Below are 71032 nucleotides of genomic sequence, written 5' to 3'. Positions count from 1 at the left end.
AGTATGAAAAGGCAAAATGATAGGATACCGAAAGAGGAACTCCCCAGGTCATTAGGTGCCCAATATGTTACTGGAGATCAGTGGAGAAATAACTCCAGAAAGAATGAAGGGATGGAGCCAAAGCAAAAACAATACCCAGTTGTGGATGTGACTGGTGATAGAAGCAAGATCCGATGCTGTGAAGAGCAATATTGCATAGGAACCTGGAATGTTAGGTCCATGAATCAAGGCAAATTGGAAGTGGTCAAACAAGAGATGGCAAGGGTGAACATCAACATTCTAGGAATCAGCAAACTAAAATGGACTGGAATGGGTGAATTTAACTCAGATGACCATTATATCTACTACTGTGGGCAGGAATCCCTCAGAAGAAATGGAGTAGCCATCATGGTCAACAAAAGAGTCCAAAATGCAGTACTTGGATGCAATCTCAAAAACGACAGAATGATCTCTGTTTGTCTCCAAGGCAAACCATTCAATATCACAGTTATCCAAGTCTATGCCCCAACCAGTAACGCTGAAGAAGCTGAAGTTGAACGGTTTTATGAATATCTACAAGACCTTTTAGAACTAACACCCAAAAAAGATGTCCTTTTCATTCTAGGGGACTGGAATGCAAAAGTAGGAAGTCAAGAAACACCTGGAGTAACAGGCAAATTTGGCCTTGGAATGCGGAATGAAGCAGGGCAAAGACTAATAGAGTTTTGCCAAGAAAATGCACTGGTCATAGCAAACACCCTCTTCCAACAACACAAGAGAAGACTCTACACATGGACATCACCAGATGGTCAACACCGACATCAGATTGATTATATTCTTTGCAGCCAAAGATGGAGAAGCTCTATACAGTCAACAAAAACAAGACCAGGAGCTGACTGTGGCTCAGATCATGAACTCCTTATTACCAAATTCAGACTCAAATTGAAGAAAGTAGGGAAACCGCTAGACCATTCAGGTATGACCTAAATCAAATCCCTTATGACTATACAGTGGAAGTGAGAAATAGATTTAAGGGCCTAGATCTGATAGATAGAGTGCCTAATGAACTATGGAATGAGGTTCGTGACATTGTACAGGAGACAGGGATCAAGACTATCCCCACGGAAAAGAAATGCAAAAAAACAAAATGGCTGTCTGGGGAGGCCTTACAAATAGCTGTGAAAAGAAGAGAGGTGAAAAGCAAAGGAGAAAAAGAAAAATATAAGCATCTGAATGCAGAGTTCCAAAGAATAACAAGAAGAGATAAGAACACCTGCTTCAGTGATCAATGCAAAGAAATAGAGAAAAACAACAGAATGGGAAAGACTAGAGATCTCCAAGAAAATTAGAGATACCAAAGGAACATTTCATGCAAAGATGGGCTCAATAAAGGACAGAAATGGTCTGGACCTAACAGAAGCAGAAGATATTAAGAAGAGGTGGCAAGAATACATGAAAGAACTGTACAAAAAAGATCTTCATGACCCAGATAATCATGATGGTGTGATCACTCATCTAGAGCCAGACATCTTGGAAATGTGAAGTCAAGTTTGCCTTAGAAAGCATCACTACGAACAAAGCTAGTGGAGGTGATGGAATTCCAGTTGAGCTGTTTCAAATCCTGAAAGATGATGCTGTGAAAGTGCTGCACTCAATATGCCAGCAAATTTGGAAAACTCAGCAGTGGCGACAGGACTGGAAAAGGTCAGTTTTCATTCCAATCCCAAAGAAAGGCAATGCCAAAGAATGCTCAAACTACCGCACAATTGCACTCATCTCACATGCTAGTAAAGTAATGCTCAAAATTCTCCAAGCCAGGTTTCAGCAATACGTGAACCGTGAAGTCCGTGATGTTCAAGCTGGTTTTAGAAAAGGCAGAGGAATCAGAGATGAAATTGCCAACATCCGGTGGATCATGGAAAAAGAAAGAGAGTTCCAGAAAAACGTCTATTTCTGCTTTATTGCTTATGCCAAAGCGTTTGACTGTGTGGATCACAATCAACTGTGGAAAATTCTGAAAGAGATGGGAATACCAGACCACCTAACCTGCCTCTTGAGAAATCTGTATGCAGGTCAGGAAGCAACAGTTAGAACTGGACATGGAACAACAGACTGGTTCCAAATAGGAAAAGGAGTACGTCAAGCTGTATATTGTCACCCTGCTTATTTTACTTCTATGCAGAGTACATCATGAGAAATGCTGGACTGGAAGAAACACAAGCTGGAATCAAGATTGCTGGGAGAAATATCAATAACCTCAGATATGCAGATGACACCACCCTTATGGCAGAAAGTGAAGAGGAACTAAAAAGGCTCTTGATGAAAGTGAAAGAGGAGAGTGAAACAGTTGGCTTAAAGCTCAACATTCAGAAAACGAAGATCATGGCATCTGGTCCCATCACTTCATGGCAAATATTTGGGGAAACAGTAGAAACAGTGTCACACTTTATTTTTTTGGGCTCCCAGATCACTGCAGATGGTGACTGCAGCCATGAAATAAAAGACGTTTACTCCTTGGAAGAAAAGTTATGACCAACCTAGATAGTATATTGAAAAGCAGAGACATTACTTTGCCAACTAAGGTCCGTCTAGTCAAGGCTGTGGTTTTTCCTGTGGTCATGTACGGATGTGAGCGTTGGACTGTGAAGAAGGCTGAGCGCCGAAGAATTGATGCTTTTGAACTGTGGTGTTGGAGAAGACTCTTGAGAGTCCCTTGGACTGCAAGGAGATCCAACCAGTCCATTCTAAAGGAGATCAACCCTGAGATTTCTTTAGAAGGAATGATGCTAAAGCTAAAGCTCCAATACTTTGGCCACCTCATGCGAAGAGTTGACTCATTGGAAAAGACTCTGATGCTGGGAGGGATTGGGGGCAGGAGGAGAAGGGGACGACCGAGGATGAGATGGCTGGATGGCATCATGGACTCGATGGATGTGAGTCTGAGTGAACTCTGAGAGATGGTGATGGACAGGGAGGCCTGGCGTGCTGCGATTCATGGGGTCGAAAAGAGTCGGACACGACTGAGCGACTGAACTGAACTGAACAGTGGAGGATGGCGGCTTTGTTGGTAAGAGTGCTGCCTGTAGAAGTTTGTGGATCAGGTCTGAATTAATAATGGGGGATCCCTTTTGGGTTAGGAAACTTCTTTCTCTCCATATTAGGATGTTTGAGTGAAGTATGTTATAGGCATATTTGGAGTCTGTGTGGATGTTAACCGTTAGATTTTTAGCCAGAGTTAAAGCTCTGGTGAGAGCTATCAGTTCTGCCTATTGGGAGGTGGTGTGAGGTGACAGAAGTGAAGCTTCAGTTATCTGGGTTTTGTGATTGTGATGATGGTCCCCCTGGATGATGGCATATCCTGCTGCAAAGGGTGGGGATTTTTGAGAGCTGCCATCAACGAACCAGTGTGGGGCGTCTGGGTCTAGGATGGGCTGATCTGTTAAATGTTGGAAGGGGTTTTGGGTAAGATCTACTGTTAAGCTGCAGCTACGTAGGAGGGAGTCTGTTGTAGTGGGCATGTAAGCTGGCGGGGTTAAGGGGAGAGCAGGGGGAGAATGAGAGCTGAAGGTCGAGGAGAAAGGTATGTAGGACCTGTACACTGGAAGAGGGAAGGAAGAGGAAAGCCCAATGTGATAGTAAGTCTCAGAAGGTGCGTGGAGAACAGATTGTTAAAGGGCCATGTCTAGAGAGTTTATTTGCTTTGGGTATGAGGGCTGCGATAGCAGCCATGGCCTGTATACAGGGAGGCCACCCCTTAGTCACCATGTCAAGCTGTTTTGATAGATAGGCTTGGGAGCCCAGGTGTCTCCGGCCCACTGACATAGAAGTCCCAGGGCCTGTCCTTGGTTGGAATGTGCAAAGAGGAAGAATTGTCTGGTGTGATCTGGCAGGTGGAGAGCGGGCACTCGAAGGAGGCTCTGGGTGAGCTGGCGAAGAGGATTGGCCAGCGAGGAGAGATTAAAGAGGGGCTCATCCAGACATCCTTTAGTTGCCTCATAGAGCGGCTTTGCAATGAGGGAGAAGTTAGGGATCCAGATACGGAACAAGTTTAGGAGGCCGAGGATAAACAGGAGTTCCCTTTTCGTTTTTGGAAGTGGACAGTTAATCAAGGCTTGGATTCTATCTGGGGGAATGGTTCTTTGTTGATGGGATGTGGAGAGCCCCAGGTAGGTGACATTTGTCTGGGCTATTTGGGCCTTAGACTGGGATACCCAATAACCGCAGGATTCCAGGGCCCCAAGGAGTTTGGCAGTATGTTGGAGGCAGAGTTTTCAGGTTGGGCTACAAAGGAGGAAGTCATCTCCGTATTGGAGGAGATGACTCGGGGCTAGGTCGAATGTCTGTAGGTCCTTTTGTAAAGCTTGTCCAAAAAAAGTAGGGACTGTCTCTGAACCCTTGGGGGAGAACTATCCATGTTAGTTGTTGGGAAACGTGAGTCTCGGGGTCTTGCCAAGTGAAGGCAAAAAGGGGTTTGGAGAGGGGGTGGAGGGGGATGGTGAAAAAGACGTCTTTGAGATCTAATACCATGAAGTGGGTTGCAGTTGAGGGTATGGTAGACAGAAGGGTGTAAGGATTAGGAACTACTGGGTATGTCAATGTGATGGCCTCATTGACTTTTTGCAGACCCTGGACCAGTCTCCAAGAGTTTGGTCCCTTCCTTACTGCCAAAATAGGGGTGTTGTGTGGTGAATGGGTAGGAATTAGGATAGAGGCTTGAAGATGACAGTCTGTGATAGGCTTAAGTCCCTTGTGGGCCTCCGGGGTGAGAGAGTACTGTTGTTGGGTGATTATAGTCGAGGGGTCTTTTAGGGTAATGTGGGCTGGGGGATAATGTTTGGCTATGGATGGGTGATTAGTGTCCCAGACTTTGGGGTCTAAGGCGGGTAGATCCAAGGGAAGGTCAGGGGTGAGGGACAGGAACTGTCCAGGTGCCATCTGCATGCAGAATATAGAGACTGTATTGGGGGGGGGGTGGCTATGGTAATAAAGACCCCCAATTTGGATAACAAATCTCTCCCTAGAAGTGCCACCGGGCACTGAGGCATTATGAAGAATGAGTGTATAACGGTCTATTTTCCAAATTGACAGAGTAATGGAGGGCTGATTTTTGGCCGTAGGGGAACTCCAGAGACCTGCTTGATTGTGAGTTCTGAGTCTTGAGTTGGGCCAGAGTAGGCCAGTTAAGAGAGAGAAAGCCACTACCAGCCACTAAAAAATCCAGCCACTACCCCATCTACCCTAAGTTCCGAGCTCGTGTTCAGGACATGGGCTGGGGGGCTGGAACCCAGGCCCCGTCATTGGAACAACTCTCGTAGGGTTGGGCCAGGGTTCTGGGGAGAAGTGGGGATTTCCCCAGAGGCGCCAGGGCATCCCTGTAGACATTTCACTCTCCAGGTCTGGGAGGTGGGGACCTCCCTGGGGGTATCAGGGCGTCCCTGGGGACAGTCCACCTTCCAGTGTCCCCATTGGCCACAGGTTGGGCATGCTTTTGTCAGGGGCCGTGGGTTTGGGCATGCCTTTGCCCAGTGTCCTGACTGGTTGCATTGGAAGCAGGGTCCAGGGGTGGGGTGGTCTTAAGCCCCGTTCTGGGATGACTTGGGCCAGGCTGATCTCTTCCCTTAATTGCTGCCACCAAAAAGGCATATTTAGCTTTTCTCTCACGTTCTTTTTCTCTCTTAGCCTCCTCCTCTCTATTATTGAACACCTTGAAGGCTATTTCTAGAAGGTCTCTTTGCGGGGGGGTCTCAGGGCCCTTTTCTAGTTGTCGAAGCTTGCGTCTGATGTCAGGGGCGGACTAGCTGATGAACTGAACGTGAAGGTAGAGTAACCCAGCAGGGGTGGTGATATCTAGGTTGGTATACTTCTGGACTGCCTCTGTGAGGCGTGCCAAGAATAAGGCTGGATTTTCATCTGCCCCTTGGGTGATTTCTCTGACTTTATCATAATTGACATGGATATGGGTATTTTTCTGCATTCCTTCTAGAAGGCAGGTAATCATATGATTGAGTCTGTTGATACCTGGGTCACCGGGCTGGTAAGTCCAGTGGGCATCTAACTGCGGCACCGCCTCATCAGCAACTGGGCTGCCCCGGTCTTGGTTATGAAAATGATCAGCATGGGCTTTCGCTGCTTGCCAGATACGGTCTTTTTCATCTGGGGTGAGAGTGGCATTTAGGACATAATATACGTTACTCCACGTGAGGTTATACGCCTGGGAGAGTCTCAGAATTCTTTTCTGTATCTGGTAGGATTTTCAGAAAATGATCCTAACTTTTCTTCTATCTGGCTCATATCTGACAGTGAAAATGGCCCATGGACTCGGGTGGGGCCCTCTGGTCTTCCCACCTCTCTCAGGGGAAACGTGTGTTGGGTACGTGACTGTGTGGCAGGGCAGGGCGGGAAGGACGTGGGGAGAGGGAGTCGGGGAGATGGGGTAGCGGGATCGAGGGGGAGTCAGGAGAGGTCTCACGGCCAGTAGGTGAGTTGGATGAAGGGGAAGGAGAGGGTTGGTGGGGTGGCTGGTAGGGAGGGGGCTCATCCGGGGGGTCAAACTCTGGGGGTGTGGAAGGTCACTGTCCGCGGTTAGTTGAGGAAGAAGAGCCCTTTTGCTTGGGAGGCAGGGTGCATAGAAGGACCTCGTGGGTGGAACAGGCCTTGCATAGGGAGGGCCTGCTCCGAAGAGCCTAAAAGGCTTGGGCATATGGGACCTCTGACCACTTGCCATTCCATTTAAGGAAGTCGGTGAGATTTTGAAGAATGTTAAAGTCAAATGTGCTGACTTCAGGCCAGTGGTCTTGATTGTCTAATTGGTATTGAGGCCAGATCTGTGTACAGAATTGTTTTAAATGGTTAGCTTTGAGTTCAGTGACTGAGAGTGGTTTGAGATTTTTGAGAACACAGGTCAAAGGGGAATCTTTTGGGAAAGATTGGCCAGACCCCATCATTGAAAGGCAAGCAGAGGCTGCTATTGGGAGCTTGAGTCGTCACCCGGAGTCGCAATAGGAGTTATGAGAAGAGAGCTCTGTGTCGAGGTAGAGCGTCCCCCACCGTCGCCTAAAGAGTGGCCCTGGGCCGGGGCTCCCCAGGGCCCGGAGAGGACTGGGCTCTGGGGCGCCTCTAGAACACTGTCCGGATCTGACCTTAATCCAGGGGCCGGCTTGAGTGGCGTGTCGCATGTAGAGCGGTCGAATGGCGAGAGTTCACTGTTCAGGAGGTCGTCAGAGACAGAGAGAGAGGGAAAGGGGGCAGAGCCGAGGCCTGAGGGGCCGCAAAGCACCAATAAAGCCTTAGGACAAGGCTCATACCGCTTAAGAAGGCACTGGGCGCCCCGAGGGGAACTTGAGCCCTGGCAGAAAAGTGAGCTCGGAGGGTGTTCCAGCAAAGGGAAACCAATGAGAGGGAGGGCGAGTGAGAGAGTGAGATGAGTGCCTCGCCCCCTCCTGGGTTTCTGCACCAAGAATGTAAGCTATAGTTCAGGCCGAGGCAGAAAAATGAAAGACGACCTCAACAGAAGTAGGTTACCTTTATTCAGGCAAGGAGGGGTGACAATCGGCCTAACGACCAGGCTGAGCGCCGAGAGGGATCAGGGGGACTCCATATTTTTAAGGAGGTTTGTGGAAGCGATAAGAGAAATGTTAATCAGGCGGGATGTTTTGGGTATGCTTTAGTTGAGATGGTATTTGTAGTTGGGCAGGGGGTGATAAGTCTTCTGGGCAGGTGTAGGGGGTGGAAGGTTTCTGGACAGGGGGTGATAAGACCCAGATAGATGCAACCAGCCTGGAGCATCAGGGTGGGACCTAAAGTTAAGTTTTGTTTTCTCCGAAGTTAGATGGTTCAGCAAGGGCCTTTGAGACTACTGTTTTCTTTTCTAGGCCCCAAAGACTCCTTCACAGTGGCTAAGACTCTGCACTCCCAATGCATGCGACAGGGTTTGATCCTTGCTTGGGGAACTAGGACTCCTACATGCTGTGCAGCACAGCCAAAAGAAAAGAAAAGAAATAATCAAAGAATAATGATGCGGCAGCTTTCTATTACTGTACTGACAGATAACCACAAACCACTGCTGCTGCTGCTAAGTCGCTTCAGGAGTGTTTGACTTTGCGACCCCAGAGATGGCAGCCCACCAGGCTCCCCCGTCCCTGGGATTCTCCAGGCAAGAACAGTGGAGTGGGTTGCCATTTCCTTCTCCAATGCATGAAAGTGAAAAGTGAAAGTGAAGTCGCTCAGTCATCTCTGACTCCTAGCGACCCAATGGACTGCAGCCTACCAGGCTCCTCTGTCCATGGGATTTTCCAGGCAAGAGTACTGGAGTGGGTTGCCATTGTCTTCTCCAAACCAATGGCTTAAACAACACCAATTTATTATATTATGGTTCTGTAGATTTTATGTCCAGTAAGACACGGATGGGTCTGACTGGGCTGAACTCAAGTTGTTACCAAGGTTGTGTGTGTGGTTTTTTTTTCCTTGAGTGTTTAAAGAAAATTCTGTTTTCTGCTCATTTGAGTTGTTGGACAATTTCAGTTATTTGTGGTTCAGTTCAGTTCAGTTCAGTCACTCAGTCATGTTCAACTCTTTGTGACCCCATGGACTGCAGCACGCCAGGCCTCCCTGTCCATCACCAGCTCCTGGAGTTTACTCAACATCATGTCCATCGAGTCAGTGATGCCATCCAGCCATCTCATCCTCTGTCATCCCCTTCTCCTCCTGCCCCCAATCTTTCCCAGCATCAGGGTCTTTTCCAATAAGTCAGTTCTTCACATCAGGTAGCCAAAGTATTGGAGTTTCAGCTTCAGCATTAGTCCTTCCAGTGAATATTCAGGACTGATTTCCTTTAGGATGGACTGGTTGGATCTCCTTGCAGTCCAAGGGACTCTCAAAAGTCTTCTCCAACACCACAGTTCAAAAGCATCAATTCTTCAGCGCTCAGCTTTCTTTATAGTCCAACTCTCACATCCATACATAACTACTGGAAAAACCATAGCCTTGACTAGACGGACCTTTGTTGGCAAAGTAATGCCTCTGCTCTTTAATATGCTCTCTGAAAGTGAAAGTCAAGTTGCTCAGTCATGTCCGACTCTTTGCAACCCCGTGGACTGTAGCCCTCCATCCATGGGATTCTCCAGGCAAGAATACTGGAGTGGGTTGCCATTTCCTTCTCCGGGGGAATCTTCCCCAGGGATTGAACCCAGGTCTCCCGCATTGCAGGCAGACGCTTTAGCCTCTGCACTACCAGGTTGGTCATAACTTTCCTTCTGAGAGGGTAACAGGTGTCTCCAAATGGAGGAAATAGGCTGCAAGTGTCAGACATTTTTATTTCTGTCTTAAGCTGCAGGAGGAAACAAACTAGCAATATTTTTTTTCCTTCTCTATACAAATTTAAAAGGAAGTTTCTCTTAAAATATTGTGTTGCCATAATGACAGGTTTCACCTGAAGTTAACTATTCTCAAACCTTGAGTTAACCAATGCATTTTTCTTATGGAAATGTGTGTCTTAAGCTATGTTAATGTACTGTGCATTTACCTCAGACTCTGTCTTCAAGTCGGTTCCACCTAATGGCTCAGAACCTATTTGACAAACCAGTATCTTATACTGAGACACTGTTCCCCTAATCTATGTAAATGAAACTACCTGTATGGTGGTCTGCCCTCCTACAAGATTCACGTCAATCGTTTTCTGGTCCGGGATGAATCATCTGGTGCCAACATTATCCCAAAATGCATCTTATGGGTGAGAGGCCTGGTGTCATTCTGAGTTTTAAGACATTCCTTTCTTTCACTAATAGACTGCTAGTGACTATATTACATCTAGCTGAAGACTAGCAGGGGGGCACTCTTTCTGTCCCCTCCTGATGCCTATGTCAGAAGCTATCTCTATCTCCTTTATACTTTAATAAAACTTTATTACACAAAAGCTCTGAGCGATCAAGCCTCATCTCTGGCCCCGGATTGAATTCTTCTCCCACAGAGGCCAAGAATCACGGCGCCTTTTCATTCAGCAACAACCTTTCACTTCCAAAGAGCAAGCGTCTTTTAATTTCATGGCTGCAGTCACCATCTGCAGTGATTTTGGAGCCCAAAACAATAAAGTTTGTTTCCACTGTTTCCCCATCTATTTGCCATGAAGTGCTGGGACCAGATGCCATGATCTTCGTTTTCTGAATGTTGAGTTTTAAGCCAACTTTTCCACTCTCCTCTTTCATCAAGAGGCTCTTTAGTTCTTCTTAGCTTTCTGCCATAAGGGTGGTGTCATCTGCATACCTGAGGTTATTGATATTTCTCCCAGCAATCTTGATTCCAGCTTGTGCTTCATCCAGCCCAGTGTTTCTCATGATGTACTCTGCATATACGTTAAATAAGCAGGGTGACAATATACAGCCTTGACGTACTCCTTTTCCTATTTGGAACCAGTCTGTTGTTCCATGTCCAGTTCTAACTGTTGCTTCCTGACCACATACAGATTTCTCAAGAGGCAGATCAGGTGGTCTGGTAATCCCATCTCTTTAAGAATTTCCCAGAGTTTGTTGTGATCCACACAGTCAAAGGCTTTGGCATAAGCAATAAACAAGTAGATCTTTCTCTGGAACTCTCTTGCTTTTTCAATGATCCAACAGATGTTGGCAATTTGATCTCTGGTTCCTCTGCCTTTTCTAAAACCAGCTTGAACATCTGGAAGTTCACAGTTCACATACTGTTGAAGCCTGGCTTGGAGAATTTTGAGTATTACTTTACTAGCTTGTGAGATGAGTGTAATTGTGCGGTAGTTTGAGCATTCTTTTGCATTGCCTTTCTTTGGGATTGGAATGAAAACTGACCTTTTCCAGTCCTATGGCTCCTGCTGAGTTTTCCAAATTTGCTGACATAGTGAGTGCAGCACTTTCACAGCATCATCTTTTAGGATTTGAAAGAGCTCAACTGGAATTCCATCACCTCCACTAGCTTTGTTCGTAGTGATGCTTCCTAAGGCCCATTTGACTTCACATTCCAGGATGTCTGGCTCTAGGTGAGTGATCATACCATCGTGATTATCTGGGTTGTGAAGATCTTTTTTGTATAGTTCTTCTGTGTATTCTTGCCACCTCTTTCTTAATATCTTCTGCTTCTGTTAATATCTTCTGTCCATGCAATTTCTGTCTTTTATTGAGCCCATCTTTGCATGAAATGTTCCCTGGGTATCTCTAATATTCTTGAAGAGATCTCTAGTCTTTCCCATTCTATTGTTTTCCTCTATTTCTTTACACTCATCACTGAAGAAGGCTTTATGTCTCCTTGCTATTCTCTGGAATTCTGCATTCAAATGGGTATATCTTTCCTTTTCTACTTTGCTTTTCACTTCTCTTTTCACAGCTATTTGTAAGGCATCCTCAGACAATAATTTTGCTTTTTTCGCATTTCTTTTTCTTGGGGATGTTCTTGATTCCTGTCTCCTGTACAATGTAACGAACTTCCGTCCATAGCTCTTCACACACTCTATCAGATCTAATCCCTTGAATCTATTTGTCACTTCCACTGCATAATCCTAAGGGATTTGATTTAGATCATACCTGAATGGTCTCGTGGTTTTCCCTACTTTCTTCAATTTAAGTCTGAATTTGGTAATAAGGAGTTCCTGATCTGATCCACAGTCCGCTTCCAGTCTTGTTTTGGCTGACTGTATAGAGTTTCTCCATCTTTGGCTGCAAAGAATATAATCAATCTGATTTTGCTATTGACCATCTGGTGATGTCCATGTATAGAGTCTTCTCTTGTGTTATTGGACGAGGGTGTTTGCTATGACCAGTGCATTCTCTTGGCAAAACTCTATTAGCCTTTGCCCTGCTTCATTCTGTACTCCAAGGCCAAATTTGCCTGTTACTCCGGGTGTTTCTTGCCTTCCTACTTTTGCATTCCAGTCCCCTAGAATGAAAAGGACATCTTTTTTGGGTGTTAGTTCCAGAAGCTCTTGTAGGTCTTCATAGAACCTGTCGACTTCAGCTTTTTCAGCATTACTGGTTGGGGGCATAGACTTGGATTACTGTGCTATTGAGTGGTTTGCCTTGGAAATGAAAACAGAGATCATTTTGTCATTTTTGAGATTGCATCCAAGTACTGCATTTCAGACTCTTGTTGACTATGATGGCTACTCCATTTCTTCTAAGGGATTCTTGCCCACCGTAGCATATATAATGGTCAGCTGAGTTAAATTCACCCATTCTAGTCCATTTTAGTTCGCTGATTCCTAGAATGTCGATGTTCACTCTCGCCATCTCCTGTTTGACCACTTCCAATTTGCCTTGATTCATGGACCTAACATTCCAGGTTCCTATGCAATATTGCTCTTTACAGCAGCGGACTTTGCTTCTATCACCAGCCACATCCACCACTGGGTGTTGTTTTTGCTTTGGCTCCATCCCTTCATTCTTTCTTCAGTTATTTCTCCACTGATCTCCAGTAGCATAATTGGCACCTACCAACTTGGGGAGTTCATCTTTCAGTATCCTATCTTTTTACCTTTTCATACTGTTCATGGGGTTCTCAAGGCAAGAATACTGAAGTGGCTTGCCATTCCCTTCTCCAGTGGAACACATTTGTGGTTGTGGGACTGATATTCTTGTTTTCTTAAAGATGAAACAGTACCAATTGTATAGAAATTCTTCTAAAAGAAGATTCAAACACTTCCCAACTATTAATAGTTAAGTGACTGTTACAACTGTTAAGCAGCTAATGTGTGTGCCATCCCAAGGCCCAGCTCCTCATTTGCTATTCTGTGGCTGATTTCTGCCTACCTGGTCTCAGGTCCCAAAAAACATAAAGTACACTTACAGTTTCAAGAACATCCCCAGTCCAGTGCCACATCAAAGCATACGCACATGCTAGTTCTTGAAACCCTTACCTCATCCTACCGGGTTCCCAAAAATGGACGTGTTTCACACAATCCCCTACTCAATTAAGAACCATGGGCCAAGAATGACTCACCTCTGGGTACCCCAAACTCCAGGGCAGAGAGAGCGGAAGGGGGAAAGTCCTAGGACAACAGCATCCTCTATGTCATGTCCTGAGGCTAATAGGACCACGGTTCCAGGGGCTGGCGGCCTAAAGGCCACCGACTCACCTGCGTCCGGCCCAGCTGACCATCGCCTGTGGACCCCGTGAACTGAGCAGGGAGCCCGGCGGGTCCTTCTAGCTTAGTGGATTCCCTAGTTATCTGGCACTGGTCAGGCATCACCTGGGCTGACCCGCACTAGGAACGTCAGCTTCTCACGTGTAAAAGGCACACAAGGACAAGTACATCAACTCCAGGAACCAGAAGGAAGGAGGGCTGGTGCAGAGCCCAAAGAATGCACAGCCAGGTGGAAGGCTTGCACAAAGGCGCAGAGAAGGGTCCAATTCTCTTTCCCTTCCTTCCTTATTTGATCCCTCATAGCTACCCCGGAAATAGCCCCAGGTCTGGACTCGGGTCTCCACCAAAGAGAGGCACTGACCCCCATCAGCCTTTGTCACGTCATCAGAAGTCTGGCCTCCACCTCCGCGGGAGGTACCAGCTCTGTCCTGGGTCGTCGATGGACAAGTGTCCGCCACCCACACACAAGCACAGGCCGTTGGGTAATGTAGTTTCTGTCTTGCATCCCACCCTTCCCATTCTCCACAGCGAAGGCCAAACAACCTGCGAGACCCTGGAAGACAATGCTGTGCTGTTCCAAAGATGACCACGCTAGATTTCTGTGGCCATGTTGGGCAAAGCCATCCACAAGAGATAGTGAATAGGAGACCCCTGCCTGTGAAGCCCTTGGCAAGCTTCTTAAGTCTCTCATACCCTCAGGAAAAACATGCCACTAAAAATCATGAGGAAGGGTACTCCTCGGTGGTCTTGTGTTTAAGACTTGGTGCTCTCACTGCTTAGGACCCGGGTTCCATTCCCATTTGGGGATTTAAATGCAGGTACTAGACTATGGCACAGCAGTGCAGAATCCAGTTGCAGCGCAGCAGACACAGGTTGGATCCTTGAGTTGGGAGGATCCCCTGGAGGAGGCAATGGCAACCCACTCCAGTTCTCATCTGGAAAATCCCACCATCAGAGGAGCTCGGTAGGTTACAGCCCACGGGGTTGCAAAAAGTTGGACATGACTGAGCAGGTACACACAATGTCTAGAGTATGAGGTAAGGGAGCAGCTGATAATTTGGTATTCTGTCAATGTCTGTTTCTGAGAGTGAACGGTTGGTTCATGGCTGACAAGTATCCAACAGAGCAAAAAACAAAAACAAACCCAAAAATGGTACTAGGAAGATAAGTTGCTTACACTGTCTTTGTGAGCTAACGTCAAATGATGATTTTACTCAGTGGTTCCCAAGCTGGTAACATAAGCATCACCAAGGAATTTGCTAAAACTGCCTGTACATGGTCAGTCCATGGAGAGCCTGAACCTGCAGCTCCCAAGACAGCACTAAATCCTGGGGTATGTGAGAACAGCTTCACACACCCACAAGGGACATCCCAGCAGAGAAGCAAAAATGAGATGATGCCGGGAAGACACAATTTCACAATCGCTTCTGCCCATATGCCATTGTCTGAAACTCACTGACATGGTCCATGGAAGAGAAGCTGTGTGTTGATAAAGAAACAATTGGATAGGAGACCATCTACCCAGTTTCTAGTACAATCCATCTGTTCAGTCGCTGGGATAATGGATTTCATTATCCCTCCTACATATTCAGCACTATTTATTACTTTTGGGTTGAAAACCTCAAACCCCATTCCTCTGTTCTTAACCTAAACCAAGACAACAAGGCAATAAACAAGATAAGTTGGCACTCATTCCCAGTATTATTATGGTTCTGGAATACAGTGCAGGAACCACTGAAGGACCTGCTGAAGAAAACGGCTGCCAATCTAGATTTCTATATGCACAGCAAAGTTGCCTTTTAAGAAAAAGTATGAGTAGGCACTTCCCTGGTGCTCCAGTGCTTGAGTCCTTGCTCCCAATGCAGGGAGCACAGGGTTAAATGCTGGTCGGGGAACTAAGGTCCCACGCGCCACAGGACGTTGCCAAAAAAAGAAGAGTAGGACTGTTTTGAACTCCATATGGGAAATTTAATAGAAAATTAACACACACAAAATGAAATCCTAAAGTTTATATTTAAGGATTTGGAAACCGATCTCAGATGGAAGACCTGCAATGATAGAAACAATGATGATCCAAGAGAGTAAATGCCTGCGTAGATGGATACAACTGCTCATGATTTGTATTAAACATGAATGATGTTTCCTTGTGGAGTTAGAATGATGGAATTAACATACAAGGTCTCAACACATAGACTGAAATACAGATATACTGGTAAGTGTCTTACATAGTAGTGAAGAAGAAAAAGTACTTATAATTCTGTGCTCTACTGTATTTAATAAGTGCCTATAAATCTTAAACAATAACAAACACAATTAGAGAATATGCTTTCCAAACTAGAATAAAGAAAACCTATAAGTAATTAATAGAAAATTTAATGGGGAGGAGGGGAGAAAAAGAACAAGTGATGCAAAAACATCTAAAAAATAAGATATTTAATATTTAAACTCAAATTATGTATATCAACTATAACATTAAATAAATATGGGATAAGTTAAATTAGCAGTCAGTACTTTTGGACAGCTCAAAATTCCCTTCACAAGAGATTTTTAAAGGGAGGTTTTGAATTTCTATTCAGAGAAATAGAAATTTGGCTGATGGAGAACCAAGACCTTATGCTGAATGTCACTAGAGCCCATAATTAAGCTTCTTAAGAACTAAAATCTGCTGAGAAGCCATCAGGAAATTACCAGCAGCACAACTCCTGGTGAGGAAAGAAGAGAGTGGCATGGAGGGGTGACTTGTAACAACAGCCAACTTTTAAGCACATCCACATACCCAGCCATATGACAGGCTCTTTACAACACTATCCTTTAACCTGCACAACCACCCGGTGAGGCATGCTGGTCAACACACTTGTTTCATAAATAATGAAGGTTCCAATGGTTAATCCAATTCCAAGTTTACAAGGGAGAAAACCAAGAAACCAAAAGTTCCCTGAGTTGGTCTGAGTTATGGGCACCACTAAGTAGCACAGCTGAGAATGGTGGCCCAAGTGACGGAAATCTCATCACTGATCTACTCGCCCTCCTGCCTGAAGTCATATAATCTGGGCAGGGCCAGGACCCTTCCTGGGTCAGAGAAATAAGGTCATGGAAAATTCAACTGCCCAAACTACCAGGATGAACTACAAGAAGTCTTTCTGACTTTTGTGTGTCCCAGAAAAGGACCTTCAGCCTCACTCACCACACCTGTGAAACTGGGAACTGTGAAACTTATGACTAAGAAACTGGAACACATTTGTCAAGCCATGGGTCATGTTTCCTATGGATGCAGAGGGCTCTGTCAGGACTGAAGGGGCAAAGTCATTCCCGGAGACTCACCCCAACATCCAAACTATGCACACGTCCCTTCAACTCTGCCTCCTAACGTGTCCCAGGTCATCTCTTAAGCCACCATCCTGGGCCAGTCCACTGTCAACATCCTCCTGGACTGTAGTGACCTCCTCCCTCTCTCCAACATCAGTTCTCTATCCTCCTCAGTCTGTGCTCCACACAGCAGCCAAAGGGAGGCTTAGAGACAAATGACATCATCCCGCTGTCCTGTGAGTCCCTTCCTCAGCTCCCAGAGCAGGTGCAATACAGTCCACATTTCTCATGATGCCCTGCCCCTCCATCTCACTGCCCACCACCTGTTTCCTCTGGACCCACTGGTCTTCAGCTGTTTCCCCTGACAGTCCAAGCTCTGGCTTGCCTCAAGATCTTGGCAGATGCTGTTCCCTTTGCAAGGAGTGCTCTTCTCCATCTTCAAACATGGCTGAGGCTCTTCTGTCCCTCACAGTCCTGTATACCTTCTGTTCCTTTTCCCATGCATTAGTTTAACAGACATCTTTCTACTTTCACAGACATGCAGACAGACTTGTGGAAGTGACATGACTAAGGTCATCCAGATGGTGATAGGCACAGCTCAGGAACGTTGGCATCCCAACTGTCCCCAGAGTCCAAGCTCGCAGCCACTGGACCACTCCTGCTGATGACATCTCGCCTCCAGGCCAAAGTTTTGACCTCGTTCTTCATTATGCTGAACGGGGATTGCAGGCATGTTACTAACGACACTGGCGTATCTCACCTGTGTGTTGTATCTGTTTCCCAGTCTAGACATGAGTCACAAGACTCGTGTCCCAGTCACCCATGTATCTCCATAACCGAGGACACTGCGTGGAGCAACAGGGGTGAAAGATGGGGTTCTCACGACTCCTGCCTATCAAAGCAGCAAGAACACAGTGGACCCCTCTATACACAGAAAATTAGATGGGGTGACCCAGGTCATTAGGGAAAGGGGTCCTTCATCCATGGGGATGCATGTAACTCCTGTGTTGAGACAAACTGAGTTTTTCAGGTCTCTTCGTGGGCCATGTAACAGGGAGCCTTGAGGTGCAGAAAGAAAATCCTTCTGCTGAGAACCAAGTCATGTCTTGGGACATGATCTCCTGTGAAAGGGCTCAGCTACAGCTAAAGGCAACACACAATCACAGCAAAACTGAGCACATGAGGGGACAGGGTGTTCCTTGGGTCCATAGTCTCAGATGCCAAAGAGCATTTTTCCTCTGGCCAAACTATTCACCACAAGAGTTACTTTAAAGAAGTCTGCCCGATGTGAGTTCTCTGATGCTGACTGAGCCCAGCCTTCTTGTAAAAGGCTTTGCCACATCTCATACATGTGTAGATTTCACTCCACTATGAATCTTTTGATGGGTGGTGAGGGTTGAGCTGTAGCTGTAGGTTTTTCCACACTCACTGCACTCATAGGGCTTCTCCCTAGAGTGACACCTCATGTGGCGAGTTACAGAAAAGCTGTCACTAAAGGCTTTCCCACACTCTTTGCACTCAAAGGGTTTCTCCCCAGTGTGGGTTCTCTTATGCCGAATGAAGTCAGAGTGGTGGGCGAAGGCCTTTCCACACTCACTGCACACATACGGCTTCTCTCCAGTGTGACTCCGCTGGTGCTCCGTGAGGTGTGACCTGCGGCTGAAGGCTTTGCCACACTCAGCGCACACGAAAGGCTTTTCTCCAGCGTGAGTCCGCTGGTGCTGCGTGAGGTGAGACTTGCGGCCGAAGGCTCTCCTACACTCACTGCACTCATAGAGCTTCTCCCTAGTGTCAATGCTGTAGTGTAGAGGGAGGTCTGCTTTCTTGAGAAACGTCTTGCTACATTTTCTGCATTTATAGAGTTTTACTCTAGTGTGAATCCGCTGATGTTGAAGAAGGAAGCGATTCTTGACAAACCCTTTCCCACAGTCCTTGCATTTGTAGGAATTCTTCCCTCCGTGAAACAGTGGGTCTGCTCTTGATCCATGTGACTCACGTCCCTGAGAAGCATCTCCTGAGGAGACCTGATCTTGTAAATCTTTTGAGCCCAGACTGTTGCCTCTCCCCAGATCACCACATTCAGGGATCCTGTTTCTGGGGAGGGTTTCCTTGCGAAGGACTGTTGCTGTCTTCAAATGCCCTCCCTGCTTTTCTGACGCTCCTTCCGGTTCCCGAGCTTGCCCCAACGGAGAAACACTGCAGCCTTCCTGAGTCAGTGACCTCTGAAGTAAGCGTCCCTTGAACAACGCTTGCTGAGAAGCAGTAGTTTCTGTGGTCTTGGTTTTTGCTTTGTCACCTGAAGGGATTCCAATATACAAATGAGGCCTATTAGTAATGCCAACACAGAAGAAACAAAATCACCAAGCAAGCAGGAAAAGGAAGATGGAAATGTTAACCCCTGATACCCTGCTGTGGTTTGGCTGGAGGTATGTGGTCCTGAGAACCTCATCTAAAGTGCCACAGAGTGATGAGAGAACAGCAAGCACTGACAGAGCGGGGAACAGTGGGGACTCACATGTGGCTGGCAGGAGTGCCAGAAGGTCAGCCACACTGGAAACTGTTGGGTGCTTTTTCTTCAAGTTAAATATACACCTATCCCATGTCTGAGTCAATCCAATTCTGGGTATATGCCCAACATAACTGCTCACAGTGGTTATCTTTATAATGTCCAAAAAAATGCTTTGGTCACCTGATGCGAAGAGCCAACTCATTGAAAAAGACCCTGCTATTGGGAAAGATTGAAGGCAATGGGAGAATGGGGCGGCAGAGGATGAGATGGTTACGCATAGCACCACCGCTTCAACGGACATGAATCTGAACAAACTCCGGGAGACACTGAAGGACAGAGGAGCCTGGTGTGCTGCAGTCCATGGGGTTTCAAAGGGTCAGACATGACTGAGTGACTGAACGACAACTACTGATTTTCGTCAACAGGAGGATAAATAACATAAACTGCAACATATTGCTACAATGAGATATTATACAGTATGAAGCATCACACTCCAAGCAAGTGCCACCACATGAATGAATTTGGTTTAATCTAAATCAAATCCCTTACGATTATACAGTGGAAGTGACAAATAGATTCAAGGGATTAGATCTGATAGACAGAGTGCCTGATGAACTATGGACGGAGATTTGTGACATCGTACAGGAGACAGGATCAAGATCATCCCCAAGAAAAAGAAATGCAAAAAAGCAAAATGACTGTCTGAGGAGGGCTTACAAATAGCTGTGACAAGAAGAGAAGCTAAAGGCAAAGGAGAAAAGGAAAAATATGCCCATTTGAATGCAGAGTTCCAAAGGACAGCAAGGACAGATAAGAAAGCCTTCCTCAGTGATCAGTGCAAAGAAATAGATGAAAACAATAGAATGGGAAAGACTGGAGATCTCTTCAAGAAAATTAGAGATACTGAGGGAACCTTTCATGCAAAGAAAGAAAAAGTGAAGTCGCTCAGTTGTGTCCAACTCTTTGCGACACCATGGACTGTAACTCATCAGGCTCCTCAGTCCATGGGCTTCTCCAGGCAAGAATATTGGAGTGGGTTGCCATTTCCTTCTCCAGGGGATTTTCCCGACCCAGGGATTGAACCCAGGTCTCCCACATTGCAGGCAGATGCTTTTACTGTCTGAGCCACCAGGGAAGATGGGCACAATAAAGGACAGAAATGGTCTGGACTTAACAGAAGCAGAAGTTATTAAGAAGAGGTGGCAAGAATACACAGAAGAACTATACAAAAAAAGATCTTCATGACCCAGATAATCATGATGGTATGATCACTCACCTAGAGCCAGACATCCTGAAACCCGAAGTCAAGTGGGCCTTAGGAAGCATCACTATGAACAAAGCTAGTGGAGGTGATGAAATTCCAGTTGAGCTATTTCAAATCCTAAAAGATGATGCTGTGAAAGTGCTGCACTCACTATGTCAGCAAATTTGGAAAACTCAGCAGTGGCCACAGGACTGGAAAAGGTCAGTTTTCATTCCAGTCCCAAAGAAAGGCAATGCCAAAGAATGCTCAAATGACTGCACAACTGCACTAATCTCACATGCTAGTAAAGTAATGCTCAAAATTCTCCAAGCCAGGCATCAACAGTACGTAAACCGTGAACTTCCAGATGTTCAAGCTGGTTTTAGAAAAGGCAGAGGAACCAGAGATCAAATTGCCAACATCCACTGGATCATCAAAAAAGCAAGTGAGTTCCAAAAAAATCCTATTTCTGCTTTATTGACTATGCCAAAGCCTTTGACTGTGGATCACAACAAACTCTGGAAAATTCTTAAAAGGATGGGAATACCAGGCCATCTGACTGGCCTCTTGAGAAATCTGTATGTAGATCAGGAAGCAAGAGTTAGAACTGGACATAGAACAACAGACTGGTTCTAAATTGGGAAAGGAGTAGGTAGAGGCTGTATATTGTCACCCTGCTTATTTAACTTATGTGCAGAGTACATCATGAGAAACGCTGGGCTGGAAGAACCACAAGATGGAATCAAGATTGCTGGAGAAATATCAATAACCTCAGATATGCAGATGACACTACCCTTATGGCAGAAAGCGAAAAAGAATTAAAGAGCCTCTTGGTAAAAGTGAAAGAGGAGAGTGAAAAAGTTGGCTTAAAGCTCAACATTCAGAAAACTAAAATCATGGCACCTGGTCCCATCACTTCATGGGAAATAGATGGGGAAACAGTGGAAACAGTGGAAACTTTATTTTTTGGGCTCCAAAACCACCACAGACAGTGACTGCAGCCATGAAATTAAAAGATGCTTGCTCTTTGGAAGAAAAGTTATGACCAAACTAGACAACATATTAAAAAGCAGAGACATTACTTTGCTAACAAAGGTCCGTCTAGTCAAGGCTATGGTTTTCCAGTGGTCATGTATGCATGTGAGAGTTGGACTATAAAGAAAGCTTACCACCGAAGAATTGATGCTTTTGAATTGTGGTGTTGGAGAAGACTCTTGAGAGTCCCTTGGACTGCAAGGAGATCCAACCAGTTCATCCTAAAGGAAATCAGTTCTGAATATTCATTGGAAGGACTGATGCTGAAGCTGAAACTCTAATACTTTGGCCACCTGATGTGAGGAACTGACTCATTTGAAAAGACCCTGATGCTGGGAAAGACTGAAGGCGGGAGGAGAAGGGGATGACAGAGGATGAGCTGGTTGGATGGTATCATCAACTCGATGGACATGAGTTTGAGTAAACTCTGGGCATTGGTGATGGACAGGAGGCCTGGCGTGCTGCAGTCCATGGGGTTCCAAAGAGTCAGACATGACTAAGGGACAGAACTGAACTGAATGAAGCTCACAGACATCCTGATGATCAATAGGAGATAAGTGGGAAACACACTATGAAGTTCTGTTTTACCCACTCATGAATAGTCCTGGTACTGGCGGTTATGTTTGTAAGAGGTTGTATGGACTAAGAAGGCTTGCAGGAGCCTCCTAAGGTCAGGATCTTGACCTGATGGTAGTTATTTGGATTTATTCATGTGTCAAAATTCATCAAGCTAAGCCCTTAAGAGTCATGAACACTGATATGTGTAAATTACACTTCAGTTTAAAAAAAAACGAAAAGAATAAGGGGGATGAATGGAAGTCTAGTGTAGACCTTTCTTCTACAAACAGCCTCTGAGAAGCTGGTTGTACAGATAGTCACACTGATCAGAGGCCATTCTAGAGCTCAGGGATTGGGCGGGGGGTGGGGGTGGGGGGTGGGTGGCGGGAATAAGAGATGATAGGAATGCCCAAGAAGGTGGGAGATGTTTCTAATGCAGGAATTTGTCATGGGAGGGACAGAGGGAGGTGACAAGAAAGGCTTCAAATGGCAATCAGATGCAGATGAGTCTGAAAGGATTGAGTGAAGGGAAAGAGAAGCAAGCAGTCTTTATTTCCAACATGAATTTTCTCATAGGCTGAGGTTTCAGCAGGTGGAGAGTGGTAAGGGTTTGAGGTGAGGGGAGTGGCTGGGAGAGTTGCTGTAGGAGACACAGCAGAAGTGCAGAGATCATGGGGTGTGCAGTATCATGCAGACAAGAGATGATGAGAGAGCTGGACTGGGGTGAAGTTCAGGAAGGGGATGGAGTCAGGAATGAGATGGGGTATATAAGGGATAGGAACTAGGCACGACTGGGATCTAGTGACTGTTCACATATAATGAACAGGACCTGCGTATGGCTGCACAAGGGACCTAGTGATTGTTCAAAGCTGGTTCTGGCCTTTTCAACTTGGGTATAACTTGTGTCCCCAGAGAGGTCTCAATAAGAAGCTTCCCCAGAATTTCAGAGGCAACAGTCCCTCCCAGTCTGCAGTGACCACCACTGCCTGGATCTTGGCAATCCACCTGAGGAAGTGCCTGGGGAAAGAGCTCTCTTCACCATCCGTAGCTCTCGTCCAGGATGCAACAGGCAGGTCAGTTCTGGTTTGGAAATGGGATACCCTGTTTGTGGAGATACAGAACAAAGGTGTTTTGTAAAGACTATGAAGACTCTCTCTATAGAGTGTGATTTTTAGGACAGGGAAGATTTCAGAATAATAGTGCTCCCATGCACGAAAAAAATGCTGCCCTGGCTCCTGAAACCAAGGCACAAACACCAGCCTTGGGCAATGTCTACACAACAGCCTCCATCCTACAGAATCCAAAACCTGCTCACGTGCAGCCACGGGACCCCTGGAAAAGACACCCACTTTCCCCACAGATGTTCTCTGATTAATCTAAGTCCATGTGTCTCACCAGGTGATGCCAGATTCTCACCACAGGCCAGTTCAAATCAGGTTTCTGGGATCAGGCCTGGGGCCACCTGACCCAGCCAGGTTGGGCCAGTCAGATCCCTATCATGGGAATCTTTTACAGGGGCCTCAGGCTGAGCCCCTGCTGAGTGCTGGGGCAAGAGGTCACTTCCTGTCACAAAAACACCTTCACAGAAAGGGCATGACATAGACATGCTGAAAAAAGTAGAGATAAGAAGTCTGAGGGTCTCAGAGAGAAGGACTGAGGTGGCCATTCCTACCCAAAGCTGTTGTGAAAAGACAGTGACCCAAGCAGACTCACGGAGAGAAGCCAGGGTGAGACCCAGAGCCAGGGTGTGCATCTGCCTGCGGATTCTCCCAGGTCCTGGGGACAGGTCCTCAGGACACCCTGCTCCCAGGAGCCCCACTTCCTCCCGCCAGGAGGACCAGGCTTCTTGCTCAACCATCCATGTTGGAGACAAAGGGAGAGCAGGTGGGAGGAAGCAAGCCCAGAACATGGCGAGGAAGATGGGTTGGGGAGGAGGCGGGCGGGTTGCTCCACCTTCCAGGCCTTGAGAGGATGGAACCCAGAAGGAGGCTGCAGAACTCCCACCCCTGCCACCACGGAGGGGAGGAGAAACTTACCCAGTGAGACCAGGGGCCTGGAGGTCTCCAGCACCACCTCCTGGTACAGGGTTCTCTGAGTCGGGTCCAGTAATTTCCACTCCTGCTGGGTGAAGGTCACAGTCACATCCTTGAGGGTCACTGGTGCCTGGCAAGTCAAACAGAGTAGCATCATGTGCTTTGGGGCTGTTGGATGGGATCAGAGCCTGTTTATTTCAGGTGTCTGCCTCAGGCCTTTCCAGCCTGCTGTAGTTGGGGACACAGGTTCTGGTGGCGGATGGACAAGGTGTGAGTTTCAACTAACTTGAGAAATGTGTAACCTGGTGCAGGTAACAACATTTCTGAGCCTCAAGTTTCTCTTCTATAAAGCATTCTGTAAAATAACAGAACCTAATTTTGAAGAGGCGGGGATTGAAGGAGATGAAAGGTAACAAAGGTCCCTCAGAGCAAACCAAGGGCCCCACGAAAGCCCGCTATGACCATTGCTTTTTACGATTATTTCTCCTCTTTGCCTCTCTAAGGCCCTGGAAAATCTCAACCAGCACACAGCTCTGCACAAAAAAGCCAGATCCCAAGCAAATGGGTGCGGGCGGTACTTTAGCTGGAACTAGAAAGATCAGGAACTGCTTCAAAGAAGAGGTGGTATTTGAGCAAAGATCTGAACAGTGCGCAGGGATGAACTGGAGACCATCCTGAGTGGGGAGGACTGCGGGCAAAGGCTGGGCAGTCGGTGAGAGTCTGGCAAGTGGAGGATGGTGCAGCTGGAGGGCAGTGAGCTGGGGAAGGGTGGGAGGGGAAGGGGATACACAGTCCACACAGAGGGAGTCAGAGGGACAGCTGCAGGGGGCCGTGCTGGGGCCTGAACTGATTCCAAGTGTCATGAGCGCCCACTAGCTCACAAGCAGCTAGTGAGCCCGTTACATCTAGGGCCGGCCCTGTCCTAGGCCCAGGGATGAAGCAGCAAACAGGGATTCACGGATCCTCAATAAGCAACTGAATGAATGAGCAAGACAACATCAGCTGGCTCTAAGGATTCCGGTGATGAGAAAACAGAGTCGGGGGCAGAGGCGTGGCTTCCCTCATGTGGTAAAAAATCCGCCTGCCAACGCGGGAGACACCCGTTTGATCCCTGGTCTAAGAGGATCCCACATGCCTCAGAACAACTAAGCCCAGGCGTCACACTCAGTCTGTGCTCTAGAGCCCAGGAGCTGCAACTACTGAGCTCATGTGCTTAAACTACAGAAGTCCCAGTGCCTGGAGCCCGGGCTCTGCAACAAGAGAAGCATTTGCGATAAGAAGCCCGCACACCACAAAAAAGAGTAGCCCCGGCTCACCGCAAGCAGAAAGAGCCTGTGCAGCAACAAAGACCCAGAACAGCCAAAAATAAATAAATAAATAAAATTATAAAAAAAAAAAAAAAGAAAAGAAAACAGAGTGGGAAGATTAGAGAAAGTGAAAGTGAAAGTCGCTCAGTCATGTCCGACTCTTTGCAACCCCTTGGACTATACAGTCCATGGAATTCTCCAGGCCAGAATACTGGAGTGGGTAGCCTTTCCCTTCTCCAGGGGATCTTCCCAACCCAGAGATCGAACCCAGGTCTCCCGCATTGCGGGCAGATTCTTTACCAGCTGAGTCACAAGGGAAGCCCAAGAATACTGGAGTGGGTAGCCTATCCCTTCTCTAGTGGATCTTCCCAACCCAGGAATCGAACCGGGATCTCCTGCATCGCAGGCGGATTCTTTACCAACTGAGCTATCAGGGATCAAGGATGCACATAGATTGGGAGCAAATGTGAAAAGCCCTCTCTGATGAGGGGGCCACACAAACAGAAAGCAAATACACAAGACAATTCCTGGTGGTGAGTGGGGCTGTGATAAGAGCACACAGTGTCACACGCTGGAGAGGATTCTGCGTGTTGACATTCAAAGGCTCCCACAAGGCACCATCACCCTATCTTCAATCAACTCACTTTTAACATAAAAGGAAATGTCTTTAATAGAAGGATGAATTTGCTGCTGAAAATGGCAAGCTAGTTTTGCATAAACAGATGGCAACTGCCAACATGAGTCCAGTGACCTTCCTGGCTCTCAGCCCACCCCAGGGTCCTCCTGGCAGAGGAGCAGTGAGGTGGCGCCAGTGGTGAAGAACCTGCCTGCCCATGCAGAGATGCAAGATACGAGTTCAACCCCCGGGTCGAGAAGATCCCCTGGGGTGGAAAATGGCAGCCCATCCCAGCATTCTTGCCTGGAGAATGCCATGGACACTGAAGTGGCTGGAGCGATGCTACCTGGCTGGATCCTGGGCAACACCTTCTCTGATCACCTTAAGCCAGGAGAAGGAAATGTTAATATCCTCATTAACCCCAAGGTATGGGAGACAAGGGCAGTGATGAGACTGGCTCAAGGTCACAGCCCTGGGAAGGGCACGGACACAACACACCCTGAAGTCTCCATCCTGTTGCTTGAGTGCTTTCCTCAAAGCGCTCCGTTCAGGTGTCCAGGGACAGAGAAGGTCTGAGACAGCCCATTTCTTTAGCACTGCCGTTAGGACAAGCCTAGGGGAAAAGACCTCCTTCGACCCTAGAAATCAGTAACGAAAGAGCCACAGCTAGCACTTGCTGAGCGTCTCTGAGTGCACTGTGCTGCATTCAGTGGTTTTCACACCCTGCCCTACTCATCTCTCACCAGAACCCAGAAAGAATATGCTGGGATTAACCCCATTTCACAGCACAGGAAACTGTGGAGAGTCAGAACCTAGCAACATTCCCCACTAGTGGGCAGGGACAGACCCTGGAGCTGAACCCAGGATACGGGCTCTAAAGTTCGTTCTGCACACCTGCAATACACATATGGAGGATGGCACAGAGGGCTCCACGTATGTGTGGGGGTTACAGGGAGCCCTCTCCTTCACTGGCGACTCCACTCGACATGTAGAGGAAACCTATTACAATCTGGATCAGCTTCCTTCCCTCCTTGCCTCCAAACCCTCCATGGTGCCCACCAACCTTAGAAGTGGACCCTTTCTTCAGTCCGCCACTCCAGACCCTTCTGCACGGTTTCCAACAGGCTATGAGAGTCACAACTTAATGCCGCTCAGCCTCCCCTCCAGCATTTTCATCTAGTGGTTCGCGTGCTTGGGACACCCCTGCACAGATCAACTGCACTGGGAACCCGTCCATGTCAACCCCGGCCTGGATTTAGGACGCTCGGCTGGGACTGACTGACCAGCCTCCACAGTCCCCAGAGTTAGGGGAAGCAAGAGACCCTGGACAACAGCTTCCTCTCTATGGAGGCACTGGGACGACGCGGCGGGGGGTTCAAAGGGCCTGAGGGGCCAGCCACTCACTGGTGCCGGGTAGGTCTGTGCCGCCAGGGCCGCCATGGTGCCCTGCGCAGGGCCCCCAGGCCATGCAAGGTGGGGATCCACGGAGGGTTCCGGGGGCTTAACTGTGCTCCGCCGCACCACCCCACCACGCCCACCCTCGACTTCTGGGCAGCGCGGGGAGGAAGGCTCTTCCCCACTCGCTCTGCCCCAGCCTCGAGGGCGCTGACAGGCTCCGATGTGCCTGCGAAGCTAAGCACAACTCAGGCGGAGCCAACGAGACCCCGGGGAGGACGCCACCGGAAGTCTCGTGCAACGCTGGATCCCGGTCCTGCACAATCATTGGTCCAGAGCCACCGCCTCTGGCCGCAGAGCCTCCTGGGTAATACGGCTACTGCCGCCCATCCTGGTACTTCGAAGGGCGCGACTCTGGGAATTTCTGCCGAGGATTCTAAGTACCCGCGTAAAGGGCTCTGGAAAATGACATCCTCGGGCTCCGGGGGGCGGGGGGCGGGGAGGAGAAGGGTGGGGGTGGGGGGAGGAGAAGCGGCTCTTGGCGTCTTCTTAAATGGCCACCACCCTGTTTCCGTGTAGTATCTTCCGCAGCTAAGGAAAATTCTTAAACGTGTTATTTCATGTGCCATAAGGCTAAAATCTCAGAGGGATACGCTGGACCAGGATACGCAGAGTGAAAGCAAATTCAGGGATTTCCCTGGTCGTCCAAAATACTGAGCCACCGTGCTCCCTACGCAGTGAAAGCAAATTCAGGGATTTCCCTGGTCGTCCAAAATACTGAGCCACCGTGCTCCCAATGCAAAGGGCTCGGGTGTATCCCTGATCAGGGAACTAAGATCCCACGTGTGGTGCAGCAGAAAAGAGAGAGAGAAAAAAAAAAGATGCACCCACTCAAAGATTGGACCTGATAAACATTATCTTGCTGCTCTTCAATCACAAGGAGACAGAAGCCTGAGGGTCATTCTGTGAACTCCACCACCAGTGATGGACCACAGTGAAGACTTCATAGACAGGATGAGAGAGATATCAGGCAGCCTTGAATCATGTGGCCAAGATGCTGTCTCTCCTTCCCTCAAAAAACACATTTTCCCTGCCTCTGTACTCACCGATTGCATTCCTATCCAACCCACCTGTTATATCAATATAGCATTTCTCACTGCACATTACAAGGCAAGTTGATTTCTTTTAGTGGTAACGACACCTGAGATCTGCTTGAAAAGGAAATTTACCAAATTGCATTTTCTGCAAGGTGTTCCCTGCAGTGGTAGAAATGTGTACCAAGAGGCCTCCTGAACTCAGGTCAACATAATGTTGCTTTTTCTTTTCTTTTAAATTTCAGTCTGGTGTAATGGCAATACTATCTGCCAAAGGATTTGAAATTATCTCTGAGAAGATTGTGAAAGGTGATTCCTCACCAGTTTCAGTCTGATAGCAAGATTATGCACAATCACCTCATTCTGTACATTCGTCCTCATTCAGTGAAAATTCACTCTAAGGAGCCACATGTTTTCATTATACAGTGTCTTTATTACTGAAGCTCTGCACATGGTTGTGCTTACACAGCTTCATGTCATCAGGTCACAACATGGCTTCTCCATCTCCTAGTCAGCCTCACACTACAAGAAAAAAGATGACTCAAGGTTCCTATCGAAGCTGGAAGGATAGATTTATCAGTTACTGAGATGGGAAGGGTGGTGGTGGTGTAGATGGAGGAGGTTAGAAGGAAATATTTAAAATTCGCTTTTGAACATATTTTATCTTAGAATCTATCAAACACCCAAGTGAGACAGGCTTAGGCATTTGAATGTAGGACTCTGATACTCTGAGTTTTTAAAATGACTATTTATTTACTTTTTTTTGGGCTGTACTGGGTCTTCACTGCTGCGTGGGCTTTTCTCTAGTTTTGAAGAGTAGGGGCTACTCTTTAGTTGAGGTGTGCAGGCTTCTCATTGCAGTGGCTTCTCTTGGGGAGCATAGGCCCAACAGTTGTGATGTACGGGCTTAGTTGCTCCATGGGCATGTGGAGTATTCCCAGGTTAGGGATCAAACCCATGTCTCCTTCACTGGCAGGTGAGTTCCTTTTTTTGGGGGGGGGGGGCAGGTGGATTTTTACCACTCCAGAGCCTCCAGGGAAGCCTTGACTTTTTTGGCAAAACAAGTGAGATGTTTTATTTGATGGGCTGATTTTTAAAGAATGATCAGAGCTATGCAATCCAGACTCCCCAAGAGAAGAAATTAATGCACAGAAATAACACCAAGTAAAATGTCGCATATCTGGATTCCTGCAGTTACAGGTAAATCTAATGTTTTAGAAAAAAGAAACAGCAGGATATCTGGGAAATATTAAAGGATTGTCTGGAGCTACAAAAAGATGCTCCTTTTTCTTAAGGTGGAATAAACATGCGGTACTTACCATTCACATTCCTGATCTCCAAAAGGTAGATTTCAGATAAGAGATTTCAAATCAGGCTGCACCCTTGCTAGCTCTTTTCCTTTGCTTGTACTCAGTCATTAAACTTCTCATATTAATTGCCTCTAGATAAATCATATGTCGTTGAACTCTGTGTCAGGTTCTGCTTCTGCAAAACCCAACCTTAGGCAGAATACGTTTGGTCAAAACCTAAGATATCAATCATGTGAATCATGTCAGTGATATTAGGTTTCTCTTCCATAAGAATATAAGCAAAGGCCAGGAAAACTGCCTTAAATGTATAACTGCAGAATCAGACTAAATCTGGCCCTAGCCTGTTTCTAACAAGATACTGAGTTGTTTTTCAAAGACAGAACAAAACCACAAGTCATGCAGTCAAACCATGCACTAAGATTTCAACCTCAAACAACACTCGGGATCAAAATTCATCCCCTGTCCCTACTTTTAATTTTCTTTTTTATAGTGTCTTTGACTGGTTTTGATATCAGGGCAATAATGAATGACATTGTAAATAAATTTAAGTGTGTTTCATCCTCTTTAGTTTTTTGGAACAGTTTGAGAAGTCATATTAGCTCTTCTTTATATATTTAGTAAAACTTCTCTGTGAAGCAGTCCAGTCCTGGACTTTCGTTTCCTGGGAAATTTTTTTTTTTTTTTTTAAGAACCAGAATATATATTCCTTTCAAGTGTGCATGGAACATTCTCTAGTATAGACTACACACAACCTCACAAAACAAGCCTTGATAAATTTGAGAGGACAGAAAGTTAAAGCATCTTTTCAGAGCATGATAGTATAAACTCAGAAAATCAATCACAGAAATAAAAATGAGGAAAAACAAAAACCCAATTACATGGAGACTAAGCAAAATGCTACTAAAAAACCTATGGGTTAATGATGAAATCAGGCAGGGAATCAGAAAATACCTCAAGAAAAATGACAATGAAAACATAGCCTTATAAAAATCTATTGGATGCCGCAAAAGCAGTTCTAAGAGGGAAGTTCATAGTGAGGTAGGCCTTCCTCCAGAAACAAACAAACTCTCAAAAGATCAACCTAACCAACTGCCTAAAACAATTAGGGGAAAAAAAAAAAAAAAAAGAGCAAAACCCAAAGTCAGCAGAAGGAAGAAAATTATAAATGTAAAAGAAATAAATAAAACAGGTGTTTTTTTTTTTCAAAGACAAGATTCATAAGACCAGAAGATAATTTTTTGAAAGGGTAAATAAAATAAAAAATCTCTAGTCAGGCTCACCAAAAAGAAAAGAGAGACAACCCAGATAAACAAAATAAGAAATCAAAGAGGAGAAGTAACAACTGATACTATAGAAAAACAAAAAATCCTAAGAAAATACTATGAACAGTCATAAGCCAATAAATTCAACAACCTAGAAGAAATGGACAAGTTTCTAGAAACATACAGGAAAAAGCAGGATGAGAGTTAGCAAATATATCCACAGTTGTGCAAATGAACATGCAATGTGTGTTTTCATCTTATCTATTTCAAGACATCAATATGTGTTGGTGTTTCAGACATATATCTAGGAATATGGAATGTATTAGTATACAACATGTAAACACATATTTTCCTCCTGGAACTTACTCTGTATTTGTTAGAAAATACAATAAGCAGCTCATCTATGACATTAAGTTGCATAGTATAATGGATGGTGATGGGTCCTAAGGAAGTTAAGAAGGGCAGAAAATGGATGATGAAAAAATTAGGAGTTTATGATGGGTTGAGGCACTAAACTGAGTGTCCATATTTGGACTTCTAGTGAAGATGGAAACTGAGGGCATATTTTAGGTGGTTTATTTCATCCTTTCCAATTGCTGCAGTCATTATTTTGCCTTATTGAATGAAGCCGGAACTCCAGGATGACACTAGAACCCATTGTCCTCCTTTTATTCTAATGCGGATATTTTAACAATGATTCAAAGGTAGTCTTTCTAATAGCTTTATGTAGATGTTATTTATTTACAAGATTAAGAAAGATCACTACTAGGGAGGTCCCTGGTGTCCTAGTGGTTAGCACTTTCACTGCTGTGGGCTGGGTTCAATCCCTGGTTGGGGAACTGAGGTTTCACAAGCCGTCCAAAAAAAAAAAAAAAAAGAGAGAGAGAAACCAAGGAAAAAAACAAGAAGGATCACTTCTATCATTACTTTGATATCTAAGTGTAATAGATATGAACAATCCACAAATTGAAGATTTTTCCATTCAATATCATCACATGTAGAAAACACCTGCAAATGTTTAAGATCTACAAAGGGAAAATAAAAAACACTGCTAACAAAATTAAAGATCTGAATAAAAAGTTATGTTTATAGATTGGGACACAGTCTTTCTTCTATGTGTGTGTGTGCTCAGTTGCTCAGTCATATTTGACTCTTTGTGACCCCATGTACTGTAGCGCAAAATGCTCCTCTGTCCATGGGATTTCCCAGGCAAGAATAGTGGAGAGGGTTGCAATTTCCTACTCCAGGGTATATTCCCAACCCAGGGATGGAACCCAAGTCTCTTAGGTCCCCTGCATTGGCAGGCAGATTCTTTACCACTGCACCACCATCAGTTCAGTTCAGTCGCTCAGTCATGTCCAACTCTTTGCGACCCCAAGAATTGCAGCACCCCAGGCCTCCCTGTCCATCACCAACTCCCAGAGTTCACCCAAACTCATGTCCATCAAGTAGGTGATGCCATCCAGCCATCTTATCCTCGGTCGTCCCCTTCTCCTCCTGCCCCCAATCCCTCCCAGCATCAAAATCTTTTCCAATGAGTCAACTCTTCGCATGAGATGGCCAAAGTATTGGAATTTCAGCTTTAGCATCAGTCTTTCCAAAGAACACCCAGGACTGATCTCCTTTAGAATGGACTGGTTGGACATCCTTGCAGTCCAAGGGTCTCGCAAGAGTCTTCTCCAACATCACAGTTCAACAGCATCAATTCTTTGGTGCTCAGCCTTCTTCACAGTCCAACTCTCACATCCATACATGACTACTGGAAAAACCATAGCCTTGACTAGAAGGACCTTTGTTGGCAAAGTAATGTCTCTGCTTTTCAATATGCTATCTAGGTTGGTCATAACTTTCCTTCCAAGGAGTGTCTTTTAATTTCATGGCTGTAATCACCATCTGCAGTGATTTTGGAGCCCCCCAAAATAAAGTCTGACACGGTTTCCACTGTTTCCCCATCTATTTGCCATGAAGTGATGGGACCAGAAGCCACGATCTTAGTTTTCTGAATGTTGAGCTTTAAGCCAACTTTTTCACTCTCCTCTTTCATTTTCACCATACTGAAGATTAAATGCAATTCCAATCAAAATTCTAGTGGGAATATTTGTTATGCACAAATTGAAAAGTGGATTCTAAACGTTATATGGGGGAATTCCCTGGTGATGCAGTGGTTAGAACTCTGCACTTCCACTGCCAAGGGTACAGGTTCAATTCCTCCTCAGAGAACTAAGATCCTATATGCTGAGCAGCCAAACAAACTTCATATGGAAAGGCAAAGGACCAAGAATGGCCATAATAACTTGGATAAAGAAAGTCCAAGGAGTACACAACCTTGAGATCAAGACATATTATTGTTAAAAATAAATTATTCAACACATGAAAGTATTGGCATAAATAAAGTGGATAAATGCAACTGAAGAGAAAGTCCAGAAATAGACATATATATACATGATTGACCTTCCATGAAGATACTAAAGCAATTCAAGAAATAAGCTATACTTTTAAATCAATATCACTGCAGCAATTGGGTATCCATACTTTTTTAAAAAATAACTTTCCAAATCAACTAAGGGTGGCTTATTAATATCATTAAGAAACCTAAATTTAAAAGTTACAGAAGGAAATATAGGAAAAATTCTGTCTTTAAATTTGGGAAATATTTCTTATTTACAACACCAAAAGAATAATCAGTAAACGAATAAACGGACAAATTAAACTACACTAAAATGAAAGCATCTTGGGAATTCTCAGGTGGTACAGTGGTTAGCACTCTGTGCTCTCACTGCTGGAGGCACAGGTTTGATCCTTGGTTGGGGAACTGCTGGGAGCCAGCGTGAGGAATTCCACCCGTGAAAAGGTCATGCAGCAGAGCTCTGATGGCAAGGCTAATCAGACCTCAGGTTTTCCCCCTGGAATTTCCTGAGCATCCACCCCCCAAAAAATAAGAATCTGCCTGCCTTTCCAGTCTTCTAATATTCTCTGGAAAAAGTCAAATCAGGGCTTTAGTCTTCTGCATTTGAAAGGGATGTTTCAGTTAACCCCCTCTGATTGCTCTCTAGCTTGCCTAACAGGTTCCCTGGACCTCTTACAGCTTGTGAATTGCTTACAGGCCCCCAACTGTGAGAGGCACAAAGCTTAAAAGCATCTTAAAGATACAGAGCCTTTTCTAACGAGTTAAAAATTATATTGGTAGAGGGTTTTCACTGTTGACTCAATGATTGCCGCCAGGCCTCCATATTCTTTATCTTTTAGGCACCTGGGAGGATGTTAATCAATGTAAACGGGATATGGAAAAAGATATATAATAGTTCTGATGTCAGCAACACTAGACTTTTGAGTTAATTACTTTTCTCTTTGTTATATATAACTACACTCCTCTTGTGTCCTTGCTATGTAAGAATGTAACTTTATTTAGTGCTTTCTGAGAGGGGCACCAGACTTTGGGAAGATCAACACAAATAAGTCTTCTGGTTGAAAAACCCTTATCAGAAAAAAGGCTGTAAAATGTTAATTGGCCCTTTTGGCCAGAAGATGATGTAAATTACCTAAGATTTGTGTATACAACTAGGTATGCAGAGAGAAAAGCCTGCTTTTGATAAGAGTCTGGGCTGCTAACGCTGCATAACTTTGTGTTATCCATTGATCTCCATGTTTTATCAAAAGTATAAAAGGCCTTCTGAACAATAGAGGATGGAGCCAGTTGCTGGGCTGGTTTCCCCCGTGTCTCCTCTTTAATTTCAGGCTGAATTCCCATCTGGAGCGGGGCGGCTCACCATGTCTACTTACTTGTCCTGGCTTTTAAGATCCACGTGAGGGGGAGCCCAAGGCGGGGCACCCCCCGATATTCAAGTGGGCGCCGGTGGCCAAATGTAGATGGTGCAAGCTCCTTGTCTGGAACTTTATTGGCCTTCCCCGTAAGCCAAGTTATTCAGCCTTCTTTCTCCACTTAATTTTTCTACTACACTATTTCTTTCTAATCTTATATTAATAAATAAATAAGTTTTCCTCGCCAATGCCGTCCCCGCTTCGAATTCCCTGGATCCACCGGGGCTGGACCGCGGCAGGGAATTAAGTTCCCTCATGTCCAGCAGCATGGCCAAATAAATAAATAAAACAAAACAAAACTCTTCTCTGGAAATGTGACTGAACTGAGATGACCAAGTCTCTGGAGGAATACTGGTAAATATTTCCAGCAGAGTACCTTAATGAATAATCCATGAAGAAACATCAAGTCAGTAATTAAGAGGGTAAATCATATGAACAGCAATTTCCAGTGATATATGGGTGGAAATTAACACATGGAAAATGACTCAGCATCATGTCATTAGGAAAATGCTACTTCAAACCACTGGATACAGCTATGACATCACAGAAATGAGAAAGCCCAGACACACCAAGTGTTGGCAAGAATGGAAAGAACAGAAACTCAGATTTTAGTGCTTCCAGTGACACTGGAAAAAGATTTAACCACTTTAGAAAAGGTTGAGTGACTCCACAAAAGTTGCATACCCACCTACTCTACAACACAGGAGCTGTGCTACCAGATGTTAACTTGAATGAAGGCAAGCCTAAGTTCAGAAGGGCACTTCCCAAGTGTGAACTTTCCTGTTTTTTATGAACTTGGAGCTACCTACAAAGAACTATGCTCATGAGGTTTTCATCTAGTATGAATTCTCTGGTGGACAACAAGACTTGTTTTGTAAGTGAAGGGCTTCCCACATTCACTGCATTTAAAAGGCTTTACTCCAGTGTGGACTTTTTGGTGATGAACAAGTGTAGCCTTGTGCCTGAAGCTCTTCTCACATTTGTTACACTTATAGGGTCTTTCTCCAGTGTGGGTTCTCTGGTGCTCATCAAGTTTAACTTTGCCATTGAGAGCTTTCCCATATTCAGTGCACTGGTAATGCCTTCGTGCAGTGTGAATATTCTCATGTCTGTTGAGGGCGAAGCTGGTTGTAAACAATTTCCCACATTTGTTACACCCATAAGCCTTCTCCAAAGTATGAATTCTCTTATGCACAACAAGACTTCCTTTGTAGACATAGGCTTTCGCACATTCACTGCACATAAAAGGTTTTTCTCCAGTGTGGACTCGCTGGTGATAAAGCAGCCTTATTTTGAAGATGAAAGACTTACCACATTTGCTACACCCATAAGGCTTTTCTCCAGTATGGATCCTTTGGTGAGCAAGAAGGTTATTTCTGTACAGGAAGCACTTCCCACACTCACTGCACTTATGAGGATTCTTTCCAGTGTGGATTTTTTGATGCTGGACAAGTGAATCCTTGCGGGCGAAGGCTTTCCCACATTCATTACACTCATAGGGTCTTTTTCCAGTGTGAGTTCTCTGGTGTTCAAAAAGTTTATATTTGTGGACAAAGACCTTCCCACAGTTACAGCACTCATAAGGCCTTTCTCCTGTGTGAACTTTCCGATGGTGAATAAGACTGGAGCTCTGTCTAAAGAACTTCCTGCAGTCATGGCACAAATAAGGTTTTTCTCCAGTGTGAACTCTCCAGTGCTCCGTGAATTTGTACTTCTTACTGAAGGCTTTGCCACATTTGCTGCACTTGTAATGTCCTTGCCCAGAGTGAGAGACCTCTCTCCTCTGCCTGCTTCTGCATGGATGCTCTCCATCATGGGGAGAATGGTACTGGAGAAAGCCCAGGCTGCCAAGGAAAGTCTTCTCAATCTCTCTGCACCTGAACACAGTGTCAGCCAGGTACAGAACATCTTTCTCTACCAGGGCACACATACTGGAAGCGAGAGTCTTCAAGATAGAAGGGTCTGGCTGTGGATTCCTGTCTCGTGTCACTTGCTCTACAGAAACACACTGTTTAGAAATGGTTTTCTCAGCTTCTCCTCCCTGCCAACAACCTGAAAGGAAAACAAAAAGTACTGATAAAGTGTGTGGAGACTTTTGTTGGACAGAAACCCATTACAGATTTCTTTATGACATATCAGAGAGTAAGTCCATGGCAAATGATTCAAACAAGGGAGGCAGACAGGTGGCAGAAGGGGCTACTGTGAATACTAGGCCTCTGTGATCAGAGAATAGGGAAAAAGACAGGATGCCGGGATATGGTGCTGTGATAAGAGGAGAAGCCTGGAACTACCCACTCTTCTGCTAGTGGTGTTCAGCAGGATTTTGGGGTGGTGACAAGTGTACTAGGCAGAATGTGCCCCACTTTTGGAAAATGCATTCACGCCTGACTACTCAGTGTTCAAGGAGTATATAAGAATGTGCACCTCCCAAGATACATTAAGAATGGATTACTGGTACTGTCTTTCTAGATTTCAAATATATATATATATATATATATGATATTTGTTTTTCTCTTTCTGACTTATTTCACTCTGTGTAATAGGCTCCAGGTTCATCCACCTCATCAGAACTAATTCAAGTATGTTCCTTTTTATAGGTGAGTAGTATTCCATTGTATGTATGTACCACAACTTCCTTATCCATTCGTCTGCCAATGGACATCTAGGTCGTCCCACATGCTAGCTATTGTAAACAGTGCAGGGTAGCAAAATAGACGGAGACATAAACAGCAGACATTTGGAAACAGTGGGAGAAGGAGAGAGTAGGATGACTTGAGAGAACAGCATTGAAACATATACATTACCATATGTAAAAAGATAGCCAATGGAAGTTTGCTGTGTGACACAGGGAACCCAAAGCCGGTGCTCTGTGGCAACCTGGAGGGATGGGGTGGGGAGGAAGGTGGGAGGGGGTGTTCAAGAAGGAGGGGACACATGCATGCCTATTGCCGACTCATGTTGATGTATGGTGGAGGCATCACAATATTGTAAAGTAATATCTTCCAATTAAAATTAAAGAAGAATCAACTATTGGGACTTCCCCAATGATCCGGTGGAAAAGAATCCACCATCCAATGCTGGGGTGGGAGGGGATTCTATCTCAGGTTGGGGAACTAAGATCCCACATGCCACCAGTGTGGCAAAAACAAGTGAACAAACAAAAACACTAGCAAAAAAGAACAGACTTCTATTGGAGAAGATTGCAGGGAGAGAGGGAAAGGAGAGATGTAGGTGACACTGGGGTAGAAAAGGACAGGGGTGTGAACTCACAGTAAAAATAGACAAAAGGGGGAAGTGTCAAAATGGGGAAGAAGACAGAAATGAGGTACAGCCAGGAAAAGCTAAAAACTAACACAGTCATGGAGGAAAGACCTGTCCCTGCAGGATTAGAACACATCAGCGACATCATGCCTTCCTACAGCTCCTGCTCACCAGGCCCTGGATCCTGTCAACCCTCTTCCTATGACCAGACAGATGTCTACTTCGTCAGGCACCCAGGGCTGCCTCTGCCCCTCAGCTCAGGATGGGTGAGGGTGGAACCTACCAGATCAAAGGCCTGATTAACCTACCAGATCAAACTGGGCAGTCAAAGACACCAGCCCAGAGTGACCCAAACAATGACAGACTTCAGGAAAAATATTTATTATTAGGAGAACCTCAAGGAGAGTCTTGAAAAAAAAAAAAAACCTAGTGTTGACCACAAATGCTGACCACGAAAGTGTCTGTTATCACTGAGGCAGGTGCTGCACAAAAATAGGTTAGAACCTGTGACACAGATCTTCCACCCAGCACAACAGTCAATACACCAAGTATTGGCAAAGCAAAGGAGAAGTGGACAAGCAGGGAACGAGCCTCCAAGACCAAATTCTTCTGTGAAAGGCTTCAGGGCATGTGACACAGACTGAACATCTATGAGTAGAGGGGCACAGCTCAAATGCCAAGAAACCAGGAAGGAAGCAGTGTCCATGGCCTAAGCTAGGAAGTCTGGAGTGAGCCATGCAGAGAGAAGGGCCGAGTCCAGCACAGGCAGTGTGTGCGGATGCAGTTCTTACCCAGGGAGGCTATCAGGGACAGGTTGTCCAGCATGACGTCACAGTACAGGAGTCTCTGAGCCTCGCCGAGGAGCCTCCACTCCTCCTGGGAGGACACCACCACATCCTCAGTGGTCACATGGCCCTGTCAGGAGGGGGACACATGAGTTCACAGCGGCCTCTGTAACCAAAACACCCTCCCCACTGTCCAGGCTTCATGGCACCAACACCGTGACCTGAGGACCTGAATCTGACATGGTCCCCCTGCTGTCCACCTGCTCAGGAGTATCTTCACACCTGGACCCCGCCCCAACCTGATCTCCAGATGTGTGTCTAGTTGTATACCTGATACCCCGTGAGACACCCCTGCCACATCTCAGACTGAGCACGAGGATACGAAATTCTGGACAATCCTCCTGCTCATCACTCCTACTTTTTGTTGGCTGCACCAGCTCTTACTTGTGGCATGTGGGATCTAGTTCCCTGACCAGGGATCGAACCCTGGGCCCCCTACATTGGGAGCACAGTCTCAGCCCCTGGACCACCAAGGAAGTCTCGTCACTCCTACTTCTCACTGCCCGTCTCAGACACAGTGTCCCTACTCTCACCTAAAGGCAAACGTCGTGGTGTCATGTCAGACGACTGTCTCTCACCCTGCACAGCAGAAAATCATCCAGCTCCTCAGGCTGCCAGCCCAGGAAAGGCTCTGCTCTGTCTTTATCCACCCACGTCCTGGGTCCTGCAGTTTGCTGGACACACCTGACTTGGTCTCACCTCCAGGCACAAGGACAGGCTGGCTCCTGTCCCAGGAACATCTCACCACCTCACCTTCTCCAGTGGACACAGGAGACCACCTCAGTACAACTATCAAAACTGAGGAGGGCATTCATGGGAATCCCTGAATTTGTAGGCAAGTAGGGCAGAAGTCCTAGTAGCTTGGGAACCAGAGATCAGAACTGGCCTGTCTAAAGAGGGTCCTGTGCCTGAGGTGACCCAGGGCCAGAACTAAGGCCCAGCAACCCCAGGACAACTGTGTCTCCTGTATCTGTGTGTCAGGACCAGGGGTGGGATGACGTCTAGGGAGGTACTGCGGCTTCTTCCACTTACCTGTCCAGGGACTGCTGGGGGCCAGCGTGAGGAACTCCGCCCATGGCAAAGGTCATGAGGAAGGAGGCTTGGCATACGCAAAGGCGTGATCAAGCCTCAGGAAACCCCCTGTTCCCGAGCATCTACCCCAAAACCAGTCTGTTTTATGCTCTCCCCCATAACCGTTTCTCTCGGAGAAGGAGTTAACGTGCAGCTCCAAGGCAATAAAAATTCCTGGGCGTGACAAGAGTGTTTCAGCTTACGGACTGCTCTGAAGGTTATCCAGCCCGCCTCTATAGGTTCGTCCGGCCACATGTGATTGTTTACAGCCTCCCAACCTGAGAGGCACGAGATGTTTTAGACTTACTAAAGGCAAATTCTTTTGGGGAGCTGGAAATTATTAGTATAGTGAGTTGGTTAGGAATTATATTGGAATTATATTAGGAATTACATGATTGTTTACTACCTCTCAACCATAAACAGCACAGAGAGTTTTGGAGTATTTTGAGAGTCTTAATTAGCATAGGGCTTTTCTCATTGTTGAGTCAACGATTGCTGCCAGGCCTCCATATCCTTAGGCACCTGGGAATATATTAATCAATGTATTTGGAATATAGAAAAGGAAATATAGTAGTTTTAAGGTTAGCAATACTAGACTTTTTGAGTTAATGAATTTTCTCTTTTGTAATAGATCACTGTACTTTATTATAAATCCCTGTGTTCTTGCCATGTAAAAATGTAACTTTATCACTATCTTAAGACTAGATAGATCTTTAGGGGAACATTGGTGAAAGGATTTTCATTTGTTGGGCTGATGTTTGCTGCTAAATCTCCATGTTCCCTGCCCTTATAATGAATATAACTAGCATATAGGAGAAATAAGCATTAACCTTTAAGCATATAGGAGAAATAAGTATTAACCTTTAAGATTAATCATGTTAACCTTGGGTTAAATAAATTCCTTTCTTGATTGTAACTCACTACACCCTCACCCTATAGGAATGCAACTTTATTTGGAGGGTGGTGCCTGGTTTAAGAAAAAACACCCTTGGAAAAAATAAGTTTTTTGGTTATCAGAAAGAAAGGATCATAAAATGTCACCAGGTCTCACTCATGGCCAGAAGATGATGTAATATCCCTAAGACCTTTTTTTAATACATTTATGTGAAGCACCTGATTTTGATAAAGGTCAGGACTGCTGACCCCCGCGTGACTCTGTATTCATCCCTATGTGTAACAAAAGGTATATAAGCAAACCCAAAATAAAGGAATCGGATCAGTTTCCGGAAAGACTGATTCCCCCATGTCGCTTCTTTCTTGCTCCCATTTCTCTGGCTGAATTCCCATCTGGATTCAGCCTCCTTTTCTCGACTAATTCTCCTACTACACTATCTATTTCTAATCTCTCTATATATCTGTTAATTAAATATGTATTTTTCCAAGGACGCCGACGCCATCCCCACCTTCGAATTCCCTGGATCCACCGGGGCTGGACCCCGGCAAGGCACCATAAACAGTGCTGCTACCTGGGAACCTGTGAAAAGAGGGAGGATCTGAGATCAGGGTCATCTTGGTGAGGATGGAAAGGCGGAGCCGTGTCCTTCCTTTCCTTTCCTGGAGATGAGTCACTTCAGGCTAACCTCTGACTGTTATGCCCAAGTCACAAAATCTCCCAATGACCACCAGGGAGCCGATATCCGATGCAAAAGCAAGAGAGTTTTTATTACCAAGCTCGAGCTGGGGCTCCCACCGATACCGACGCAGCAGCTATAGGGAGGAGCCCTGAGCTCTGGGTTACATTGCTTATATAGGGTATTATCGCACGAAAAATTCGAAAAACGGGACTCTCCGTGTCTGATCGGTCAACTTCTGGTGAAGGGTTAGGTGTTGAGTTCTGATTGGTTCTCCTTTCCCGGGCTTGATTCGAATTTCCCGGGCTGGCCAAGGGTTCTGATTGGTTCGCAGGTGGTGGGTTGAGGTCAGGGGATTTCCAAAGGCTCTTGGATTTCCAAAGGCTCTTTTCCCGGAACCTTACAAGATGGAGTAGCTTAGATTCTTCACTGACCCTACACCCTCAGGCTTCAGAGCAATAACCTGACAACTCAGATAGCCTTCGACAAAGATTCAACTTCCTTCAGTTTCAGTGTCTTCATGTGTAAAATGGCAACATTTATGGTGCCTATCTCATGATGTTACTGTAGGCATCAAATGCATTATTACTGTATGTCTGGGGCTATCACTGAGCTATAACAGAACACAGGATTAACACATCCACAAATGTTTTTGAAAATTTGATACTTCTTACATGTCTTTTAAGTCAGTATATAAATGTGACATTTAATCAACACCTTGAAGTTTCTGTGATTCCTTCTATGATTTCCTATCTGACACCAACTATATGATATCTTTTCTACCACCAATGATCAGACTTCATGATACCAACTGGGTGCCCTACATTAACCGTATTCTGGCATCCAGGGGTTAGGGACAAAAGGTAAAGGTTTAAGGGCTCAGTCTCACTGGACTATGCCTTTTTAGAGAGGACAGTTCTGATCTCTGGTTCCCACGCTATCAATACTTCTGTTCCACTTGCCTACAAATTCAGGGATTCCCATGAACCCCTCCTCAGTTTTGATAATTTGATCAAATGACCCACGAAAGTAATCACTTTCCTTTCTTTTGGTTCATTTTAATGGATACAACTTAGAAACAGCCCAGTGGAAGACAAGGCTAGGTGGGGTGGGTGGGTGAAGGGAAGCAGGGGGTTTCCAGGTCCTTTCAGTACATGCCACCATCCTAGGACCTCCATCATTTCAATGTGTTCACCAATCTGAAGGAAACTTCATTTCATTCTTCAGCAGTTTTTATACCAAATCTAGTTTCCTTCTGATCCTTGTGAGGCCCCAGGGTGGGGGGGGTTTAAACTAATTGCTTGGTTTTTCTGGTGACTGGTACTATGCTGAGGCTGCCTAGGAGACCAATCCTAAGTCATCTCATCATAAAAACTCCTGTGTGAAAACGGGGCTACTTGTGAATAACAAAAAAGGTCCTAAACTCCTAGGAAATTCCAAGGGCTTCAGAGATATATGTGAAGAGCCCAAGACAAAAACGACATTAAATATATATGTAAGATTATACACAGACATAGACTGTCATTTTCAGCAGTTATTATTTGCTTATACAAGATTAACTTGTTAAATCTTGAGCTTGACTCACTGGTGAGTATGGTCCAATTTTTCTGGCACCACAAGGAATAGACAGTTGGCTGAGTGTTCCCAGCAGTCAGTGTACACAACCAGCCTGCTCCTTCTCCATCTCCACCCCAGTCAAGGTTCCTTACTGCTTATACCCTGCTTCCCCCAGAAAGCGCTGGAGCCACAGGACCCTCCCATCCAGCAACCTCAGAAAGTCCCACTCTCTCTGCTCTCCAGCCCCAGCTCTCTCTTTCATCTCAGGTCCCCTTTCATTGAAAAGTGACAAGACTTTCCCTCCTAAATTTGAGATCCAGACATGGCTGGAGTCCAGCACTTAGGCTGTCACTACATGGACATCCTTCAGCCAGTGACCTCCTCCCTCAATTCTAAACTATAAATTTCAGCAACCCCTATGTTACCTCAACTTTCGAATCTAAGAAACAGCACATCCCTAATTCAACTTTTACTATCTCCCTAAAGCCAACTTCTCCCATCAGTGTGGTCTCAGGTCTTACAGATGCTCAGCCAAAAGAAAACCTTTACTGTCCTTTACTCAGAGCCACATTTACTGCACCAGGAAATCCTGCCAATTATCTTTAAGGTTTTATAATACAATTATTTATATTCCTTCAGTTCAGTTCAGTTCAGTCACTCAGTCGTGTCAGACTCTTTGCAACCCCATGAATCGCAGCACACCAGGCCTCCCTGTCCATCACCAACTCCCGGAGTTCACTCAAACTCACGTCCATCGAGTCCATGATGCCATCCAGCCATCTCATTCTCGGTCGTCCCCTTCTCCTCCTGCCCCCAATCCCTCCCAGCATCAGGGTCTTTTCCAATGAGTCAACTCTTCACATGAGGTGGTCAAAGTATTGGAGTTTCAGCTTCAGCATCAGTCCTTCCAATGAACACCCAGGACTGATCTCCTTTAGGATGGACTGGTTGGATCTCCCCGCAGTCCAAGGGACTCTCAAGAGTCTTCTCCAACACCACAGTTCAAAAGCATCAATTCTTTGGCACTCAGCCTTCTTCACAGTCCAACTCTCACATCCAAACATGACTACTGGAAAAACCATAGCCTTGACTAGACGGACCTTTGTTGGCAAAGTAATATCTCTGCTTTTCAATATGCTATCTAGGTTGGTCATAACTTTCCTTCCAAGGAGTAAGCGTCTTTTAATTTCATGGCTACAATCACCATCTGCAGTGATTGTGGAGCCCCCCAAAATAAAGTCTGACACTGTTTCCACTGTTTCCCTATCTATTTCCCATGAAGTGATGGGACCAGATGCCATGATCTTAGTTTTCTGAATGTTGAGCTTTAAGCCAAGTTTTTTCACTCTCCTCTTTCACTTTCATCAAGAGGCTTTTTAGTTCCTCTTCATTTTCTGCCATAAAGGTGGTGTCATCTGCATATCTGAGGTTATTGATATTTCTCCCGGCAATCTTGATTTCAGCTTGTGCTTCTTCCAGCCCAGGGTTTCTCATGATGTACTCTGCATGTAAGTTAAATACGCAGGGTGACAATATACAGCTTTGACGTACTGCTTTTCCTATTTTGAACCAGTCTGTTGTTCCTTATAAATATATAAATAATATAATTAATGCTTATATTTAAATTAATATCATTCTTATTCCTTTTAATTCATTTATTAAAAATTAATAAACACACAACATTGTTGTTTATATCTCAATGCAAAATAAAAAGTTTGAAAAAAAAAATTAATAAACAGAAACCTCAATTAGGGTTGGCCAGCTGGAGGTGGGAGCCCTTACTGACCTGAGACAGTAATGGTATTCAAAAGAAAGAGGAGTCTCTTCTTTCCTGAAAATAACTCAGACAATGAAAAGCCATGGACTCATTGGTGGCTACAGCCCATCTAACTTCCTTCTTTAATCTACATAAAGTGTTAGCTCGAACGGTTGTATTGCCCTTGAATTTAAAGTTCTTTCTTCACTGCGAAAGAATTTGGAGACAAAGTGGAGAGGTTAAGAAAGCAAAGTGAGAGTCTATTTAAGCAAGGTTATGCTCTCAGCGGGAGAGGAGAGAGAGTTGAAAACCTGGCGCCCCAGGTTTCTCAGGCAAGGCGGTTATGAGCGGGATAGAAATGAAGAGGCGGAATGCTCACGAAGAAGAAGTCTGGGGGTCAGATTCCTTGATTTTAATCCAGCTCTATCTTCCAAGGGGAGAAGGGATTTTTGTCCTTGCTTGGCTTCGATCAGAAGTGTTAACGACGTCCGTGCCTGATGGGTACTTCTAAATCTGTCCGGCTAATCTTACTGTATTGAGGACATCACGGGCAAAAGTAACCTTTGGACACAGGAGATTCCCACCTTTCTCCTCCTTTCTTTGTCTGCTACCCAGACACTTACCGCCCAAGATCCCTGATTTCCTCTCAGTCTGGAGGTTCCTGCTTCCCTCTGCCTTTGATCCCCTGCCCCTGCCCCCACTTCTCTGCCCATACCCAGTGACCTGCCTGCTGTAACAGCTGCACACCCCAACTGCAAATCCCTGATGCTCCTGAGTCGGGAGACATCTTTACAAAAGAAATGTGGGCAGTCGACCTGTTTCAGGTCGGCCACTTCCAAAGTCACTAGTGTCGTCCGGAAACCACTCGAATCTCTGGAGTCTAACGCAGAAGCCTCTCCCAGTCTCCACCTCATCACCCCCTCCCCAGTCAGTTCTCCTCTGAAATACCTTAAAACTGGAGCATCTTCCGGACTTGTTCACAGCCCTCCGTGGTTCCCAGAATGCGGACTGTCGGCCCAGCTGACTGCTTGACTCCTCCTTCATGTCCCGTCCCCGCAGAGAGGACTCCAACCCCAAGTTTCCCTAACGCTCTGGTTCGTGTGCGCCTCCAAGGATCGGCACGTGCCGGGCCCAAGGCCTTTAACACGTCACATTTCATCACACAGCGTGTCAGACACACGCACGCCTAAAGCTCTGCACTCAGCGGACTGAACCGCGGTGCCCTGAGCAGGTGACTCTCTGGGGGCTTGAGGATCCGAGGACGAACAGTCACCTGGGCCGGGTCCTGCCGCGCGTCGGTTGTCACAGGACCCATTCGGTGCAGCAGGGAAAACCTGGGCCGAAAATCCCGAAAGCGGTTCCGCAACACGCTCACTCCTGTGCAATGTGGACGGCGACCCTCGGGATCTTTCCAGCTTCTTTAAGCTCGGCTCCACCCAGTGATTCAGAGCCCTGGGTCCTGCAGACAGCAGCAAAGACGTCAACCGACCATCAGAAAGACGCCAGAAGTCTCGCCTCCTCCGAGTTCACATTCCCGGAAAAGCCCCAGTTGAGTACCAGGCCGCGCACAGACTTCTGGACAACGTAGTTCCCCTGCGTCCAGGGATTGCTGTGTGGACCAGACCCTCCCCCTCCCTGCAGGGCACTAATGGGCCAAGTCCGCCGGAAGAACCACTTAAAAACACATCAAAATAGACCCAGCAAAGCCTGTATGTATAATCTTTTAAAAATTCTGATCTAATTCTCATTTCTCAACATAAAATATGATACAAGATTAGAAAAAAATGCATTCCAGTTGTCTAAAGAGTAGCTAGAGTCGTTTTTTTTTTAATGAAAATCTTGGAAGCATTTGCAAGTAAGGAAATAAGATTTTGGAATAAAAAAGGCAATTCTGTATTATTGTCTAAAAAGGAAAATACATGAAACTAGATAACAGAACTCTATAGTGGACACTGTCTGCCTAAATAAACCTAAGAGGTAATAATCAACCACAACACATTTACTTGTGATCAAAGAATTGCAACTCGTTGCACGTTAAAGTATCAGGGCTTCCCCGGTGGTGCAGTGATTAAGAATCTGCCTGCCAGTGAAGGAGATTCAAGAGACTAGGGTTCGATCCCTGGGTCAGGAAGATTCCCTGGAGGAGGAAATGGCCACCCACTCCAGTGTTCTCGTCTGGGAAATCCCATGGAAAAAGGAGCCTGGCGTGCTACAGTCCCTGGGGTCCCAAAGAGTGGAGGCAACTGAGCAGGCCGGCAGATTAAAATGTCAATAGCGAGAAAAAAAGATGTTGTCTAGGGAATAAATAAAAGGTGCTTTTAAAGACAAAAAGGTTCGCATTCCAACGGATTTTAATTGGAGTTGAAGGCAAAAGCTAGTCTTGGAAGAAAAGGATTGAGTGCTATGGCTATCACTAGAGGGAGGTAACCTGTGTGATAAGTTGCAGACATTCTTGGAGAGTCCTTGGGATATTTGCAGGTTGGTCCAGATCAAAAGTTCATGGTTTCACAAGATGGGGAGGTACAGGAGACCCACAGTTAAAAGCCTCCTATGGAGAAGGAAATGGCAACCCACTCCAGTATTCTTGCGTGGAAAAGTCCACGGACAGAGGAGCCTGGCGGGCTGCAGTTCATGGGGTTACATGATTGAGAACACATGCACGAGGGTGGAGGGAGATGGGCTGGTAGCAAAAAAAAAAAAAAGCCTCCTAACTCAGGTTAAGAACCCCTTGACATAAATGATTCCACTTTATTTCACATTTCCGAACATTACTGATTTGTCATGCCTTACAGTTTTCAAAGCAAATATAAATGTTTTCACAGTATATACACAAACTATATGGAAATAGCAGGCTTTTAAAAAAACACATAAAAATTGAAACAAGAAAACACTTCAGATACTGAGCTATCTATACATTTTTAAGTTAATATATAGATAACAAGTAAATTCAACAAGTACTATAAATTAACGAGGAGAAGACTGAAAATCTTCAAAGGCAAAATCCTTGTATGCCACTTGAGATCAGAATTACAAAACACATGAACATTTAAAAAAATTATTTTATTTTTCATTAGGAAAAGGCAACCAATCAGATTGATGAGACCTAAGTAAGTCTGATATTATCTAATGTCGGTAATACTAGAGAAATTAGTAAGCATCAGAAACCTTCATTAGGTTGTCTACTAAAATTAGTCTGCAAAAAGCATTTACTACCACATAGCTCAGGTGGTAAAGAATCCACCTGCAATACAGGAGAGCCCGGTTCGATTCCTGGGTCAGGAAGATCCCCTGGAGAAGGAACAGTCTCCCCACTCCAGTATTCTTAGGCTTTCCTTGTGGCTCAGCTGGTAAAGAATCCGCCCACAATGGGGGAGACCTGGGTTCGATCCCTGGGTTGGGAAGATCCCCTGGAGAAGGGAACGGCTGCCCACTCCAGTCAGTATTCTGGCCTGGAGAATTCCAGGCACTGTCTAGTCCATGGGGTCTCAAAAAGTCAGACGCGACTTTCACTTTCACTACACTGTTACTTCAAACCTTTGTTCCTTTGTGCAAAAACGTCTATTGATACATGCACCGCATAAACCAGTGTATCAATCAGAAAACATGTCAGATATTTCCAAGTAGCATTGCCATACCTGTCAAAAGCATGAAAAAAGAAGAAAAGAAGGAAAAATTTCAAGAATTGAATGTAAAACTTAAGTTTGAAAATTCAGACCACATCAGTTCAGTTCAGTCGCTCAGTCTGTCCGACTCTTTGCGACCCCATGAATTGCAGCACACCAGGCCTCCCTGTTCATCACCAACTCCGGGAGTTCACTCAGACTCATGTCCATCGAGTCCGTGACGCCATCCAGCCATCTCATCCTCTAGTCCTTCTCCTCCTGCCCCCAATCCCTTCCAGCATCAGAGGGAGTCAACTCTTCGCATGAGGTGGCCAAAGTACTGGAGTTTTCAGCTTTAGCATCATTCCTTCCAAAGAACACCCAGGGCTGATCTCCTTCAGAATGGACTGGTTGGATCTCCTTACTGTCCAAGGGACTCTCAAGAGTCTTCTCCAACACCACAGTTCAAAAGCATCAATTCTTCGGCGCTCAGCTTTATTCATAGTCCAGCTCTCACATCCATACATGACCACTGGAAAAACCAGTCTTGACTAGACAGACCTTTGTTGGCAAAGTAATGTCTCTGCTTTTCAATATGCTATCTAGGTTGGTCATAACTTTCCTTCCAAGGAGTAAGCATCTTTTAATTTCATGGCTGCAGTCACCATCAGACCATATAAATCTATACAAATAGATTCCTTGCGGAGAAAGGAAACTTGCAGGGTAAAACCATTAATGTCTTTTGTAACGCAGCTAAGTGCACAAAAGATGATGTTGACATGAAAATGAGACAAACCAGCCAGCATGAAGGAAACCCCAATGGACTTAACTCTGGGAAATTTCGAGTTTCTAAACAAATGACGAGGTTAAAGCGTCTGCCTCCGATGCAAGTAGACCCGGGTTTGATCCCTGGGTCGGGAAGATCCCCTGGAGAAGGAAATGGTAACCCACTCCAGTATTCTTGCCTGGAGAATCCCATGGATGGAGAAGCCTGGTGGGCTACAGTCCACGGGATTGCAAAGAGTCGGACACGACTGAGCGACTTCACATTCACATTCAAACAAATGACAGTGCTGGACTTTAACCTGCTTAATAATGACTTAAATATTTAAAAATCCACTGATATTGATACAAGTTAATGGACAGCTCACATGGGAAGCTGAATTTCAAAGTAGAATGCCAACTAATGGAAAATTGAAGGAAGACTTCCCCGGTGACCCAGTGGCTAATACCCCACACTCCCGGTGCTGGGTGCCTGGGCTCAATCCCTGGTCAAGGAGCTGGATGCCCTACGCTGCGTGCCACCACTGAGACCCAGTGCCGTCAAACAAACAAGTAAGAAAGTTGATGGAGTCTGAAAATCATCAGTGGCGGCTAAAACTAAGGAGTAAATATTGATATGGATCAGTATATTTACACAGTTTCAAAATATCTTCTGAATATTTATTGGAAAGGAAAATAGTAATTCTAAAGTCAAGAACACAAACTTAAATAAGTGCCTAAAATGAATATAAACATTGAGAAGCACGGATATCACATGCCTCCTGATAAGAAGTACTGTGAAATACAAAATATCACCCCTGTGGTTTCTCTGTGAAATGATACAGAAGTGGAATACAGTCATTAGGGAACATCAGAAAAATAAAAGGAAATTTTACAAAATAAGTGACCTATATTTCTCTAGATAATCGAGTCTAAGGAACTCAATGAAACACTGATGAACTGTTTCATTAAAGGAGTGCAGAGGGTAATGATAACTCAATGTAACATGCAATTTTGAATTTGGTCATGGACCCGGAAAAATGCCAAGGGACAATATTGGGATGGATGATCACATTTGAATACGGACTATGGATTAAATAATAGTATTGGAAGTCCCTGGTGGTCCAGTGGTTACTGCAGGGGGCACAGGTCTGAGCCCTGGCTGGGTAACTAGGATCCTACAAGCCATTTAACATGGCCAATTTTTTCTTAAAAAAATTAGTATTTTACCAATATTGAACTTCCTGATTATGACACTACTCTAACATAAAGTGTGCTCTTAGGTATAACATACATTGAAGTGCTCACTTGTACAGAGGCAAAATACTTCCAGATTCAACTCAAATTGCTCAGAAATACACAATAGTATGTATGTGGAGACAATGATCAAGAAAAAGGTGCAAAACAGACAATTGTTTAACCTGGGTAAAATTTATGCAAGAATGTCTTTTGCTATTCTTTCAACTTTCCTGTAAGTTTGAAGTATATGAAAAATTTAAAAACATAAAAATATCATATAATCAATTCAAAAGGTGCATAAAGTACAACTTGATGCTAATTCACCCATTTTTTTTAAAAGCATAGACTGGATTTCCTTAAATATCTATCTATAAAAAAATTCTACAACATATACCATATATATGATGTTATATTTCTCTTAAGATCAGGGACTAAAGAAATATAACTGGTATCTTCTCTGTCCTTCAGCAGTACTCCATGGAAACTACTTAATCCTATATGAGAAAAAAAAAATGTATATACATATTTGCATCAGAAAGGAAGACATAAACTGTCTTCTCTCACCTTGAAATACGTGCTGGAAAGTTACCATGCATCTTAGTCCTAAGGTGAAGAGTCTACTGATGTTGGAAGCTGTCTCTGCCCCCGCAGTAGAAGTGCAGAACCTTAAGCACTGCACTGCCAAGAAGTCCCTGTATGGCTCATTTTTAAAGTTAGTGCTTAAAAAAAAATAATAATAATAAAGTTAGTGCTGATTAAAAAAACCTTCAGGACAAATTTTAAGCACTCACATCCAATGCCAGAGCCAAGAAGTAAGTCCACGGTTGCAGCTGTGAAACCCACATAAACATCCCTACATGTTTACATCTGGACTCCCCTAACATCCCTGGCACTGTATTCTACTAAACAAAACAAAACAAAACAAAAACTTCACGCAAACAAGACTGGACAAGGAGACTCCTTCCCCTGTATAGTCACCTTAACTCAGATGTGTTTTATTTTACTGAACGGCTCAGATGGTATAGAATCTGCCTGCAGTGCAGGAAACCTAGATGTGATCCCTGGGTCAGGAAGATTCCCCTGGAGAAGGGAATGGCTACCCACTCCAGTGTTCTTGCCTGGAGAATCCCATGGACAGAGGAGCCTGGTGGACTACACTCCATGGGGTCACAGTCAGACACGACTGAGACTAACTCTTTCACTCTTTCCCTAGAAAGCTGCAGAGAGGGGTCTTGGAAATGTCCAGTCCTGTCCCCAGGATTAGAGAGCTAGTACTCCCCTCAGAAGGCCACACGTGTACAGGACAATCACCTTGCTGTCAAGAGACAATAAAGAAAACAAACACGCCGACAAGCCACATTCACTACATCAGCCAGTGTGGCCCTTCGAAGACGTTGCAGATGAAGCCATTTCTGTTTCAAATCCTGCAACGTCTCCCCACTTCATTTAGAGACAAAGCCAAGACCCTCATAGTGTTGTGCAGTGTTTGCCTGCAAACAGAACCCCGATCCTCTGAAATAATCTCCTGTTACTCCCCCTTCATCACTGCTTCAGCTCTATGACCGCCTCAATATGCCTCAAACACGCCAGGACATATTCCAGCCATAAAGCCCTTGAACTGGACATTCCCTCTAAGAGGAGAAAATTTCTCCTGATACCCACGGAGCCTGTGCCTGCTCTTCTAAGTCTTCGTATAAAAGCCACCTTCTTGAAGACGTCCCAACTTTATCTGATACACTTATGACCTGTCCTTATCCCCTCATAGCTTGGTGTCTATGATTCAACTTACCCTGCTCCAGTTTTTTCCTTCAGTAATACTTACGATCATCTAGTTTTTTATACAGTTTATTTATTACGCTGTTTATGTTAACTCTGCAGGGCAAGATTTTTTTTTTTCAACTTTGTTCACTGATGCCTTTCAAGTGCCCTGAACAGTGATTCAGGCATCTAAGTGAAAAATGAATGATTTAAAAAAAACCACCTAAGAATGGAATCAAGAAAGAGTGATGCGGTAGGAAGTGGGAGAGAGGTTCAAGAGGGAGGGACATATGTATACCGATGGCTCACTCCTGCTGATGCATGGCAGAGACAAACACAATATTGTACAGCAATTATCCTCCAATTAAAAATGAATAAATAAATACAATTTTCTTTAAAAAAAGAGAGTTGGGGGAGGGAAGATAAATTGGGAGATTAGGATTAAGATACACTAACTACTATATATAAAATAGATAACCAAGAACAACCTATTGTATAGCACAAGGAGCTGTACTCAGTATTTTGTAATAACCTGCAAGGAAAAATAATCTGAAAAAGAATCACTTTGCTGTACATCTGAAACACAACATTGAAAATCAACTATATTCCAATAAAAATAAAGCCCCTAAGTGATGTGGATTGATTTATCTTCCACATTGCTAAATATCTTTAAAAGGACCCTGGTGAAGACTGCAAATGCAGTCTATTAATAGCCTTGAGTAATTGATTTGCATGCAGCTTCTTTTCACTGAGGTTTGATGAATTTTGGAGTGAATTTTCCTAAATATACTGCCTGTTGCTGTTTTTGCAAAATGTGTGCATATGTTAATACATGCACTTCTTTTTAAACTTAAAAGCATAAGAAGAGCGAGAGTATTGGGCATTGAGAACCAGACAAACAAGTTTACTTATAAAAAAAAATTCAACAGCCTTTGGGGTGCAGATTTCATGTGGTGATCCTTATGTGGACCATTCTCTCCTTAAATATAAAATATAAACACTGACATCACCAGATGGTCAACACCAAAATCAGATTGATTATATTATGCAGCCAAAGATGGAGAAGCTCTATATGGTCAGCAAAAACAAGACCCGGAGCTGACTGTGGCTCAGATCATGAACTCCTTATTGCCAGACTGACTCAAATTGAAGAAAGTAGGGAAAACCGCTAGACCATTCAGGTATGACCTAAATCAAATCCCTTATGATTATACAGTGGAAGTGAGAAATAGATTTAAGGGACTAGATCTGATAGATAGAGTGCCTGATGAACTATGGAATGAGGTTCGTGACATTGTGCAGGAGACAGGGATCAAGACCATCCCCATGGAAAAGAAATGCAAAAAAGGAAAATGTCTGGGGAGGCCTTACAAATAGCTGTGAAAAGAAGAGAAGTGAAAAGCAAAGGAGAGAAGATATAAGCATCTGAATGCAGAGTTCCAAAGAATAGCAAGAAGAGATAAGAAAGCCTTCTTCAGCAATCAATGCAAAGAAATAGAGGAAAAGAACAGAATGGGAAAGACTAGAGATCTCTTCAAGAAAATCAGAGATAACAAGGGAACATTTCATGGAAAGATGGGCTTGATAAAGGACAGAAATGGTATGGACCTAACAGAAGCAGAAGATATTAGGAAGAGGTGGCAACAATACACAGAATAACTGTACAAAAAAGATCTTCACGACCCAGATAATCACGATGGTGGGATCACTCACCTAGAGCCAGACATCCTGGAATGTGAAGTCAAGTGGGCCTTAGAAAGCATCACTATGAACAAAGCTAGTGGAGGTGATGGCATTCCAGTTGAGCTCTTTCAAATCCTGAAAGATGATGCTGTGAAAGTGCTGCACTCAATATGCCAGCAAATTTGGAAAACTCAGCAGTGCCACAGGACTGGAAAACGTGAGTTTTCATTTCAATCCTAAAGAAACACAAAGCCAAAAAAATGCTCAAACTACTGCACAATTGCACTCATCTCACACGCTAGTAAAGTAAGGCTCAAAATTTTCCAAGCCAGGCTTCAGCAATACGTGAACCGTGAACTTCCAGATGTTCAAGCTGGTTTTAGAAAAGGCAGAGGAACCAGAGATCAAATATCCAACATCCGCTGGATCATCAAAAAAGCAGGAGAGTTCCAGAAAAACATCTATTTCTGCTTTATTGCCTATGCCAAAGCCTTTGACTGTGTGGATCACAATAAACTGTGCAAAATTCTGAAAGAGATGGGAATACCAGACCACCTGACCTGCCTCTGGAGAAACCTATATGCAGGTCAGGAAGCAACAGTTAGAACTGGACATGGAACAACAGACTGGTTCCAAATAGGAAAAGGAGTACGTTAAGGCTGTATATTGTCACCCTGCTTATTTAACTTCTATGCAGAGTACATCATGAGAAATGCTGGGGTGGATGAAGCACAAGCTGGAATCAAGATTGGCAGGAGAAATATCAATAACCTCAGATATGCAGATGACACCACCCTTATGGCAGAAAATGAAGAGGAACTAAAAAGCCTCCTGTGAAAGTGAAAGAGAAGAGTGAAAAAGTTGGCCTAAAGCTCAACATTCAGAAAACAAAGATCATGGCATCTGGTCCCATCACTTCATGGCAAATAGATGCAGAAACAGTGGAAACTATCTTATTTTGGGGGGCTCCAAAATCACTGCAGATGGTGACTGCAGCCATGAAATTAAAAGACACTTACTCCTTGGAAGGAGAATTATGACCAACCTAGACAGCATATTCAAAAGCAGAGACATTACTTTGCCAACAAAGGTCCGTCTAGTCACGGCTATGGTTTTTCCTGTGGTCATGTATGCATGTGAGAGTTGGACTGTGAAGACAGCTGAGCGCTGAAGAATGGTGTTGGAGAAGACTCTTGCGAGTTCTTTGGACTGCAAGGAGATCCAACCAGTCCATTTTAAAGGAGATCAGCCCTGGGTGTTCTTTGGAAGGACTGATGCTAAAGCTGAAACTCCAGTACTTTGGCCACCTGATGCGAAGAACTGACTCACTGGAAACGACTCCGATGCTGGGAGGGATTTGGGGCAGGAGGAGAAGGGGATGACGGAGGATGAGATGGCTGGATGGCATCACTGACTCGATGGACGTGAGTTTGAATGAACTCCGGGAGTTGGTGATGGACAGGGAGGTCTGACGTGCTGCAATTCATGGGGTCACAAAGAGTCGGACCCAACTGAGTGACTGAACTGAATGAATGATATTTTTCGAATTCCAATTTCTTACTAGTTCAAGTCACTCATGACTGAAACCTTCATATTTCTCACAAATAATTAAGCGCCTAATGGTTGGGGACAGCAGTGAACATATCAAAATAAAGGGCTGCAACCATTTTCTCTCTCAAATACTGCCCCTCAAAAATAGAACTGATCAAAAAGAGCAGCAGCCTTGGCAAGAAAGCCTGAAAGAGCTTGCAAAAGCACTTTTGTTGTTTGTTTGTGCTTCCCTAGTGGCTCAGACGGGAAAGAATCTGCCTGCAATGCAGGAGATCTGGGTTCAATCCCTGGGTCAGGAAGATCCCCTGGAGAAGGGAATGGCTACCTACTCCAGTATTCTTGTCTGGAGAATTCTATGGACAGGGAAGCCTGGCGGGCTAAGGTCGAGGAGGTCACAAAGAGTCTGGCATGACTAAGTGATGAACACTTTCCCTTTTCATGTTTATAGTCTTCCTCTGCATCCCATCCACCTCCCTGCTATTCTTCTTTTTGGCCACACTGTGGGGCTTGCAGGATTTTAGTTCCCTGACCAGGGACTGAATCCAGGCCCTGAGCAGCGAGAGCACAGAATCCTAACCCCTGGACCAGATGGGAGTCCTCTTGTTATTTTCCTTTTCAACATAATGCTGAGATGGCCTCTTAAGTGCAAACCCAAGGGAGCCCCGGGGCCGGAGGTTGCTATAAGTGAAAACGCCCCTGAGTGTGTCCCGTCTACGCTTCCTCACAGGCAAAGCCCGAGCTCCGGGAGGTTCTCATGTGGGTCTAGCGTCACAAGCGGTGGGTGACCTGATGCAGAGCTTTTCTCAAGGCGATAATTACGCGGTTCCTCTTCACTCCACCATCTCAGGTGGCAGGAAGACCTTCCTCTTTTAGCTCAGGTTATCTGCAGGCTGTTTCTTTCTAGTGTGTGCTCTGAAGTTGACAGAGGTGGCCCCACGGGTGACAAGCCTTCTTGCTGAGTTTCTCTACAGCCTGAATCCTCCCATGATGGGGGGCTGAAGCCTCCGGGTATTTACTGCATTCACAGGCGTCTCTCCCATGTGACCACCTGCGGCTTTGAAGAGGGGACCAAAACAGCCTTCTCCAGCGTTCTTTGCTGGGAAGAACTTTTCCCCTCCAGCCTGGATCTCCTCGTTAAGGAGCAAGGGCGAGCAGCGGGTGAAGGCGGCCTTCTCAAGTGTGAACCCGCTGGTGCTGCAGCAGGTGTGACCTGCGCTTGAAGGCCTTGCCGCACCGGGAGCACTGAAACGGCGTCTCCGCGGTATGGATGACCGAGTGCTGCAGCAGGTAGGTGCTCCGGTGGAAGGCCTTCCCGCACTGGGTGCAGGTGTAGGGCTTCTCGCCGGTGTGGACCCGCTGGTGCTGCAACAGCTCCGAGCTGCAGCGGAAGGCCTTGGCACACTCCGCGCACTCGTAGGGCTTCTCCCCGGTGTGGATGACGTAATGCTGGATGAGGTGCGCTCGGTTGCTGAACGACTTCTCACACTCTTTGCATTCGAAGGGTTTTTCGCCGGAGTGGGTCCGATGGTGGCGGATGAAGGTGGAGCGGTGGGTGAAGGCCTTGCGGCACTGGCTGCACGCGTAGGGTTTCTCCCCGCTGTGCACCGGCTGGTGCTGCAGGAGGTAGGACCTGCGCTTGAAGGCCTTGCCGCACTCGGCGCACTTGTGCGGCTTCTCCCCGGTGTGGATGAGGTAGTGACGGATGAGTGTGGAGCTCTGGCTGAAGGCTTTCCCACACGCGTTGCACTCGTAGGGCTTCACGCCCGTGTGAGTCCGCTGGTGGCGCACGAGGTACCATTTCCTGCTGAAAGCCTTCCCGCACTGCTTGCACTTGTAGAGGTGATGAACGGGGGAGCCTTTTCCAGGTCGCTGTGGGTCACGTTCGTGGAGAACATCCTCCTGAGAGACTCTCTTCTGGAACGCTGCTGAGTGCAGACCATCACCTGCCCCTAAACCGTCATCCTCAAGGCTCATCGTCCCCGGATGGGCCTCCTTGCCAGCGTCCACCTCTGGCTTCTCTGGAACTCTCCACATTTCCAAGAGCCCTTGTGGAGCCCCGGCTCGCCCCAACCTGGAGTCCCAGGAAGATCCCAGAGTCAGGCTTCCCTGGAGCAAGGCTTCCTCAGATAAAACTGGTTGAGAACTGCTTGACTCCCTGGTCTGATATTTTGGTCTGTCACCTGGAAAGAAGCCGATACATGAAGGAGGATTTTTAGTGATGCAAGAGGGAAGAAACTAAAGCAACACTTCAGTGGACAAACGAGGACGAGAGCCGCACCTCTGACACCTGCTGTAGCTTCACACCAACATAACCTAGATTTCCAATTACTTTTTATGATCCTTGGACCCTGACAGCACGAAAGGGGCAAGCCGAGGGCAAGCTGGGCCGGGAGACAGAGGACCTGGAGCAAGGGAGGGGGACAGTTTCAATAGCACTGTCTGGAGAGCATTTGCCCCGAGGATTGATGCCTTGGTTCTGAGAGTGCAGGAATATGCCACCTTGAGACACTGGGAAGAAATAGCCCATCTTCCCTGAGATGTGTTGTGTGTGTGTGTGTGTGTGTGTGTGCGCGTGCGCGCGTGCGTGTGTGCTTGGTCATGGCTGACTACGACCCCCATGGACTGTAGCCCGCCAGGCTCCTCTGTCCATGGGATTTCCCAGGCAAGAACACTGAAGTGAGTCGCCATTTCTTTCTCCAGCGGATCTTCCTGACTCAGGGATCGAGCCTGCATCTCCTGTGTCTGCTATATTCGCAGGCAGATTCTTTAGCACTGTGCCGCCTGGGGAGCCTGTAAGCTGGGTCCTAATGCAGACACGGGAGTCGCCAGGAAGAAGGATGGGGTACTGGGTTGAAATAGAAGAGTAAGTGTGAGTAGATTCACCCCTAGAGACTGCTTAAGAATTATAAGAAAATGGAACGTTACTCAGCCATGAAAAAAGAATAAAAGCCTTTACAGCAACATGGATGAAGCTAGAGATGATCATACTAAGTGCACTAAGTCAGACAGCGAAGATAAATATCATATCACTTATATGTGGAACCTAAAAAACCCCAGGAAGATACAAATTCAACTTATTTACAAAACAGAAACAGGCCCACAGACAGAAAACAAACTTATGGTTACCAAAGGGGAAAGGGTGAGGAGGGAAAGATACAAAGCAGTTCGGGATTACTTGACACACACTATTATATATGAAACAGATAAACGACAAAGACCTCCTGTGTAACACAGGGGTTATACTCAATATCAATACAGGAAAAAGAATCTGCAAAAGAATATATACATGTGTGTGTAACCGAATCACTTTGCCACACATCTGAAACGAACACGACAATGTAAATCAACCCTACTCCAATTTTTAAAAAAAGGTGCCTAGAAGATGACCTGGGAGGTAACAAGTGTTACCTAAGTAGCTGATGCTTCCCTGCTGGCTCAGTGGTAAAGAAAGAGAAATGGGTTCGATCCCTGGGTCAGGAAGATCCCCTGGAGAAGGAAATGGAAACCCACTCCAGTATTCTTGCCTGGAGAATCCCATGGACAGAGGAGCCCAGCGGGCTATGGGGCCCATGGGGTTACAAAGAGTCAGACATGACTTACTGAGTTAACAAAAACTAAAACAAGTGGTTGATACACGAAACACTGAAAATAGTGCCTAAAAAATAGAGAAAGAATTCCCTGGCAGTCCAGTGATTACGACTCCATATCCTCACTGCTGAGGACTGGGTTCAGTCTTTGGAGATCCCGCAAGCCTTTGTGATGTGGCCAAAAAGGAAAAAAAGAGTTAGAAAAAGAAAACAGCACGAGAAGGCTGGTGAAGGCAATACTACAAGGGCAGTTATAGGAAGGAGACAGTGAACATCTCAGAAGAGAAGGGGCAGAGGGACACACCAGGCCAAATGGTAGGAAACACAAATTTCTGCTATTGAGGGGCATTAGTGTGGTGTCAGCAGGAAGGGCTCTGGAGTCAGAATGCCTCAGTTCCAGGCGTGGTTTGTGGGATCAAACCCTCGCCCCCTGCAGTGGAAGCATGCAGCTCTCACCACTGGCCCACCAGGAAGTCCCTTCTCTCTTCTCTAAGTCATAATTTTCTCATCTGAGAGACAAGAAGACTGTTTCTCCAGCCGTCATGAGGGTTAAATGAGAGAATGCCTGCAAAGCTCTTGGCACAGTTCTTGGCGCCGAGTGAGCGTTTATGGTGGTTAATTCTGTACATCAAGTTGGCTTGGTGGTTGTGCCGAGCTCTTTGTCCAAATACCATTCGGCATGCTGCTGTAAAGGTACTTTTTAGGTACTACTGACAGTGAAATTCTCAGACTTTGAGAAAAGCAGGTTCCCCTTCATATGTTGGGCCAAATCCAATCAATTAGTAGCCTTAAGAGCAAAGACAGGGGTGGGAGGGAAGGCCAAGAGGGAGGAGAGGCATGTATGTCAATGGCTGATGCATGTTACTGTATGGCGGAAACCAACACAACATTGTGAAGCAGTTATCCTCCAATTAAAAATACATAAATTTAAAAAAGAGAGAGAGAGAAAAGACTGAGATGCTCTAGGAGGCAAGGAATTCTGCCTCTAGACTCAAGGCTGCAAGCATCTACTCTCCCAGCTTACTGGCCTGCCCTGCAGATTTCAAAATCTCTTAGCTCTCACAATCATACGAAGCCAGATCAATAGAATAGATCTCAAAGGACACATATCTCTTTTGGCTCTGATTCTCTGAAGCAGTCTAATGTCAGTATCCTCATTGCTTTAGGGGGCAGTTAGGACAACTCCACCATCCAGGACAAGCCATCTTTTCTACATGCCAAAGAAAGAGGCCTCAGAAGAAACGAACCTTGGTGACACCCAGCCTTGAGAACTGAAACTGCTGTTCAAGACACCCACTCTCATCCTCAGAAAGAAACAAAGAAAATCTACCCACAATGACAGAGTGTCAACAGCGGGGATCGCTATAGGAGCAGCTATTGACAAGGATGGGACACCAGACCCTGCCACAGTCCTGGAAATAGTCTAAATTTTAGGTGGGGTAAAGGGTACTTCAGTTTATATGTATATTAAAAAGTAAAGCTGAAAAAAAAAAAGTGAAGCTGAAATCCCACTCCTGGGCATATATCCAGACAAAACTCTAATTTGAAAAGACACAAGAGAGTCAATTTCAGGCTGATAAGAACTCTGGGGTCCCTGAGGAGGAGATGGGGGGTGTGGCGTTCTCAACGAGGAGAAAAGGACAAACTTTTCTTTTCTACATTCCTTAGTCTTAGTCACATAAAACGTTTTTTTCTTTAACGCAACTAAACAACTCAGCTTCAACTCTGTACTAAGGACTGAATAACAACAATGTATTCTGCTTGAGGACAGTTTCTTCTTCTTGAAAACCTTCTGACTAATCCTGTTATCTTAAAATGTATATTATGGGTTATGGCAGAAAGTGAAGAAGAACTAAAAGCCTCTTGACGAAAGTGAAAGAGGAGAGTGAAAAAGTTGGCTTAAAGCTCAACACTCAGAAAACGAAGATCATGGCATCTGGTCCCATCACTTCATGGCCAATAGATGCAGAAACAGTGGAAACAGTGTCAGACTTTATTCTTCTGGGCTCCAAAATCACTGCAGATGGTGACTGCAGCCATGAAATTAAAAGACGCTTACTCCTTGGAAGGAAAGTTATGACCACCCTAGATAGCATATTGAAAAGCAGAGACATTACTTTGCCAACAAAGGTCCATCTAGTCAACGCTATGGTTTTTCCTGTGGTCATGTATGGATGTGAGAGTTGGACTGTGAAGAAAGCTGAGCGCCAAAGAATTGATGCTTTTGAACTGTGGTGTTGGAGAAGACTCTTGCGAGTCCCTTGGACTGCAAGGAGATCCAACCCGTCCATTCTGAAGGAGATCAGCCCTGGGATTTCTTTGGAGGGAATGATGCTAAAGTGGAAACTCCAGTCCTTTGGCCACCTCATGCGAAGAGTTGACTCATTGGAAAAGACTCTGATGCTGGGAGGGATTGGGGGCGGGAGGAGAAGGGGACGACAGAGGATGAGATGGCTGGATGGCATCACGGACTCGATGGACGTGAGTCTGAGTGAACTCCAGGAGTTGGTGATGGACAGGGAGGCCTGGTGTGCTGTGATTCATGGGGTCGCAAAGAGTCGGACATGACTGAGCGACTGAACTGAAGCTCTTTCTATTGTTAGTTCTAATCCTGTCATCTTAAAATGCAAGTTGTGGGAGCAGGTCTAGTAAGATCTTTACAACCTTGAGACATTCTTTTGCAGATCTTTTTCTTCTCTTATATTTCTTACTATATAAGTCTCTTTAATATTTGTTGTAAAGCTGGTTTGGTGGCACTGAATTGTAACTTTTGTTTGTCTGAAAAGCTTTTGATTTCTCCACCAATGAGATGAGACATTCTTTTGATTCACTGTAATAACCAATTAAAAAGTATACAGCTCTCTTGCTAAGACTAGCAAGAGGGGCACTCACCGTCCCACTTCTGATGTCTCTATGTCAGAAGCTCTCTCTGTCCATTTTTCATTTTAATGAAACTGCTACACAAAAGCTTTTGAGTGATCAAGCCTGGTCCCTGGTCCTGAAGCGAAATCTTTGGAGATCACGAACCTGACATCGTTCACCGTAGGCTGCCAGACACACGCACCCCTGTGTTCAAAGCAGCACTATCCACAACAGCCGAGACACGGAAGCAAGTGGAATGTCCATTGACTGATGAATGGGTGAAGATGTGGTGCTTACATACAGCGGAATATTACTCAGCCATGAAAAAGGATGAAATCGGGCCATCTGCAGCAACACAGATGGAACTAGAAGATGTTATGCTTTAGTGAAATAAGTCAGACAGAGAAAAACAAATGCCATACGGTATCACTTATATGTGAAGTCTAACTATACGACACAAAAGAACTTGTCTATGAAGCAGAAACAGGTTCACAGACGTGGAGAACAGACTTGTTGCCAAGTGGGGTAGTGATGAGGGGAAGGACTGGGCGTCTGGGATCGGCAGATGCCAACCATTACATATAGGATGGATAAGCAACAAGCCCTACTGTAGCACCGGGAGCTATAGTGGCTGTTCTGGGATAAACCATAGTGGAAAAGAATAGAAAGGAAGAACATACAGACGTGTAGAACTGTCACTTAGCTGTACAGCATAGCTGGCACAACACTGGGAATCACCTGTTCTTCAATTTAATAGAGAAAATTACAACGAAAAAAACGAGGAGGAGGAGGTGTCTGGATCTCTAAACAATGGTGTGGTCCCGAGCTTGCCAGCGGATGCACACTAAACCTCGATGCGAGAGAAACCTCCAGACCCCACGAAGGGCTGCACGTGGCACCTCAGAGGCGCCGGTCCCCGCACGTTCTGAAGGCCGCCATGAGCCCAACTGGCCAGCAGCTACCAGTTCCTACCTGGGCCGGTGCTATGCGGGAGGCCTCTGGTTCCTGTCCACAGCTTCTGCCCATGCTCCAGCAGGTGGATCAACTCTGGTTTGGGAATTGGATGCCCTGTGGATGGAGCAAGAAACAGGATACAGGATGAGAAGAATGAAACCCTCCACCCTGTCTGGCACTCTGTGACAGGAAGAGGAAGACCATGAATGTAGCTGCTCCCCAAGTAAATAAAGTATTGACTTGTGACCTGGAACCAAGGGCGCACACCCCAGTCCAGGGCTTCAACTGCTGTAGAAGGTAGGGTCGTCTGTCTGCACAACACCTGTGCCCTTGAACATCATCACTGGAAGCCGGGCCCGTGCAAGGGCACAGGACAGGACCCTGGGAAGCAGACGCTCCTTCCAGAAGGTCTTTGATGATTCCTCCAAGGCACCCTGTGCTTCAGACCCACCCAAGGATGCCTAAGCCCAACCTCAAACCAAAAGAAACAAAATTGCTCAGGGTCACATCGAGGCATCAATAGTTCTCAAGTCCCTGGTGGCACTGATGTCAAATGCTATGGAGGGCCTGCCTGACTCACCTTCTCTTCAGAGAACAGCCCTGCTAACTGGCTGTGGGGACGTGTGACTCCACCAGGTTGGGTCAGTCAGCTTCCCGGCAGAGGAGTCAAGAACAGGGACCTCAGACTGATGCCCGAGGGTACTGGGCACCGGGATGAGGGCTGGTGTTCAGAGGGACGCTGCTTCCATCCCTCTGATCCCTGCTACATACACAGACCAGGCAGGAGGAGGAGGGCCAGCAAACTCCAGGGTCTGTGCAGAGCAGGAAAGGTGACTCCTGTGACCTTCTGATCAGCCAGAAACCAGGAGGAGGCTGGGCTGCCCACAGGTCTAAGAGCTGAGCACGTACCCAGGGAGACCAGCAGCCCGCAGATCTCCAGCATCACCTCCCGGAACAGGGTCCTCTGGTCCAGGTCAAGTTGTCCCCACTCCTCCCGGGTAAAGGTCACGGCCACATCCTTGAGGGTCACCACCGCCTGGAGAGTCAAACACAGCAACACGGGTGATGTGCACTTGGGTGGGGTCAAGCCTGTCACTGTGTTGCTGGTGAAGGTGCAGAGACCCAGGCCTGAATCACGAGGCCTGCTGATGGCCAAGGTCTGGGCTGGGTTCAAGGGGGAGGCAGATGCAGCCTTGGGACATAAAGCAGTTGCGGCTGAGAGGAAAGCCTCAGGTGAAGGAGGCCACGGGCCATGACACAGACAGTGGTGGTCCACGAGGTCGGGGGCAGAGGTAAGTGCTCTGGGAAGAACGCTCAAGACGTAATTCCAACAATGGCCACGGCGGCGACAGCACCTGAGCTGCCCTCACCCTGTCTGAGCGCCTGCCCAGGCTGAGGGCTTCACCCTCTGACGTTCAAGTGACTGCAGATCCCTTGCTCTGGGCCAGAGATCCGGGGCTCAGGTGAAGAGTCTGAAGTCTGACACTTGCTGGCAGTGTGACCGTAGGCGCAACATCTCATCATTTCTCCAAGCATCAGTGTCACCATTAATACTATGCTCATTCCCAGTGGGCCGTGATTCTGAGAACTAAAGAGAAAAGAACATGTTCACACAGCAGATGCGGGCGGGCCGGCCCGGTGAAGGGCTCCATGTCCTTGGTGACTTTTACTGATTCCCCTGCAGCCCTCGAGGGAAAGGTCATCATCACCTCCCTATCTCAGCCAGAGCTCTAGGTCCAGGGAGCCCTAAAAAGTCACCCATAACCTCAGATTTAAGTTACAAAAGCAGGGAAATGCCCTGGTTGCCCAGTGGTTAGTACTCCACGCTTTCACTGACAAAGCCCAGGGTTTGATTGTTGGTTGTGGAACTAGGATCCCACAAGCCATGTTGCATGGTAAAAACAAACAAACAAACAAACAAACAAACAAAAAAAACAGAAACAGAACTGGGAACTGAATATCCATCCAGCAAAAGACAGCAGAGAGTTACCAGAAGATGCACAGGTGGGAGCCAGGGGTACCTCAGCCAGAGGAAAATGGCCAGGAAAAGACTATCCTAAGAGGAGACACTGAGGCACAGGGATGGGGAGAGAGACAGCCCTGCAGAGATTCGGGATCAGGGCCCCAAAGGGAAACGCAAGGGCAAAAGCTGCACACTGGGCAGAAATGAGTGCAGCAAGGGAAGAACGGAAGGGGGAGAAGCACGGAGGAGCTCACAGGGCAGAGCCAGTACAGCCCTGTGGGCCATGGTGCAGGAGACTGTATTTACTGTAGGTGTGATGAGAGCACCTGAGTGGGAGGCTCATTCATTCCACCATTTCCTGAGCACCTCGTATAAGCCTGGGCCATTCCAGGTCTTGGCAGAGAGCACTACAGGCGCTCAAGTTCTAGGGCTGGAAACAGATGTTAAATGAACAACTAAATAAATGAACACAACAATGTCAGAGGGGCCAAAAGTTTCCAAACTCAAGAAAAACGAGCCAGAAGGCTGAGGAGGTGACTGCCTGCTTGCAATTGGGCACCAGGAAAAGCCTCTCTCAGGACAGCCAATGGGAATGAGTCTGAAATAAAGACAAGAAGGGAAGCAAGTGGATGCGGAAATCAACAAACAGGACAAGTCCTGACGGTGATCAGGACTGTGAAGAGGGCGCTCTGGGCAATGGCTATGCAGTTACCCAGGACCTCTTGGGCTTTCATGTCCAAAGGAACCGCACATTCCTGTACACCCTCATACTTTACCATCTGAACGGACTCACTCTGGCTGTAAACCAACCAAAACCCAGCTGCCACTTCTGAAGTGTATGGGACCTATGTCAGGCTTAGAACGACTCTGTGAGGCCCTGTAGACTGTAGCCTGCCAGGCTCTTCTGCCCATGGGATTCTCTAGGCCACAATACTGGAGTGGGTTGCCGTGCCCTCTTCCAAGGGATCTTCCCGACCTGGGGATTGAACCTACATCCCTTACATCTCCTGCACTAGCAGGCAGGTTCTAGAGCCACCCGGGAAACTTAAAAGGTAAACTGGCCTTTTGGGCTCCCAGCTGGTCCTGACACCTTTTCTGTCCTAGCAGAGCAGCAATCCCCAAACTGCTGCAGGCTACTGCTGCCTCTTCCCCACCCCAGCCCTTATCTTTATAGAGGATACAGGACAGGGAAGCCAAGGATCAGATTCCCCCAGGGATGAGCCTCTGCCATCAACATGGGCTCAGGAGGCATCTCCATGAAAAGAGAGCCAGAGTAATGCTCCCTGGACCATACTGGACACTAGATAATACATGTCATCCATGTGCCTTTCTAGTTTCCTAAACCCAGGTGGAGGAACTTTAATATAAAAGCCAAGCACAGGACCTATCCTGGCGGGCCAGTGGTTAATAATCCCCTATTCAGCTGACACCAGTTCGATCCCTGCTCGAGGAACTAGGATCTCACATGCCTCACGACTCAGCCAATAAAAAAAAAAAAGTCAAAGGCAGCACTGAAAGTTACTCAAGGTCCTAGACTCGGGAAGGGGCGCGGCCTCAACGCGCAGAAAGGTCTGGGGACTGTGGGCCTGCGCTCCGCCCCGCGGGCCCTTGCACGCCACTGGTGGGGGCTTGAGGGGAGGAATTCTAGAAGGCACGTCTCTCCCTTTTACGCGGCGTCCCAGGGACTGACAGACACAGGATCCAGCGTACGGAGCCCCTAACCTGGGCTCCCGCGCGGAGCACAGGCGACCCCTCCCGAGGCTCCGAGACAGCGCCCTGCAGAGGACAAGGCGACGAGACACAGGACACCGCCGTCCAGCGCCGCAGCGCGCCCGGGCCCCGGGGGTGGGTCCGAACGGCCGCGCCCCGTCCACTCACCCGCCCCGGGGTCAAGAGCGCCGCCATCGCCCCGCGGGGAGCGCAGGGTCACGCGACCACGCCGGCGAGCGGCGCGTCCAGGCGGCGCCGCTGACGCTCCGCCGGGTCCACAGCGGCGCACGGGGCCTGCCCTGCGGTCCTCGCCGGTCCGTCCCCAAACCCCGGGAAGCAGTCACCAAAGCCAGACGAAACCGCCCCATCCGCAACGAACCGCCGGGCGGGCGGCGCAGGAAGTCCCGCCCAGAAACCGCGCGCCGGCCACGCCCCCTTCTGTGACGGCACCGCCCCGGCCCTCCCGGCCCCCGTAGAGCACAGCCTTCGCGGTAACGTAGTCCTGCTTCCGGCCGAGAGGGGGCTGCTGCTAAGGCGCTTCAGTCGTGTCCGACTCTGCGCGACCCCACGGACGGCAGCCCACCAGGCTGCCCCGTCCCTGGGATTCTCCAGGCAAGAACACTGGCGTGGGCTGCCATATCCTTCTCCAGTGCGTGAAAGTGAAAAGTGAAAGGAAGTCACTCAGTCGTGTCCGACTCCGAGCGACCCCATGGACTGCAGCCCACCAGGCTCCTCCAGAGCACTGGAGTGGGGTGCCATCGCCTTCTCTGCCGGGAAGAGAGGCCTGGAGACTGAAGCGGGCAAAGGGCCTACAGAGGCTCCAACCAAGGAGACGAGGCATTGCATGTTCTAAGCAAGTGGACGTACTGTATTGTAAATTTTTTTAAACTTTGTGTTCTCTGCCTCACCATCCCCACAGTTTGTGAGCACCCCGCTCAAGTGATGACTGAGCTCAGGTACACCACTCAGGGTACACCATCACTCAGGGTACACCATCATTCAGGGTACACCAGAGTGATGAGGCTGTGGCTTCCCTTCTTGTCCTCCCTTGTGACCTACTGACATTCCAGTGCACCAATGAAGTCCCCTCATGACATTTGCCTGTAGCCCCTCTGGGTACAACAATAATGGTGGTTGTCTAGAGGCCCTCTTTGTCTCTGGGCTTTCCTCCTGCTAAGTTAAGTGGGCTCCCAGGATATCATGTGTCTGAGAGCTCACCTGCTTCAGCCATGTCTGACTCTTGTGACCCCATGGACTGTAGCCCATCAGGCTCCTCTGTCCATGCAATTCTCCAGATAGAATACTGGAGTGGGTTGCCATTTATTTCTCCAGAAGATCTTCCCCACCCAGGGTTCCAACCTGAGTCTTCTGTTGTCTCCTGAACTGCAGGCAGATTCCTAACCCACTGAGCCACCAGGGAAGCCCACAAAGAAACTATAGAGGACTAAAAATAACTGTACATGTGAAGTTAGGACAAGTTATAAACAGTAAGAGGCCAAAAAACCCAAACACCCAGGTATGACTTCTGAGGTGTCTGGAGCAAAAGCAGGCCACTATGCATGAACCCTGCCGGAAGTGCCCCCAAGGGCGTGGGCAGATGACCTAAACTAGTTTCAAATGGATTGGGACAGATACAAGAAAAACAAAAACAAACAAACAAAAAAACCGAGACATCTAAAAAGAAGAGCAATGTACTAAATGCTATTTCCCACTAGGATATAGCTGCCATGATCACAGTCTGGGCATGTGTGAAATGGGGCAACTTATCCCCACTTCCCTGGTGATCCAGTATTTAAGAATCCACTTGCCAGTGCAGGGGACATGGGTGCGATGCCTAGTCTGAGAAAATTCCACACGGGCAAGGCAACTGAGCCGGTGCACCACAACTACTGAGCCTGTGCTGTAGAGCCCGCAAGCTGCAGTTACTGAAGGAAGTGCCTAGAACCTGTGCTCCAGTGTGCTTCCACTAAGTGGAGGGGGAAAAAGCTGGCTTAAAACTCAACATTCAAAAAGCTAAGATCATGGCTGTGGCTCAGATCATGAACTCCTTATTACCAAATTCAGACTCAAATTGAAGAAAGTAGGGAAAAATAAGTAGACCACTCAGGTATGACCTAAATCAAATCCCTTATGATTATACAGTGGAAGTGAGAAATAGATTTAAGGGTCTAGGTCTGATAGACTGCCTGATGAACTATGGAATGAGGTTCATGACATTGTACAGGAGACAGGGATCAAGACCATCCCCATGGAAAAGAAATGCAAAAAAGCAAATGGCTGTCTGGGGAGGCCTTACAAATAGCTGTGAAAAGAAGAGAAGCGAAAAGCCAAGGAGAAAAAGAAAGATATAAGCATCTGAATGCAGAATTCCAAAGAATAGCAAGAAGAGATAAGAAAGCCTTCTTCAGCAATCAATGCAAAGAAATAGAGGAAAAGAACAGAATGGGAAAGACTAGAGATCTCTTCAAGAAAATTAGAGATACCAAGGGAACATTTCATGCAAAGATGGGCTCGAAAAAGGACAGAAATGGTCTGGACCTAACAGAAGCAGAAGATATTAAGAAGAGGTGGCAAGAATACACGGAAGAACTGTACAAAAAAGATCTTCACGACCCAGATAATCATGATGATGTGATCACTCACCTAGAGCCAGACATCTTGGAATGTGAGGTCAAGTGGGCCTTAGCATCACTACGAACAAAGCTAGTAGAGGTGATGGAATCCCAGTGGAGCTGTTTCAAATCCTGAAAGATGATGCTGTCAAAGTGCTGCTCTCAATATGCCAGCAAATTTGGAAAACTCAGCAGTGGCCACAGGACTGGAAAAGGTCAGTTTTCATTCCCATTCCAAAGAAAGGCAATGCCAAAGAATGCTCAAACTACCACGCAATTGCACTCATCTCACAGGCTAGTAAAGTAATGCTCAAAATTCTGCAAGCCTGGCTTCAGCAATATGTGAACTGTGAACTTCCTGATGTTCCAGCTGGTTTTAGAAAAGGCAGAGGAACCAGAGATCAAATTGCCAACATCTGCTGGATCATGGAAAAAGCAAGAGAGTTCCAGAAAAACATCTATTTCTGCTTTATTGACTATGCCAAAGCCTTTGACTGTGTGGATCACAATCAACTGTGGAAAATTCTGAAAGAGATGGGAATACCAGACCACCTAACCTGCCTCTTGAGAAATCTGTATGCAGGTCAGGAAGCAACAGTTAGAACTGGACATGGAACAACAGACTGGTTCCAAATAGGAAAAGGAGTACGTCAAGGCTATATATTGTCACCCTGCTTATTTTACTTCTATGCAGAGTACATCATGAGAAAAGCTGGACTGGAAGAAACACAAGCTGGAATCAAGATTGCTGGGAGAAATATCAATAACCTCAGATATGCAGATGACACCACCCTTATGGCAGAAAGTGAAGAGGTGCTTAAAAGCCTCCTGATGAAAGTGAAAGAGGAGAGTGAAAAAGTTGGCTTGAAGCACAACATTCAGAAAATGAAGATCATGGCACCTGGTCCCATCACTTCATGGGAAATAGATGGGGAAACAGTGGAAACAGTGTCAGACTTTATTTTGGGGGGCTCCAAAATCACTGCAGATGGTGATTGCAGCCATGAAATTAAAAGACGCTTACTCCTTGGAAGGAAAGTTATGACCAACCTAGATAGCATATTCAAAAGCAGAGACATTACTTTGCCGACTAAGGTCCCTCTAGTCAAGGCTATGGTTTTTCCTGTGGTCATGTATGGATGTGAGAGTTGGACTGTGAAGAAGGCTGAGTGCCGAAGAATTGATGCGTTTGAACTGTGGTATTGGAGAAGACTCTTGAGAGTCCCGTGGACTGCAAGGAGATCCAACCAGTCCATTCTGAAGGAGATCAGCCCTGGGATTTCTTTGGAAGGAATGATGCTAAAGCTGAACATCCAGTACTTTGGCCACCTCACGAGAAGAGTCGATTCATTGGAAAAGACTCTGATGCTGGGAGGGATTGGGGGCAGGAGGAGAAGGGGACGACGGAGGATGAGATGGCTGGATGGCATCACCGACTCGATGGACGTGAATCTGAGTGAACTCCGGGAGTTGGTGATGAACAGGGAGGCCTGGCGTGCTTCGATTCATGGGGTCGCAAAGAGTCGGACACGACTGAGCGACGGAAGTAAACTGAAGATCATGGCGTCCAGTCCCGTCACTTCATGGCAAATAAATGGGGAAACAATGGAAACAGTGAGAGGCTTTATTTTCTTGGTCTCCAAAATCACTGCAGATAGTGACTGCAGCCTTGAGATTTAAAGATACTTGCTCCTTGGAAGAAAAGCTATGCTCAAACTAGACAGCATATTATAATGCAGAGACATTACTTTGCCGACAAAGCTCCGTTATAGCCAAAGCTATGGTTTTCTAGTAGTCATGTATGGATGTGAGGGTTGGACCATAAAAAAGGCTAAGCGCTAGAGAATTGATGCTTTTGAAGTGTGGTGCTGGAAAAGACTCTTGAGAGTCCCTTGGACTGCAAGGAGATCCAATCAGTACATCATAAAGGAAATCAGTTCTGAATATTCATTGGAAGGACTGATGCTGAAGCTGAAACACCAATACTTTGGCCACTGATGCAAAAAACTGACTCACTGGAAAAGACCCTGGTACTGGGAAAGACTGAAGGCAGGAGAAGGGGCCAACAGAGGATGAGATGATTGTGAGTCTGTTTACCTCAGATTGGGACTTGAACCCAGCCAAAA

General features: G+C 46.2%; 3 protein-coding genes across 3 annotated transcripts; all 3 read right to left on the bottom strand.

Moving 5' to 3' along the window:
• Positions 1–17724: 17724 nt before the first annotated feature.
• On the bottom strand, positions 17725–27122 carry LOC120873005 (zinc finger protein 805-like). Its single transcript, XM_040253760.1, has 3 exons — positions 27087–27122; positions 23780–23889; positions 17725–18706 (listed from the first exon to the last, which is right to left on the bottom strand). Exons 1-3 carry the CDS (start codon positions 27120–27122, stop codon positions 17725–17727), a joined length of 1128 nt encoding a protein of 375 aa, XP_040109694.1.
• Positions 27123–34837: 7715 nt separating this feature from the next.
• LOC120873004 (zinc finger protein OZF-like) lies at positions 34838–38850 on the bottom strand. Its single transcript, XM_040253759.1, has 3 exons — positions 38830–38850; positions 38615–38738; positions 34838–36614 (listed from the first exon to the last, which is right to left on the bottom strand). Exons 1-3 carry the CDS (start codon positions 38848–38850, stop codon positions 35395–35397), a joined length of 1365 nt encoding a protein of 454 aa, XP_040109693.1. The 3' UTR covers positions 34838–35394.
• Positions 38851–55763: 16913 nt separating this feature from the next.
• Positions 55764–66489, bottom strand: ZNF550 (zinc finger protein 550). Its single transcript, XM_040253758.1, has 4 exons — positions 66307–66489; positions 63531–63657; positions 62640–62735; positions 55764–57398 (listed from the first exon to the last, which is right to left on the bottom strand). The coding sequence occupies exons 1-4, from the start codon at positions 66487–66489 to the stop codon at positions 56392–56394; spliced, it is 1413 nt and encodes a 470-aa protein (XP_040109692.1). The 3' UTR covers positions 55764–56391.
• Between the last annotated feature and the right edge of the window lie 4543 nt (positions 66490–71032).

The sequence above is a fragment of the Oryx dammah genome, unplaced genomic scaffold, assembly GCF_014754425.2.
Source record: "Oryx dammah isolate SB20612 unplaced genomic scaffold, SCBI_Odam_1.1 HiC_scaffold_13, whole genome shotgun sequence".
Taxonomy (NCBI): Eukaryota; Metazoa; Chordata; class Mammalia; order Artiodactyla; family Bovidae; genus Oryx; species Oryx dammah.
This window is presented reverse-complemented; position numbering and strand designations above follow the sequence as displayed.

Excerpts from the sequence above, each read along its gene's own strand:
- LOC120873005 (XM_040253760.1), bottom strand. The coding sequence starts at position 27,122 with ATGGCGGCCCTGGCGGCACAGACCTACCCGGCACCA. Across the intron at positions 23,890-27,086 it reads CACAGACCTACCCGGCACCA|GCACCAGTGACCCTCAAGGA; the intron begins GTGAGTGGCTGG and ends TTGACTTGCCAG. Across the intron at positions 18,707-23,779 it reads GTGGTGCTGGAGACCTCCAG|GCCTCATTTGTATATTGGAA; the intron begins GCCCCTGGTCTC and ends CATTACTAATAG.
- LOC120873004 (XM_040253759.1), bottom strand. The coding sequence starts at position 38,850 with ATGTCAGATTCAGGTCCTCAG. Across the intron at positions 38,739-38,829 it reads TGTCAGATTCAGGTCCTCAG|GGCCATGTGACCACTGAGGA; the intron begins GTCACGGTGTTG and ends CCCTCCTGACAG. Across the intron at positions 36,615-38,614 it reads GTCCCTGATAGCCTCCCTGG|GTTGTTGGCAGGGAGGAGAA; the intron begins GTAAGAACTGCA and ends TTTTCCTTTCAG.
- ZNF550 (XM_040253758.1), bottom strand. The coding sequence starts at position 66,489 with ATGGCGGCGCTCTTGACCCCGGGGCGGGTGAGTGGACGGGGCGCGGCC. Across the intron at positions 63,658-66,306 it reads TGCTCCGCGCGGGAGCCCAG|GCGGTGGTGACCCTCAAGGA; the intron begins GTTAGGGGCTCC and ends TTGACTCTCCAG. Across the intron at positions 57,399-62,639 it reads CCCGCATAGCACCGGCCCAG|GTGACAGACCAAAATATCAG; the intron begins GTAGGAACTGGT and ends GCTTCTTTCCAG.